General features: G+C 36.8%; 4 protein-coding genes across 4 annotated transcripts; 1 reads left to right on the top strand and 3 right to left on the bottom strand.

The window, feature by feature from the left end:
- Window positions 1-10,818: 10,818 nt before the first annotated feature.
- On the bottom strand, window positions 10,819-11,434 carry LOC118488469. Its single transcript, XM_035986079.1, has one exon. The coding sequence runs from the start codon at window positions 11,424-11,426 to the stop codon at window positions 10,977-10,979; it is 450 nt and encodes a 149-aa protein (XP_035841972.1). The 5' UTR covers window positions 11,427-11,434; the 3' UTR covers window positions 10,819-10,976.
- Window positions 11,435-14,572: 3,138 nt separating this feature from the next.
- Window positions 14,573-15,731, top strand: LOC110908132 (heterogeneous nuclear ribonucleoprotein A3 homolog 2-like). Its single transcript, XM_022153041.2, has 2 exons — window positions 14,573-15,022; window positions 15,305-15,731. Exons 1-2 carry the CDS (start codon window positions 14,653-14,655, stop codon window positions 15,310-15,312), a joined length of 378 nt encoding a protein of 125 aa, XP_022008733.1. The 5' UTR covers window positions 14,573-14,652; the 3' UTR covers window positions 15,313-15,731.
- Window positions 15,732-29,480: 13,749 nt separating this feature from the next.
- Window positions 29,481-30,622, bottom strand: LOC110908140 (glycine-rich protein 23-like). Its single transcript, XM_022153049.2, has one exon. The coding sequence runs from the start codon at window positions 30,163-30,165 to the stop codon at window positions 29,701-29,703; it is 465 nt and encodes a 154-aa protein (XP_022008741.1). The 5' UTR covers window positions 30,166-30,622; the 3' UTR covers window positions 29,481-29,700.
- An 18,375-nt stretch (window positions 30,623-48,997) lies between these two features.
- LOC110927365 (probable pectate lyase 8) lies at window positions 48,998-54,644 on the bottom strand. Its single transcript, XM_022171043.2, has 7 exons — window positions 54,458-54,644; window positions 54,230-54,283; window positions 53,575-53,646; window positions 50,961-51,603; window positions 49,920-50,023; window positions 49,701-49,839; window positions 48,998-49,619 (listed from the first exon to the last, which is right to left on the bottom strand). Exons 1-7 carry the CDS (start codon window positions 54,532-54,534, stop codon window positions 49,398-49,400), a joined length of 1,311 nt encoding a protein of 436 aa, XP_022026735.1. The 5' UTR covers window positions 54,535-54,644; the 3' UTR covers window positions 48,998-49,397.
- Window positions 54,645-72,089: the final 17,445 nt, after the last annotated feature.

The following is a 72,089-nucleotide window of genomic DNA, read 5'->3' as shown; positions in this document are numbered from 1 at the left end:
CACCTGTAACCTTGCTGCCATGCTTCCCCAAGGGATTACTCGGTTTCGCCAAAGGATGCGGGAGTATGAGGATTTCTCGAAGAAGAATGATAAGATGAAATCCTCCCTAGCATCAATGAAGAAGGAAATAGCTGGGTTTGCAGAGAAGGAAGCAGCGTGGAAGAAGGAGGTTGATGGTTTGAAGAAGATGCATGATATTGAAATGGGTGACCTGAGGAAGAGCTTTGAAGCTAACTTGTTGAAGTTAAAGGCTGATCGAGAGGCCCTAACTGTCCAGCAGCAGGCTTTTCGTGAAGAAAAGGAAGGGTTGAAAGCTTCATTTGGTCAAGTCACTGCGGACAATCAATGGTTGATCGAGCATGGTTTCCAGCAGGTTGTGACTTATCTTTTGCATTCCAAGGAATTTAACTCTGCCCTTGGTGATGTTTACACCAAGCTTTTGAACTTGGGGAAGCATCAAGGCCTCACTGCTGGCTACAAACTTCATGAGTCTGGACAACCCTTGGAGAAGTCACCCATGTTTCGCCCCGAGGCTTCTGATATCTTCAAGGCTTATGTTGAGCAGATGGAAAGGCTAACTTACCCCTTTATTCATGAGGTATCATCTTGCTTTGGTAAGCCTTTGTCTGTTTTACAGGAATTGAAGCCTGAGGGGTTGAATGAGAAAGTTTGTGCTGAGGTTTTGGGTTCCTTGTCAAGGAAAAGGTCCTACTCTGGGGATAGTGATGATACCCTCTCGAGTTTGCCTGAGGCTTCAAAGGATGCTGGTTTAGAGACCTCTGCGGTTGGTGGTGAAGAAGGTGCTAAGATGAAGAAGACTAAGAAAGCCAAGAAGACTAAAGCTGAAGGTTCCAAGCCTTCTGTTAACTGATATTTATTCGTAGCTTTCTTAGCAAACACTTTAATGTCTGTAATGTTTTTAAACAATGTTAGGTTTTTGGGAACCCTTAAGGTTCCTGTGGTTGGTTAGGCCTGTATGGCCATTGAACACTAGTTTTATTTGCAAGTCACTAGGGCTTGCTTTGACTATCTTCTGAAGGTCTTTTATGGCCTTCCTAACTATGACATGATGGTTGTTGTTGGTGTTATTTTTGTTTGCTCTATTTGCTTGGTTTGCCTTGTGAGGTTTCAACCCTTCAGGCTTTTTGTGTAGTTGTTAATGGGTTGAAGCCTTTAACCTTTCAAACTTGTTTTTTGTTGGCTTGAAATTTGGGTAGCTTTTGGTTTGGTTTGCATGTTTAGTTGATAAGTTCGTTTATCTTTTGTCCCTTGTTTTTATTTTCTTGTCTTGTCTTTGTTTACTTTGTCTTTATGTTTTTTACACTTTAAAGGGTTCAGTGCTGCAGTCACTTTGCCTTAGTGTTTATCATCAAGACGTAGTATCTATCCTTTTCTTTATTTCGTTGTAATTTGTTTGATTTCGTAAGTCTATTTATTGAGTACATTTTTTAGACTTAAGGAACGATTGGTGTAGGCTGTTCAAACCTATCTATGAGACATTGTTGTTTTTCTTTGATAAGTCTCATGGAGTTGTATTGATCTAGGAACTCACCCCTTATATAGGTCCATTCAACCCTTGAACCTATTGAGCGATATGGCCTGGGAGCTCATCCCCTTACATGGCCCTTGCCATGGAGTTTTTTGCTAGGTTCTCAACCTGATATTAGGATAGAAAGACAAGTTTGATAAAGTAACTTCATTCATTCAAGCAACATTTGCTTTTACAAAAGGTTTTTGTTTTGCTACAAACCAAACTTTCTAAACATAGAATTTTCTTAAGGTTTTTCCGTTCCAGTGCCTTGGGAGCCTTTTGCCTTCTAGATCTCCCAGCTTGTAGGACCCTCCTTTGTGTGCTTCGAGGATGGTGTATGGACCTTCCCATTTCGGGCCTAGTTTCCCTTGATTTTCTTTTTTGCTTGCTTCGTTGTTTCTGAGGACTAGATCCCCTGGCCTGAATCGTTCGTTCTTGACCTTCTTGTTGTAGTAGCTTTCCATCCTTTGCTTGTATTTGGCTTCTTGTATTGCTGCTTGATCCCGGGCCTCCTCTAGGAGTTGTAAGTTCAACATGGTCTCTTGTGTGTTTACCTCGGGATCCATGTTGACGATTCGTTGGGTTACAACTCCTATTTCAGCGGGGATTACGGCTTCGGATCCAAATACCAAGCTGTAAGGTGTCTTTTTATGACTTGCTTTTTCTGTTGTTCTGATTGCCCATAGAACGCTAGGCAATTCTTCCAGCCAATTACTTTCATATCTCCCCAATCTTGTTTTGATGCCTTCCACTATGCTTCTGTTGGTCCTTTCAACCTGACCGTTTGACTGCGGGTAAGCCACTGAGCTGAAGATTTGGTTGATCCTGTACTCCTTGCACCAAAGGCTGAAGGGTTTCTCAGCGAATTGTTTCCCATTATCGGTGACAATTACCCCTGGCAGCCCATAGCGTCATATGATATTCTCCCAAACAAAGTCTATGATTTGCTTTCCTGTGATCTTGGCAAGGGGTTTGACCTCTGGCCATTTGCTGAAGTAGTCAATTGCTACCAACAGGAATTTTACTCCCCCTTTGCTTGGAGGGAATGGTCCAACAATGTCCATTCCCCATTTATGGAATGGCCATGCTGAGGTTATGGGGACCAAGTCATGTTTGGGACTTTTTGGTATTGGGGAGTGGATTTGACAGGCATCACATTTCTTCAATTGCTCGACGGTGTCACGATGCATTGAAGGCCAGAAATATCCCAGGTTCATGAGCTTTGCAACCACCAACCTAGCTCCAAAATGAGCTCCGCATATTCCTTCATGCACTTCCTTAACCAAATACTTGCTTTGTTCAGGGCCTACACACCTTAGCAATGGTGCAAGGTAACCTTTTTTATAGAGAGTTTCTCCTTGCAACACATATTGTCTTGCTTTGATCTTTACCCTTTCAGCTTCCGTTTGATCATTAGGCAGTTCATTGTTTTGAAGGAATTTTTTGATGGGGGTCATCCAATTTGGATCTTCCTCGGTGACCACATCTTGTACTTCCAATTCATCAATCGACCGGGCCTTCAACACTTCAACCAACACCTTTTTCGTGAGGTGGGCGAATGTGAGAGATGCCAATTTGCTCAAGGCATCGACCTTTTTGTTTTGGGATCTCGGAATCTGTTTGATGTTGCATGCCTGGAAGGTGTTCATTAACTCCTTAGATTTTTCTTTGTATTTTCTCATGTTTGGCTCCTTGGCGACATAGCTGTCATTAACTTGGCTTGATACTAGTAGTGAATCAGTGAACACTTCAAGCTTTTTGACTTTCATTTCTTTGGCCAGCCGTAGACCGGCGATCAGTGCTTCATATTCAGCCTCGTTGTTGGTGGTCTGAAAATTAAAACGGAGAGCATACGTGAATTCCAGCCCCTCAGGGTTGATTAAGACTAAACCAGCTCCTGACCCTTCAACGCTTGAAGCCCCGTCAGTGAATAATTTCCAGGCTTCAGGGTTGGAGGGTTCAGCGGTTGTGGTGTTCACTTCTTCAATTGTTTGGCTTGGGACTTCGACTAGGAAATCAGCCAAGACCTGAGCTTTGATGGCTTTTCGTGGGACGTAGGTGATGTTATGTTCACCTAGTTCCACTGCCCATTTTGCCAACCTTCCTGAGTTCTCAGGTTTTTCAAGCACATTCTTGACAGGTTGGTCAGTGACCACTTGTATAGGATGTGCTTGGAAGTATCTTCTAAGCCTTCTGGTTGTTTGGACCAGGGCTAGAGCAAGTTTTTCAAGGGGAGGATATTTTGTTTCAGCTAGTTTTAGAGTCTTGCTGAAAAAATAAACGGGTACCTGAGCCTTGTCTCTTTCAATAGTGAGAACTGCACTGATGGCTTCGTCGGCAACTGAAAGGTACACCGATATGAGCTCCCCGGTTTCCGGTGCTGCGATATCAGGTAGGGAAGCTAAGTGCTGTTTCATTTGATTGAAAGCTTCTTCAGCTTCATCGGTCCATCTGAAATCTTTTTTATCTGAGCAGTTCTTAAGCGTTTTGTAGAATGGTAGAGATCTTTCGGCCAGTTTTGAGGTAAAACGCTTCAAGGCTGCAAGCTTCCCGTTCAAGCTTTCAACCTCCTTCTTGGTTCTTGGTGGTTTAGCTTCAAGGACAGCTTTTACCTTGTTAGGGTTGGCTTTGATACTTTGCTTTCCAACGATGTGGCCCAGGAATTTTCCTTCATCAAACCCAAACGAGCATTTTTCCGGGTTAAGCTTCATGTTGATCTTTCTAAGGTTTTTGAAGGTTTCTTGGATATCGTCAAGCATTTGGTATTCCGTTTTGCTTTTGATCACCAGGTCATCGACATATGCCTCCATGTTTCTACCAATTTGGCTTTCAAAGGCCTTGTCGACGAGTCGTTGGTAGGTGGCACCCGCATTCTTGAGGCCAAAAGGCATCTTTTGGTAACAAAAAATGCCTTTGTCGGTGTGGAAAGCTGTTTTTTCTTCATCCTCCTTCTTCATGAGAATTTGGTGATAACCTTTGTATGCATCGAGAAAACATTTAAACGGATACCCTGTGAGAGAATCAACCTTGAGATCAATTTCCGGGAGCGGGTAGCAATCCTTGGGACAAGCCTTGTTAAGATCTTTAAAATCTATGCACATTCTCCAAGAGTTGTCGGGTTTTCTGACCATAACAGGATTTGCAATCCATGATTGGTACTTGGCCTCTCGGAGGATGCCAGCTGATACGAGCTTTTCGACCTCCTGGCAAGCTGCCAGGCTTCTCTCGGGTGCCAAGCTTCTTTTCTTTTGAACCACCGGCTTTACATTGGGTGGTATCCTTAACTCGTGTTCAGCAATGCTTCGAGGGATCCCAGTCATATCTTCGGGAGACCAGGCGAATACATCGCTGTGTTGTTTCAGCAGCTTTTCAAGGTATGAAAGGGTCTCTTGAGAAAGGTTGGGGTTGACCCTTATTCGTTGCTCGGGGTATTTAGGGTTGATGACTAACCCTTGCTTGTCTTTCTCACCATTCGAACTTTCTCCTTCGATTAGATAAGCTTCCTGAGAGGGTTGAAGGGTTGCAATTCCTCTTTCAGTGGGAAATTTGACAGTGCCATGGCCAACAGACACTGCCATGTAGAATGCACATTGTCCGGGCCTCCCTATGATTACGTCATAGTTGGAAGGGATGTTGATAACCACGAAGGTTAGTGATCGGGTTCTTTCCTTTGATCCCTCCTTAAGACAGACATCAAGGGTTATTTTCCCCAAAGGCTTCAGGGTTACATCGGCGATACCTTTTATGGAGGTCCCGGAGGGTTGAAGCCTTGAACGTTCCTCATCACTTAATTGGTTGAAAAATTTCTCAAACATAATTTCAGTGGCTGCCCCCGTGTCTATGTATGCTTTACACGTTTGTAAAGTGCCTATGGTGGCTTCAACCACAAGGGGACCAGGAAGTGGGTCCTTCCTTGTCGGGGGGAAGCAGACACACTGAAGCTCCCAATCTTCCAACCGTCGCTTCTTGTAAGGGACCTTTTCATCAGAATACACCATGTTTACCTCCTTCCCTTTGCCTTCAGCCATCTTGTCTCGAACCCCTTTTACCAAATGGGCGAGTTCTCCTGACTTAACAGCCTCTTCAATTCTCTTTTTCAGTTGGAAGCAGTCATTGGTGTGATGTCCCTTTTCTTCATGGAATTCACAGAACTGAGTGGAGTTCTCATTTTTTCGACTCTTGGGAAGAGGTCTGGGAGGTCTAAAGTTTTGCTTGACTTCTTCCGTTGCCAGGATTTCTTGAGGGGTTTTGGTGAGGGGAGTGAAACTCATTCCTTTATCTCTGCTTGAAGGGTTTCGCCCTTCAACCCTTCGAGGGTCTGAACCCTTTGAGCGTCTGTCATAAGAGTTAAAGTTTCCTCTCTTTCTGGCTGGGCTACTGCTCCGCCAGCCAGGACCCCTTTTTCTTTGTTCTTTGATATCCACGGCTTCCTCTCCCCGAATGTGAGCCTCAGCTCTTTCAAGGGCTTCTTCCAAGGTTTTGGGCAGAGATTTGTTGAAGTCTCGTGTGAGATACTTGGAGGTTATGGCGTTCATAAAACCGGCAACCCTCATTTTCTCATCAGCCCCCACATAGGTTAGCCCTTCTTTCTTGTATCGTTCAATGAATGCCCGTAGGCTTTCATCATCGCGTTGTTTTATCTGAAAGATCATTGTGGCGTCTTTAACGTACCTCCTTTGTTGGGAGAAGTTTGCCAGAAAACCTCTGCTGAGATTGTCGAAGCTTCGAATGCTTTGAGCAGGTAGGTCGTTGAACCAGATTCTAGCGGACCCAACAAGAGTCTGCATAAACATTAGACAGCATTCAGCATTCGTCCATTTTTCTATTCGAGCAGCTCCAGTGAAGATCTGAAGATGATCTTCGGGATCTTCAGTCCCATCATACGTTCTGATGTGAGCTGGCATTTTGATTTTAGACTGAAAATCATAATCAGCTATCTGTCTAGAAAAGCATGAAAGGTTACTTGGCTTGTAAGGTTTAGCCAGGTCTTCTTCAGGTCTCGTACCTACGTTGTTGTTATTGCCATGGTTTCCCTGGGTGGCAAGCACTTGATTGATAAAGTGTTGCCAGGGGAAGTTGGCCATCATCTGAGACATCATGTTGGGTATGAAATTGAAACCTTGAAGGCTTCCCAGACCAACTGAGCAACTTACCCCAAGAGGGGTGCTGGCAACAGCACTTCATGCTAAAGGGAGCACGGACAGGGCTTGCTCCCATGTGGTAGTTAGAGAAGTGGGACAACTGGTCACCGGGGATTGTAGGAGTTGGTCGAGCGTTAACTCGTGTCCCAGAGGAGTACCACTAACAGTTGGTTGGGAAGAGAGAATAGGATGAACAGTGGGGTTTGTCACAGTGGACAGATAAGGGTGAAGGTTTGAAGGGTTGTTGGGACCGGCTTCACCTCTTGTAACGAAGGGTGGTAGAGGTGGCCCAGGAGACAACGTTGGCTCAGGTTCGTCGTAATCTAGACGAATCCTTACCCCTTTTTCCCTTTCTCTGTTCACATGTTGGTTAAGAAGTGATCTTAGCTCAAGGAAGTTATTAGCGACCCCCTCGGGGGTAAGTTCAACACGTGCCGGAGTGTCTGACACACCAACATTGGGAGACGGAGCTCCAGATCTGGATGGGGTTGGTGTGTTAAAGGTAAGAAACTCGGGTGTACTCCCCGGAGTTGAAAAAGGCGTTGTTATTGTTGTGTGAGCTTGACCACTTCCCGGGGTAGAGGTGTTAGGGATCTGGTTTACCTCTCCCGGAGATCCACTTTCTGACATGGTGGTTTTGAATGAAAGGAGCTACACGTACCAGGTCTCTTTTGAGGAGAAACAGCGGCGTAGCCCCACGGTGGGCGCCAACTTGTTGATGCAACAAACACGGGACCAAGGATGGTAGCTAAGCTGGTTAGGCAAAAGGGCTGAAGGGTTCAGTTTTGCCTAACGCAGGTCGCGGGGTCCCTCCACGTTTGCAAAACGTGGAAGGAGGTTCACTAGTATGTTCTTGTTATTTGCTTTGAGGTTCTTTCTCCGAGGCCAGCTCGAATCCAGAAAAGAAAGCAAATAGAATGGAAGTTATGAAGAGTTATTTGGAAGTGACAAAGAACTCTTTGAATGACTAGAGATTAAGGAATCTCTGTGCTTTTGGAATGTCTTAGAAGTGTACATGAGCTGTCTTCTTATAGTGGAAGACATCTCCTGAAATAGCATAAACTATACTAGCTAAACCTGTTTGCAAATGGAGGGTTTCCCCTTTTGGGGTTGAAGGCTTTGGACCCCTGGTTAATAGAGTGTGCTTGTGCAGACCTGCTCTGACTTTGTGAGTTGGTGAGCATGAGTTGGTGGGACGAGTTTCTAGACATGACTGATGACTGATGACTGATTACTGTTTCTCGATTTCCTCATTTTACAGCTTTTCATCCGATGAACCTTTCAACCTTTTAAGCTCTTTGCATATTAATCATTTTGTTTATCCTTGGGCTACCCCCGTCGTCAGTGGTGAAGTCGAAAGAGAGTAGAGAGAGAAAGTGGGGGTTAAAGATGGTGATAAGGCCACTCGGGGTGGTTAACTAGTGATAGTTTCTATCACTCACAAGCACCAATCAAGTTCCACCATGTCATCAACCATTTTTTCATCACTCACAACCTTTTTTAGGCGGGGTGGTCATCACTCACCACCACACCCAACAATTTCCCCCCAACCAACAAATACCCTCACAAAAATAAACCATAACGCGTTGAATACATCACGAAAATCGGTTTCCGTGGAAGATTAACGCGTTGAAGTATGGACCGGCGGTGGGAACAATGTGGCGATCACGCGTTATACAAAAGTATAACGTGACCGCCCCGGGTCACCTAAGGATGAGAGTATTATGGTCATTTCAAAAAAATTAACTGAGAAAATTTGGAGACTCAGAGGGTTAGAAAATAGGCGTTTGGAGACTCAGAGCGTTAAATTTTTTTATTATGAACTCAAATGATTAGAACTACTAAAACACAAGAACTTAAAAAGTAATTTACTTCTTAAGTTTTCTTCAGAAAGTGTTTTTTTTTTTAAATAGCTGAAGAGTTTTTAGCACTTATTTGAAACATTTTTCTATCTTTAGTCAATAAACCAAAAATGTTTAGGTAACGTATTTATGATCATTCATTATTTATTTAGAAAATGAATATGTTCGTTCATTAACATTTTAAACAAACTCTTTAGGTGCAAAAACGAATAAACCTAAATGAATATTAACAAATATAAATGCACATACATAAACGAGCTTTCATAAAAATAATTGAAGGAACAAAATATGTGTTCAAGTTCGTTCGTTAAGCTATATGATCAAAAGATGTGTTCATGTTCGTTAAGCTACATGATCCAAAGGTGTGCTCATGTTCGTTATGTTCGTTAGTTAATGAAATAAATGGTTCGGTTTAAAACCATGAAACAGGCCCAAACTTGTTATCAGTTTGGTTTCCCACTCATTTTTTCTTTTAATCTTTTGATTGGTTGGCTTCAAAATTTTCAGACCGTAACAAATGATTTGGTTTACAATTTATACTCAAAGCCGATCAAATAACCCCGAATCAGACAGTAAAATTGAGGCATAGTTAATTATATATATATATATATATATATATATATATATATATATATATATATATATATATATATATATATATATATATATATATATATATATATATATATATATATATATATATATATATATGACGATTTTAGTTTATTTGATTGCGTTCAAATTATGCCACTTATTTTCTTTTTATTTAAAGTGAACATTAACATTCTATTAGAGTGTCATCTTAGGGGTGAGATAAAACTTTGAGACTAATAGATTCTGGGTTCGATTCCTATAAGGGGGTTTTTCCCATATTCCGGTGGTTCGTCGGTGATTCAAATTTGCCGTTCAAAAAATTTTATTTTTAGATAATTTAGGTTTTTTAAGCTTCTGCAATCAAATTTGAAGATTGCATTCAGGTAACCTGTTTTATGTATTTTTCATTTTTTTCTTACTTACTTTATACAATTTTTAAGTTTTTATAAAATGTATTTTTTTTAGAAAAGTTTATTTCTTAGTTTTTGGAAAATATTTTTATTTATTTTATTTTAAAACGTTTTAGTTTTCTTTACCTAAAGTAATTTTGATCTTTAAAAAAAAACTATAAAGGAAATATGACAAGTTTTAAAGTGATTTTTTAGGAGGGATATAAAAATTAATAAGAGGAGTAGAGGTGGTCACTAGTGATAGAATTCCATCACTCACAAGTATTCAATCAACTTATGTCATGTCATCAGCCACTATTTTATCACTCACAAGCATTTTGTAGTGGCGGTGGTCATCACTAGTGATGGAATTTCATCACTCACAATTTTTTTAATTTTTATTTTAAAATTAGAAATTAACAATAAAACACTAAAATTATAAATTTCATTAAAATTAAAACATACTAGTTCAATTTAACATACTAGAAATATTTTAGGCTACAATTTAAAAAAAAATACTAAAAAAACTCTACTCCTCGTCCGACTCATGAAACTTCAAACCTAAAGAACCTACTAGTTCGATTAAATCATATCTCAACCGAAAGTGAGTTTCCTCATCACGCAATTCTTGTTGGATATTTTGTGGAACTTGAACTTGTGTAGGAGGATCCGGCACCCAATCCGGAGATATTGCACATCCGAATGATTTAAAATGGAGAAGTATATATAAAAGGTTTAGAGGTTTTTTTTAATAAAGTTTACCGTTGAAAAACGGTCAAAAAGGCATCAACAACGTTCAAATTTTCCAAAGTTCAACGCATGATTCTTTCCACGCATTAATCTTTTCACGCGTTATGGAGGTGGTGGCGGCGGCGGTGTTCCAAAAAAAGCGAGTGATGGGGTGGCCATCACGGACCACCCCCACTCTCCTTAGAGGAGGTACATTTAACCTACTTTTTTTTTTTTTTTTTTTGGCTAAAGTCACTAAAAAAATTTATAACAAAGGTATTAATTAGAGGAAGTAAATTTATAATTTCTACTATTTAAAGCAAATCTCTAAATGAACAAGAGGAAGTAAATATATAATTTCTACTATTTAAAGCAAATCTCTAAATGAATAAATCTATATATTTATTAATGTTTAATGTATACAACCAAAAAGGTAATCACATAATAAAATACTCTATTTTTTTAAAAAAAGAATCATAAAGTCGATTTACTAATAAATGCACATTAATATAGTCTACTAATCATTTAATAAATTATAAAACTAAAAGGAGAAGAAACGATTTTTACAAAAACACAATGGTTGTAAGGAAAATAAAACGTTGTGACCAAGTACGAAATCTTTAGGTGCAAGTCTCACAGACGACATGGATTAAAAAAAAATTAGTCGTTCAAAAAACAAAAGCTTCGAAATATTTTTTTTTTCTTCCTTAAAATCGTCAGCAAACACATACTATATTTTTCTCCATGAAAAATCTTTAACCCAATTAGACTCATCATTGCCGAAATAGATCCCATCTTCCTTGATCAGCCACAAACATTTCCTACGAGTTCCACACCTATGTCTGCCTTGGTGCCCCTGAAAAGTTTCAAAGGTCTTTCGGGTTTGGTCCCACTTTATGGTGCAAGAGTAACCCGGGGCGGGGGTCCAGAAAGTGAGCCGAGCGTACCAAGTGTAGTCGTCGCCTTCTTGAAGGGCTCGGCCGCCCATATCAACACCATCTTGTGAGGTGCACCAGATGACTAGAGGTTCAGAAGAGTTGTTGGTGAAACCGTTAACGACACGGATTTGGTATGTAACACCTTGTATGGAGAAATAATGTTCGGTCTTGTGGTACGTAATGTACATGAAAACCATTTGTAAACATATAAGAAAAATGAGCAAGATTTGCCATGTTTTCATGATGTATATTGTTGGGATTTTGATGGGATGAGAGTTGTATTTATAGTAGGAGGAGACGGAAATTAATTGGTATGAATTCAATATTTTCTATTTTTATTTCTAAAGATTAGGTAGCGTTTGGTATACAGGAATGAAAGTTTGAATGGAATGGACCATTGCGAGGAAATGAAGAAAAGAGTGTTTGATTGGTCGATGGAATGAAATCGTTCATTCCAAAATGCATTTCATTCCCTCAAAATCATTTCATCCGTCTCCCTGTTTTTTTTTCCATTTTATTCCCTTTTCGCTCTTTATTAACAACACCAAAACCTACCACTGCTGCCACCGCCACCGCCCACCCCGTCGTCACCCACCACCACCCGTCGTCATCACCACCTACCACCGCCGCAACCCATCATCGCCGGTACAACTGCCACCAATCACCACCCACCGTCATTGCCCACCACAGACCACCACCATCCGATTTTATTCCTTAGTCTTTTCTTACCAACCAAACAACAAAAAGTAATGATTCATTCCATTCTCACAGGGTAACCAAACAATACATGAAATGGTAATGATCAATTCCATTACCTCGCTCATTCCATTCCACCACCTATTCCATTACCCATACCAAACATACACAGGAGTCAAAACTGAATAAAAAAGTGATAAATACAAATCGTTTTGCTTTTTTTAATGGAAATTATATTACAAAGCCAAGGGGGAAGCTAGAAGGAATTACAGACATACTCGAGATTGGCTCGAGCTCGCTAAAATTCGACGCGAGCCGAGCTTAAACGAGCCTGAACCTGAGCTCGAAAGAAAACTTCTAAAAAGAAAAAACTTCTAAAAAAAAACATACACAGGAATTACAAAAGCTTCTAAAAAAGCCCACTACACAAAGAAAAAAACCTAAACATCCACAAAAAAAAAAAAGAATAATATTTTTTTTTGCCGAGTGGATGAGGGTGGGGGTTTAGGTTTATGGGTGGTGGTGGGGTGAGTGTTTAGGTTTTTTTCTTTTCTTTTTTTTTTTGGGGGGGGGGGAGGGGTAGTTTTTTTTAGATTTTTGAGGAGTGGGGGTGGGGGGTTAGGTTTTTTTTTTTTGGGGGGGGGGGTTAGGTTTTGGGTGGTGGTATAGTGGGTTTAGGTTTTAGGTTATTGGACACTTGTCACTCTATAAAGCATTCTTACACTTCTTACAATTAGGAGCCTTTGTAGAATAACTTAACTCGAAAATTGTGTTGCTGGCTTATGATCCTTAATGAGCTTTTTATTTATATAATTTTTTATTTAATATAACAAATATACATTTGATGTATTACATATATCAAACCCCAAAATCAATCCAAACAATTTAATCAATAAGATCCCAATCAGAAAGAATGAAAATCTTGATTTTCAAAGCGCTCTCTACTTATTCCCCGAATTTTTCAGATTATCTATCAAACAAATAATACAAACACAACACGAAAACTGTTGTTTAGCCAAAAATCGCTCTGTAATGAAGGAATCTATAACACATGTAAAGGCCAACCAACAGAAGCAAAACATTACAGAACTGTGTCTGAATTGACTATGAAACTTATACTAATAATAGATGCTGACATATACAAACTAAGCATATAACATGGAATCTGAATCTAAATCTAAACTGATATGACACTTAGACGAATATTGATACAAATCGGTACAGATACTGAGTCAAGAAAGATATAACTAATGCAAAACAAAATCGGATAAATGAACATAATCAGAAACACAAACATAAGAGATAACATATGTAGACACAAATACCACATGACAGGATTACGCATGATAATGCATTAGTCATGTGAGACGGAAGCACCCACGAGCCTAAACAAATGGGTACACAACTAGCTAGTCCATGCACCTATGAGATGGTAAGTGTGGTGTCCACCCATTATCCCATGTACACACAACAAACTCAAATTCAACCTCAAACCAAAGCTAAGATTGATCTATACGCCTTTGGGGCTAAGGTGCTACACAAGCACGAGCAAGAGAGTCACGAACTTTTATTACGCACTGTCACAAATAATGCGACGTCGTTCATGCCCTAACGACAATTCAAACATGCTCGGGTGACAATATAAAATCCGAAGCCATGTTATTAAGCTACAGGAAACCGAACGTAAGTCTAACCAGAACATGCAATAATAAGTACAAGATATATGGTCTACTCCATGCTACAATGTGCTAGCAAACAAACAATATAGAACCAAATGAAATTACGTATCAAATAAGAACTGCCTACACGTATCAAACCATGGCAAATCAGACTCTAAAACATAAACAAAAATATGTATTACAAGTCCCAAATACAAATTTATAGTATGATTGTAAGGCCAAAGAATCCATACCACAAGTAACGAATAGATGAATATGCTACGATGTAAGGAACCAAGAATCCGTACCTATAAAAAGAAACAAAAATTATACTACAATGAAAAGAAAACAAAATCTGCATCTTAATTCTTAATCACAAATATCAATAATAGATAAACTCCAAGGCTTGATATAAAATACCATAAAACCTTAGGATGAAAGTGAAATGACTCTAGATAGGGTAATACAAATACGAGTAAATTACAAAAATCGTCCTTTATGTATGCCACTTATTGCAAATTGTGTCCTTTATCTTTAACAATTACAGAAAACGTACTCGATGTTTGCAAACCCTTGCAAGTTATGTCCTTTAGCCCTAACTCACTTAATTTTTAGTGGTTAAATATGACCAAATGGACCCCACATGAGGGTATTTTGGTCATTTTACTCTCATGTGGGGTCCATTTGGTCAGATTTAACCACAAAAATACCCTCATGTAGGGTCCATTTGTTCAGATTTAACCAAAAATTTAACTGTGATAGGGCTAAAGGACATAATTTGCAAGGGTTTGCAAACATTGAGTACGTTTTCTGTAATTATTGAAGACAAAGGACACAATTTGCAATAAGTGACGTACATAAATGACGATTTTTTTAATTTACTCTACAAATTTATAAAACATTAAAAAGAAAGGTCGGTGCACTAACTGATAAAAATTTCTTTGTGCTTCTCTTTAAAGACTTCTGGGACCTTCTCTTTTAAATCTCTTGCCACCAACCCTTTTCTTCCCCTCTCAATCAATTGCAGCCACATCTCACTTATGAGTAAACCCACAATCAGACGCTTCACTCGCCAACATTCAAAATCCACAAAATTCACAATCACCAATTCACAATGGAGCGAAACAACAACTACAATCGCGGCGGAAATGACGGTGGTGTCCGGGGTAATGGCGGCAGAGGAGGCGGTGGCCGCGGTGGTGGTGGTTATCATCACGGTGGACGAAACGGAAATTATTCGCAACAATACAGTAATCAACAGCAGGAACAGTATCAGGAAAATTATGGAGGCGATAGAGGTAGATGCAGGGGTCGAGAATCCGGTGGGATCGGAAGTGGTCTCGGCCGTGGTCAGCAAAGTCAACGGACTCCGGCTAACCCTAGGCAGAATGTCGATCGAGTGCCGGAAGTCAACGCGTGGAGTCGTGTAGCGTCTGGTCAACCGGCTGTGGCCCAAACACAAACCCTAACTCAGAACCGGAATGGTATAACTCATCACTTTACAGTTTGTTTCTATATTGTTGTTTGATTGTGTGATTTGTTAGTTTTTAGTTAGGTTAATACATTATGTGAAGGTAGGTTAATTTCATTATTTTATACTGACTTTCAATCAGTTTAGTCTATTAGATCATTTTTGAAATTGTGTTAATTACTTAATTTTGTTTTTTTATCAATCAATTTTTAAATTGTGTTAATTTGGTTTTTTTATTCATATTGAAGTTCTGTTAATATAGGTTTTATTATGTGTGTTTGTTCTCTGTTTTCAGATCGTTAGGTTCAAGAAGTCAGTTCAAAATTATCAACTCTTAGTGTTACAGGCCACTCAAAAGATGATGTAACAAATGCTCTTCTACCAATTAAGTTTCCGGACCGCGGTACACACGAAATGAGATCGGTGACAAGCGACTCAAGATCACATTCGAGGTTTGATTTCTGTTGTCTCCATCTGTTGCGATTTTTCACTAATATATATTGATCTGAACTTTATCCCCTTTCGACCTCCGGTTGATTTTTCATGATCTAAACCCATTAAATTCAACTAGGAAGTCAACATGTGTCTCTTCGTTGCTTGATGCTTCTTCTTCTTCTGGTCGTTCCTTTTGTAACAACTTTAACGCCGACTAATGAATTTAGTATAACCCCAGTATGTAGCTTTTTAATTCTCTCGCTTAAAATCATATAACTGTATATAGGGCATGTTTGGGTAAGCTTTTTGAAACAACTTATTGACTTATTGGCTTTTTGAAAAGTCATAAGCTCTAAAATGATGTTTGGCAAAGAGGGTGTATGTGAGGGGGGAAAAGCCAATAAGTCAATAAGTCACAAAATCCTGACTTTTCCAAGAAGTCAATAAGTCAATAAGTTGTTTCAATAAGCTTACCCAAACATGCCCATAGTGTATGCATTAAGACCGTAAATGCATTAAGACCCTAAACAACCATAATTCCGCCGACTATAAACAACCTAGAGATCGCCGCCGCAACGCATGGCATCTGGCACCATCCTAGTTCAAAATACAAAATACCAAAGACGATAACCATATGCAGAAGTTTTTGGAGATTATGATAAGAGACTAAATAATACAATTCATTATAAGAGACTAAATAATACAATTCATTAATTTGGATAGCTAATTTTATACGTATGAAAAGAAAGAGGCCATGAATACTGTTTTACATTTTTTTAATATTGTTTTTTTTTATTTTAATATTGTTCTTTTCTAAGTTTTAGAATTTTGTTGATTTATTACTTCAATTGATTTAAATATATATATTTTTTTTCAACTTTTAAGATACAATCAAAGGGGTAGGAGTTGGCTACAAAGCTTATTTTTCCTACAAAGTGTAAGAAACAATCTCCTTTAGACATGTGGCATTTAGTTATTTTATACAAAAGGGTATAATGGTAATTGGACAATTATTTTAATTATGGAAGATTTATTATCCTAAACAAATTGACGAGTTATTTTAGGAAACTGCATATCTCCATTGATTTCAAAATCGACTATAATATTTTATATATTCACATTCCATTATTCTTTTAAGGTGTGTTTTATCAGTTTCTTGTTTTTCACACTGTGTTATATCAGTTTTCACATCCCCTCGTTAATTTTGAAACATAAAACACATCTATAATTTTCTAGATGTCGTCTTTTATCTGTTTCTAGGCTCTTCACATTGTGTTATATCAGTTTTCATAATTAAACACACCCATTACACATAAAACACACCAGCGTCTGATATAAAACACACCAGTGTCTGAAATACACAATATAAAACACACCAATGTTTGATTCAATGTAGACATACTAGGGTCTTAAATACACAATATAAAACACATCTGTGTCTTAAATACATAATATAAAACACACCAGGTTCGGAGCTGTGGAGGTTTAAAAAACAGTAGTTTCCGAGAGAGAAGATAGAAAAAGAGAGAGAGAGAGAGAAACTTGCGAAAATGATGGGGAAGTTATGGTATCACAGTTATTTCCTTATTTAAAATGAATTAAATGACACATTTGTTCTCAATCAATTAAATTAGTCTATTTTTAAGACAAATATATTACCAAAATGCCATCAATATAATCTCAACCATCAAACACACTCATCTAATGGTCAAGATCACTTCCTACACTTTGTAGGAAATGCCATCAATACCACATGAATTATAAAAATTAATGTATACTGGTACCATGTTGTTCGGTATGATATGGTAGCGATACCGTATTAGTTCGCAAAAACAATAAAATAAATGTTGGTATCGATACAGATGTTCAATCGATTTCGATTGGGTTTGGTACGATAACGACACAATATCTGTTTTAAAAACAAAAAATAGTAACATCGAAACAAAAAAGGCAACGAAGAGTGGTTTTTGATGTTTTTATCAATATTGGTTTTTTCTAAGTTTTTATTATTTTATTGGTTTACTACTTTAAATGATTTACACATAAATTTTCCTCATATAATGTTTGAGATACGATCAAAATATCCGCTATCAAACATAAAACCATAAAATTGAATGCATATCGGTACCGATGTTTTTCGGTATGGTAATGTTGAAATAAAATAAACATAAAATGCAAACGAACAAACCGATATCAACTGAACAACATATGTATCGTATCAATATATGTTTTTTTTGTTTTCCATCGATGCAATGTTTTCTCTTTTAATTACTATAGCGAGTGCCTGTACCGTAATAAACCGAATTAATACCGACTAAATTTCTCGTCGGAGCGCGAGAGAATATCACTAGTAATATTTAAATAAAATTTAAACCCGCAATTCCTTTTAACCGATCACCATTAACTTTTAAAATCATATTTTTTACTAAATATCCTTTTTGAATGAAATTATTACACTATAAAAAAAAAACAATTTTTTTTGCATCAGGAGTTGTACCTCAAATTTGGAGAGTTTTTCAAAAAAAAAAAAAAAAAAAAAAAAAAAAAAAAAAAAAAACTTGATTTTTCACTTTTAACCCAAACATTTCATATTTTGTATTTTAACCTTTTTTAATTTTTTTACTTTTAACCAAAAGTTTTCCATCTTTTATAATTTAACATAACACTTTATTATTTACAACTTTGGTACTCCCCCATACTTTTTATCTTTCGCAAGTTTTTAGTTTTACGTTTCGTTCTAAATTTTGTGAGTTAATATGTTGTAGCGTGCATGTGAGGTTCAACGTTTTTTGCTCTATCTTTGCATATTTGACAGACCCGTCGCAACACGTCTATATTTTCCCTTTTGAAAAGTTCGTCGCAACGGGCGAGTCCCAGATCAACTAAGTTATTATTTTCTACGTTTTACGTTTCTGGTTAATTTCTTCGCATTAACACACTGTAACGGGTGTGCGTGGTTCAACGATTTTAGTCTGCTTTTCGTTCAGTGTAATTTTTACGATGTTATCTATTTTATTTTTACGATGTTGAGAGTCATTGTCGTTGTGGCATTGGTGCTACTTGTCATAGTTTTACGAACGTTTTTAACCTATTAAATTTTTTACGTGCATATTTTATGTACGGATGTGTATAAATATGATTTGTTCTGCATTCGACGTAAACGTTTTTTATAGACGAGTGATGTCAAATATAACACATTTTCGTTTAAAGAACCCATTTTTACGTGCATATTTTTATATACGTTTTGGTATAAATTCAAGTTGTTCTACGTTTCGACGTAAACTCTTTTGGGAAATGATTCATGTCAAATATAATATGTTTTCGTGTTTATTTTATGTATGTTTCGTAAAGTATGTTTTTAACCGAGTGGAGTCCAATTATGGTTTCTTTTTCTCCCATTTTTTTTCAAAAGCTCTAATTAATCCCTTTCGATTACATGTGCATATTTTCATTCATACCCGTTACGTTTTCTATGTATGAGTTGGGTCACATATAATACGTTATGATTGTTCGATATGAATTTGATTTACTCTACATTTGATCCAATCACAATGCTTATACAGGTTACATTGAGTTCAATTGGATACGTCGAAATGTGTGTTTTCATATGGTTAATGTATCATATAACGTTTGGACTAATCCATTCAATGTTTACGATGTACCTGCGCCGCAACGCGGGCGGGTCTTAACCCTAGTTAAATCAACTTCATACAGGGGCGGATGTACCTAGTATCAAGGGGTAGCCTCCGCTACCGCTTGGTCGGAAAATTTTTGACGTTTTTAGTGTAAATTTTGGAAAAATTTGACGTTTTTTCGATTTCGTTACCGCCTATTTATAAAACGTTCCTGCTTGGTCGGAATCCTAGATCCGCCACTGACTTCATAACTAGAAAACTCTTAGCTCATGGATGAAATATGTTTTAGACTAACAAATATGTGCAAACCCTGTATATTTTTTATAAGGTTTTCTTTGCACAAATTTCGTTTTAAATTTATAAAAATATTTTTTAACTTATACACAACTACACACAAATAGGCAAATGCACGTACAGTGTAGTTAGGGGTGCAAACGAGCTGAGAGCTCGTGAGTTACTCGAGATCGGCTTGAGAAAAAACTCGAAACGACCCGAGCCTTATCAAGTCCGATCCGAGCTTGAGCCTAAAATAAAGATCGTTTGTTTATCGAGCCCTAGCTCGAGCCTCGTATGTGAAGCTCGTTAGGCTCATCAAGCTTTATCAAGCCTTAGTGTAAACGAGCCGGAGTCGAGCCAAGCTTATTTAAACTTGTTTACAAACCGACCTCGAACCTAAAAATAAGCTTATTTAGTAAACGAGTCCAAGCACGAGCTTCATTTATCGAGATCACGAGCCTAAAAAGTCTATTATTTATATTATTTTTATTTAATATATTAATTAATAGATAATAAACGAGACGAGCCCGAGTCGCGCTCAAGCTTGAGAAAATACCAATCGAGCCGAGCTCGAGCCCGAGCTCTCATAAGTTAATCGAGCTCGAGCTCAGCTCGGCTCGTTTGCACCTCTAAGTGTAGTATATAGCTTGGTTTAAAACAAGGAGTCAACCCAGGGATTTAGTGTCTCACACTAGTCTGTTCTCATTATTTTTTAGTCAATCACAAAGTAAATATACAAGAAATAAAATAAAGCATAAAAATCCCTTTGTTTTTACATCCCTTTGATAAATAGCCCATCCCACCGTGAAATGAGAAAGATCACATCGGGTTAACTCTTCATACACCCATATAAAATAGAGAGACCAAATCAGGCGCAAGTCTACTACGAACTTATTTGCAAGGCCGAAATGCACGGACCCCGCATAAACCGGAATTAAAAGTATCTTAAACAAAGTCTATACTTCAAGTGTAAAATCCTCTTGTTAGGTTAAACATACCGCAAGACTTATGATTGAAATATAAGCTCGGTAGCACCGCCATCAAAGTTACCAATGTTGGTTCAGTTCTGTTTGTTCATGATGGAAAACATACAAATCATACCTGTCACCGCAGATAGTGCAGAGGAGAATCCCGTGAGAGAGTTCGACATGCCTGTCATCTTGATTCGGTTCCTCCTTAGGGTGCTGACTGATGATGGTGACTTAGAAACCGAAAAGGGTATCGGTTTAGGAGAGGAGATTTCGTAAATGATGTTATGGCTTATGGGGTGTGAATTGTGAAACTGAGTAACCCTTAAACCTCCACCTTATTCTCCTTATATAAGCACCCAGGAGGAAACCTAATTAGTTACTAAGGGTAATATGGTCCATCAACAATTACCAACTAATTAAATAATAGGTTCTAATATATTTTGATCTCTATAATGTAAATGATTAAGATGGCTATTGATTAAATATTATCACATAATATATTTAATCTTACATTCTCCCACTTAGCCGAGTAATCATTTACTATGAGTATTAGATAAGCCTGATCAGGAGTTAACACTCATTTTAGCCTTAAACAAGTACTATAGCAGAAAAATACAGCCGTTGAATCATTATGCGACTCAGGACCCCCATTAATCATACTATAGCCTTAATTTAAAACCTAATCATCATGATCAAAATACGCGTAAGCCCTTTGTTTGATTTGTAACTTTTATTTGTCTATATGCCATTATACCGGTTGAACATATTCTAACAGACATACAAAATCAAACTTGAGGAAAATTAACTAATACTTAGTCATTCATAGTACGATATGCGGTTGCGCATGGCCATTAATTAATTAATACCCGTCTATGAGCTCTCTTAGTAAGACTTATGGGTAATAGCCCTTCAGTTATAGGATCCTTAAGCATATCATGAATGTATTCGATACAAAACTTAGTTTCCTCAATTCATTCATAAACGAATAATTAATTGCGTATCGAAACTTAATGCAGCACCTCTTGAACTGTTACTGTTCAAGGAGTTATGGTAGCTGACTTTATCACACTAATTCTTCAAAACATTATATGGGGTTAATAAACTTATGAGTCCACTGATTAAATTTCCAACAACATTTAGTGACCATGTTATGTCGTTATAACTTAGGTTGTTAATATTAGTGCATTATGACTCCTCCATGAAATAGGTTTTGTCTGCTGACATAAAGATATACCCGAAACTGCATTTTTATAATCTTTGAATATCTCAAAGTTAGAGTAATAAACCGGTTTTAATTCTCACTTCTTCTTTAAATTGTAGTCTCTCGTTTCTTTTAAAGATATTGTAATACTCCATTAGATGCTACACATTAATCTAGACATATCTAGTGTGTTGCAATATGAGTAATATCTAAACGAGTATAGACTTAAACTTACATAAGGCTTCTAATTAATGAAGCGTAAATAAATAATCTCATTTATCCTATTATCCTCTATAGGAGAGCAATATTGATTGTTACATATGTAAGGACCCATTTAATGTTAAACTTATGGAACGAAACTAATATCCCATTGGGTCTATCTCAGTATGTTATGATATCAATCACGTAAGAGATATCTCTGAGTTTTATTATATCAAAGTTTGTGTTAACAATGCTTTGACTTATGTAACATATGCTTGTCAAAGAATGTCATCTATATAGACAAGTTTATTTTAGTTGCTCCCACTCATCTTGAGGTAGGTACATTAATCCACTTGATTCTTGATGAAAATAATTACGTTAGCTTTTCATCACATTATGATGTTTGCATTAACCCATACATGGATATTATTGGCTTACAAATAAAGTGTTCTTTAACCTTCAGTTTGAAACTTTAGGTTGTTATCTAATGAACATGTAAATGTGTCAGCCATTTATTAGGGAAATTCGTTTTAATGTTCATCTAATGTAGCTTAAAACTATTATAAGCTACTAGAACAGTAATGATCCTCAAAGAAATCTTTTGTTAGATATGCAATAAAGATTCTTTAATAACTTGTCTCTTCCTGAGTACAACCTTTGACAATCAATCATGCTTTTGAGTGTCTTAACGCTTATATTAGGATTTGGTTTAGTCATGAACACTCTTAGGTAACTTAATCAAATCCCAAACGTTATAAGAACACACAAAATCAGTTTTACTAGAAAACTGTTTTATTCCATTCAAATGATTGATTTACACTAATGGCTTAATTTGAAGAGATAGGATCAGTAAACATTTCCAAAATCCATTTCAACTTCAATTAGGGAGGTTATGTAATCATCAAAGTTAGTAGGCTTTTAAACCTAGATGACCTCCTGAGTTGATTATTGGGTTCATTAGAAGTTTCAATTTTATGGATTAGCTCTTGGTTAGGTTGCTATCATTTTCATTCTAAGTTTGTAAGAGTTGGTGCAGTATAGTGTACAAGAGGTGTAATCGGAGTTAAATTCGGAGTGAATTTAATGACACTCTTCCCCCCGCCTCTTGTATTCCTTGCAAGTCATAATAAGGACTGTGACTGCTCCCACTAACCTTAGAAATCTTTAGGAACTCAGCATGCTTAGGGTCAATACTTAACGACCAACAAATTCTAATAAAGAAAACAAATTAATGACATTAGTCGTTGTAGTTTCTCTTGTTGAGGATTACGTTAGTTTAGGTAAGAAATCTAAGTGCGCCCACAATTAAGCAACAATGAAACTTTTGTAAGAGTAGCATTAGATTTAAGGAGATAAGGTTTGATTGAACAGTGTCGTGATGGAGCGATGTCTTGTACAAGAGGTGGAAATTTAAAATTTTCAATCCCCATCTCTTGCAACTATTGCAAGTCATTATTAAGACACTTAATGCTCCCACTGATCTTTAATATCTCTAGAATGCTACAAGAGAAGTTTCAATGAGCTACGTGACGTGGGAACCTATCACATATACGTTAGACTTTATTTGATTTCTTTAATGTCCAGATATCATAAGAAACTTTAAGGACATATTTAATAGAAATCTGATTAACTACATATATGAATAGAGTTCTTCTAAGACCGTAGGCCATATGCAACAAAATTTAGATACAAGTTGATAGTCTTTCAAATGATAAATGAATTATGTCTGAATATTCCATTTGGAATAAGTTCCACAAATGTCAATGAATGACTTATGATGGACCCATGCTTATTCCCTAAGCCAAGTCATATTTTAGGGCTTTAACGTCATGATTTAAAATCACTTAAAATGAGATTAGATAAATAATTATCCTCATTAACCATGTCATGATTTCTCATGAATTTTGGTTCTAATGGATGAAATTTATAAGTCTCATTTTCCTTTTGTCAAATTCTCATTTGCATAATGACAAAAGTTGTGAAAAAAATAAGGAATCATCTAGTTTCATCTTAGTAATGTTTCTATCCAGATATTTAGAACAAATAAGAGGAGAGTTTAAGATAAGTGTGACTTTATGATGACCATGCAAACCTCATAACCTTCATAACATTGCTTAATCACGATACTATATTCTGATTAATCAGAATATATAAGGTATCGAAAAGCGTTGTTGGAAGACTGTTCATTATGGTTCTTATAGTCTTAGCATTTAATTTTGTCACTAACTCTCATGTTAGTTATTTGTCGAGTTCTGGTAAGGAAACGTATGGAACTAGAGTCAACTAATCATGTGTTAATTGGAATATTAAAATTATCAGACTTAAATATCATTAGTAAGTTACTATCTAATCAATTTATCCAACTGCTCTTTAGAATAATGGATAGTCTCGTTGCTTATGCCTAGTCTAATGACATAATTATGCAGTGAGATTTTCCCTTGAAGAACCTTAACGTTGGGATTAGCACTTGTAATTTGTCTATGGACTTTAGAACAATCCTCTCTTAAGGTTTTAGTGGTTTTAAGGTGAATAACATCTTATTTTCCAGTTTCAAACATTTATTTTCTATGTACATATGTTGCTTATCAACACACTCGTTATACTTTGGTACTTTTGAGTGTTATAGCTGATTTATAATGCATCAAATTGTACAAATGAAAACTTAGTATGTAATGTACTGGAAAATGTACTTATTTCCATGCGTAAGCCCTTAACTTTATGGGTCATGGTATTGTACATTATAATATATTCACATATACCACTTAACCATATAATTTATAATTAGTTAAATGAAGACATGCACCTTAGGAGTTCTTGTAATTATTCCACAATTATAGATTAGTCTTAGGAAAAATTAATCTGGAATAACTTTAGTGATAGCAATTATTTTAGATAGTTCTTGATTATCATAAGAGACATCATGTTCGATTTATCCTAATCATCATGCTCTACTTTTCTTCTGTAGTGCCTTATCAGAAGAGAGCAATAAGGTTATCGTGTCTTAAGAGATAATCAAGGATTTAATTTAAGAGCTAATTCTTATAGAAACTTTAAATAAAGCAAAACATTTTAGGCTTAGGAATTAGAGTGGATGAGATATAGATTTATAGAAGAAAAAATTATAGTGAGTAAAATTATGGGTACTAAGAATAAGGCAGACAAAATGATCACAAAAATTAATTGAGGATCATTAATATAAGGATCATTATGTGAAGAGGTTGTGATACGTCTATTACTAACATCAAAATAATAGACTACTTAAAATTCTACTTAAACGAAGACAAAACAGCTTTGGCCAGAAGTGTAATCATTTAAGCATATGTGCAAAGTGGTTGTAACAAATCAGCTTTGGCCAGAAATTGAGACAAACACTTTAGTTATGCACTTGTTGAATATGCCATCTATGAATGAATTAGATCAGCTTTGGCCAGAAATAAAGACATTCATGCTTATGATGCACACACAACATAGCTTTTCGTAATACTTGGATGATAAGTAGATGCATCAAGTCAGCTTTGGCCAGAAATGATGCATCAGAAGCTCATTCAAGCAAAGCCATTTTGGTTTTGTAAAAACATTATTTGATCCTCATTAATTAACTAAATAATTACAAAAACCAATCATTTAATAGCAAACCACCCGTTAGCGCGGATCGAACTAACGATTTCGACTGATGACGTTATGGTTAAAATAATGAGATTTCGAGTCGCAACCACGATTTCGACTGATGACGTTATGGTTGCGAGTCGCAACTACTGTTTCGACTAGTCACGTTATGGTTGCGAGTCGCAACCTCATGGTTGCGAGTGATGACATTCTGGTTGCGAGTAGCAACCTCATGATTGCGACTAATGACGTTATGGTTGCGAGTAGCAACCTCATGGTTGCGAGTCATGACGTTATGGTTGCGAGTAGCAACCTCATGGTCTCGACTAATGACGTTATGGTTGCGAGTAGCAACCTCGTGGTCTCGAGTAGCAACCTCGTGGTTGCGAGTAGCAACCTCATGGTTGCGAGTAGCAACCTCGTTAACAGCTGTAATTGTGATATCATAACCGAAAATTCGAAATCTAAGGGATTAAAAGATATCCTTTCCTGTTTAAGCTGATCTAATTTTGTTAACAGATTTCGAAATTATAATCTGCTTATCTATTAACAGTTTTTGTAAAAAATTTAGAGGACAAAATTAGATCAAAATCAGGAAAAACACTTAATAATCCAAATCATATTCCAAAACATAACAGAATATTCGAATTTTCACATGAACATGATGAACCCTAATCATAAAAAAAATAAAATTCTGGAACCCGAAACCTGAATTTTAATAATTTTACTAAACAGATTTCGGCTAAAATTATAATCCAGTTAATTCGGTGAACAAACAATTAATCCTTTCATCGAAAATCATGATTTCGAGTCGATTCTTATGACTCGAAACCGGCTGTCAAGTTCATACGGTTTCAAAAAAAATTCCGTTTTCCAAGTTTCAATCCCAGAATTATGGATACGAAAACAGAACTGACTAATCAACATATGCTCTGATACCACATGTTGGTTCAGTTCTGTTTGTTCATGATGGAAAACATACAAATCATACCTGTCACCGCAGATAGTGCAGAGGAGAATCCCGTGAGAGAGTTCGACATGCCTGTCATCTTGATTCGGTTCCTCCTTAGGGTGCTGACTGATGATGGTGACTTAGAAACCGAAAAGGGTATCGGTTTAGGAGAGGAGATTTCGTAAATGATGTTATGGCTTATGGGGTGTGAATTGTGAAACTGAGTAACCCTTAAACCTCCACCTTATTCTCCTTATATAAGCACCCAGGAGGAAACCTAATTAGTTACTAAGGGTAATATGGTCCATCAACAATTACCAACTAATTAAATAATAGGTTCTAATATATTTTGATCTCTATAATGTAAATGATTAAGATGGCTATTGATTAAATATTATCACATAATATATTTAATCTTACAACCAAAGCCAATTCCACGATATCTATAGCTTTCATGACTAAAATAACTATGTTTGAATAAAACATAAAAGTGTCTAAAAATTCAAATAGAAAATTTAAGAATTGAAACACTACCAACCATATCTAGTGTAATAACTATGTTTGTAGATGTACAAACCCATAATGTGTGCAAAGACCACATCAAGCGAACATATACACACATAAGTTCAAACCCCAAGTTTAACTCATATTCAATAAAACATAAAAGTGTCTAAAAATTCAAATGTATGAACACGCCACTAAAATAAACTTCAAACATTAACCAGTACATCAAGGTTCATCTAGACCAAAAAGATACAAGAAGTTTAACCTCTAATTTCCATTACATAGTTACCAACAATTGATGAATTAACGATGCGGCTGTTCCAATGAACCAACCAAAACCAAGTGTGGTTTTGATTACAACTTCTCAAATCTAAGACTAGACAACCTCAGGATGATAGGAATGAAGTAGAGGAGGGTAAGGCTATGCGGTATGGTGATGGTTCTTCCTTGGAAGATGATACGCCATGTAGGTTGGGTGTGAGGATGGGGCAAAGAGGATGAAGATATGGAAATGGTTGGATGGACCTAAAATGTTTATGTATATATATGTATAGATGTGTGAGAGAAGGGGGGGGCTGTTTTTTTGTCATTTTGTGAACGTCGCCAACGTCCGGGAGAGGCGACCAGGACGCCGAACCGGGGGAGGGGGGTGGTGGTCCAGCGCCGCCGGACCGGGACGGAGGGGGGACGACCCCCATACCGTGTATTCTAAGAAGTAAGAACATTAAAAGGTCTTCCATAAAGAGTGAAAAATTAGTAAATGAATGCCTAAAATCTAATCTTCTTTCTATACTAATAAACAAAAAATCCTTTTTGGACACGTGTTATTCTTTGGTAATTTCTCACCTTTATTTTTTTATTTATCTCTTCTATTAAATAATAATAATAATATTAAACATCAATTTAACTAAATCTATTTATCTCTTTTGTTTTCATAATCTGAAATTGATTTCTTTTTTAACTCTAAAGTTTCAATATTTGGCAATTTAAGTCTAAAGTTTCAATCTTTGGTATTTGGACCCCTTTGATTAATCTGATTTTTCACTTCTAATTCAAAAAGTTTTCATCTTTTGCAATTTAACCCCTTTTAATTTTTTTTACTTTCAACCCAAAGCTTTTTATCTTTCGCAATTTAATCCTAACACTTTTTTTACTTTCAACTTTAGTCTCTTATATACTTTTCATCTTTCATAAGTTCTCCGTTTAATGTGTCGTTCTAAATTTCCGAGTTAACACGTCGTTACGTGCGTGTAGGGTTAAAATCCTTTTTGGACATGTGTCATTCTTTGGTAATTTCTCACTTGTTTTTATTTATCTCTTTTTGTAAATAATAATAATAATATTAAACATCAATTTAACTAAATCTATTTATCTCATTTGTTTTCATAATCTGAAATTGATTTCTTTTTTAACTCTAAAGTTTCAATATTTGGCAATTTAATTCTAAAGTTTCAATCTTTGGTATTTTAACCCCTTTGATTAATTTGATTTTTCACTTAAAATTCAAAAAGTTTTCATCTTTTGCAATTTAACCCCTTTAATTTTTTTTTACCTTCAACCCAAAGCTTTTCATCTTTCGCAATTTAATCTCAACACTTTTTTTTACTTTCAACTTTAGTCTCTTATATACTTTTCATCTTTCATAAGTTCTCCGTTTAACGTGTCGTTCTAAATTTCCGAGTTAACACGTCGCAACGTGCGTGTGGGGTTCAATGTTTTTCCATCTATTTTTTTCCTGTTTGACCTGTCCGTTGCAGCGCGTCTATTCTTTCCGTTTGATAGGTCTGTCGCAACGTGCGATTAATTATTTTTTTTATCGGTTTTACACATAGGCTCGTGGTCATGTGAGAAACATTTTCCTTTCATCTAACATGATATATAACTAATGAATCCCCCGCCGCATTGCGGCGGGTGGTAATTCTAGTTAAATATATAAGAAGATAATAGAACCCTAAAATCTAATTTATCACTTATTTGAAAAGCAACTTTCAAATCAAAACAATAATATTATCTTAAAATAGATTTAATCATCAACTCCTACTTTTCAGTAACAAATTCTTTCACTAGTTTCGTTCTAGTGATTGTAATTAACCAGGACTTCGGTTTGAATATTTGTTTAACTTTGATTATCGTATGTGTATTCAACACTTGAATTTTTATCAAATCGCGAGTTGATGAGTTAGTATTCATTCTTGCTATATTTTTTGTTGTACTAAATGTTAGACGAATTATTGCTAAATTTCCCAATGGCGTCATTTCACCATAGAGACTCTAGATGTGTAGTACATGTGCCATTTGATTGACTTTGTGTCTAAAATTACTTGAATGTTAATCGTGTATAGGCAGTGGAATGTGTGCCAACCAAATGCATGCGATTATTGTTTATTTTGGTGTGATTGATTTGCTTTGATTCAACATACGGTTTATAGTACCTCACCTACTTATGCCCACTTCACCTTGGTTAGTTTAGTTGATGATTGAACAATTGGTGTATAAGTACATGGATCGTGAGTGGTAGGATCAATATAAGCTATGTTAATGAGGTTGCTTAACCATTATTATATGTTAAGTCTTGCAATTAAATAACCAAACCAGAAACCGATGATACTCTAGTGGTCCGCCAGTGATCCAAATTTGCTGTTCAAAAAAAAAAAAAAATTGTAGAAAAGGCAAACCAAATTTAGTAGAGATAGAAGTAATAATTGATAACATGATTAATAGCATAAAATCTTGAAATTGCATAGAGAGGTACAACAAGACCATAACATGTGAAGACTCACCAACTTAACCTAACCTCTAGACCAAATAAAAAATACAAAACGATGACATCATACAACTAGGAAATCAAAAGTACAAAAACAAACATGCAAGCAATACTTGGTACCAAAATAACCCTAAATTCTTAACCATTCAAGGAACTATGATACCACCACCAATTCCACCACCTTTCACTGCACCAACTCCGCCACCAAGACCACCTAGACCACCAAGACCGCTTGCACCACCAATCCCACCTGCCCCACCTAGCCCACTTGCACCACCGATGCCACCTAGCCCACCAAGACCACCAGCACCACCGACACCACCAACACCACCTGCGCCACCAGCACCACCAAGACCACCAACACCACCAAGTGTAGGAAGAACACCTGTGTATCCACCTACACCAGCAAAACCACCAACACCACCGTATGCAATGAAGTTCTTCTCATCTTTAACACCTGCATCTCCTCCACCGGGTGCGGTGGCAGCCGCCATGTTTACCTTGGTGGGAGTTTTGTCACTTATGGTGATACTAGGTACGTCTCTTGCATTGCTTTGCACAAAAAGTACAAGTGCACAAACACATATTGCTACAAAGGACAGCTTTGCCATCTTTTCTCTCTCTAACTCACTAACTCTCTCTCTCTCTCTCTCTCTCTCTCTCTCTCTCTCTCTCTCACAAGTACACTGACTGAAAGAATGTTGTGAGTTGATGGTGGTAACGGTGGTGGGTATTTATGGAGGAAGTGAAGGTGGTGGACAGGTGAAATGGAAATGAATGAGGTGCATGGTATTAATGTTGGTGTGAAGGAGTAAATGGAGTTGCATGGTTTCAGAGTTAGGTGAGGGCAAGTGTATGAAAAGAAGAGAATAGTTAAGGTGGTGTAAATTGTAACTTGTAAGTCAACCCTTCCCCTTGTTCTTTACGAAACATATATCATACATATATACCACCACGTGTCTTGAATATGATCTTGTTCGATAATACTACAATATTTGTATGTTGTTTACTTCAAAAGCTAGCCTTATGTTGATAACAATAAACAAATGCAATAGATTTTAGATAATAACTTGTGGAAAATAAGATGTTTCAAGAAGAAGGTTTTAAAATGGATTGGGCTAATTGGTCCTCAAGGTGAACTTCTTTGTATGTCGAGCGGCGATTAACACACTCTCATCGAAAGCAGAGAGGGAAATAAGGAGCTTAAGTGGGTTCGTCGTGTGTCACTACTGGATCATTTATTGGTGACCTGCGGTCGATTGAAAAACGTATGGTGGAAGGTTAACATATGGTGCAAATCGACAAATGCACACGCAACAATGGTATTGGAAGCCACTAAGGTTCCAAATCCCGCATTATTGTACTTTATCAGTAATACATTTTATTGCTTTATGGTTTACGGTTGGTAATTTAAAGAGTTGTGCTCTTATTTAACACTTTGTCTGATTTTGTTTATAATTCAAAGAAAGTTAGTTTTCCCATATTGTTATGTTAAAATACATGTCCACCGGACTAGTATTAAACTAGTTAATATATGGCCACATTGCAGGTTGGTGGAGGAGATAGTTTAGTTCATCAAGAGAAATTCGTTTATATGGGTAACATACAAGGGGAAAATGTGATTGTCAGAATTGAGTGATTGGTATAAGGCTATAGGGTGTGGTCATGACCCTCCATGTTAGTGCCATGTAACTCATCTTTAATCCACTATCCAAAACCACTACCCTAAGGGTATGGTCATGACCCAAACCATTAGCCCCTTATTTATTATATTTGTCTAAACAAAAAGGAAATGATTTGTTGAAAAAATGGAAAGGAGGACCATGATTGCCATGGTTTAATCCATGCAAACCATGGTGGATCAATCAAGGGGGTGGTGTAGCCTTCCATTCATGTTCCTAGGTGGCAAATCATGTCCCAACCATGATCCCCACACCCTATAGCCTAAGTTCCATTTTATTGAGATCAGATTGTTGTAAACGTAGCTCAAGCATCTTTTAGGTTTTTTCTTAATAAAAATCTCCATTAAAAAAATATGAAATCAAAACCAAGTCCCAACTCAAATATATTGATAACTTTTTTCAGTTGAAATAAAACAATATTAATTTCAGTCACGAAATAGAAGTTGAACTTAGATACCTACATCCCATGTGTTCAAGCTTCATGGCTTAAATATTTGTTCTTCTTAAGATAATATAAATTCCAATGGTCAACGTCTCGATCTAATTCTCACCAAAAAAGTAATGGTTACCTTATCAAAGGGCTTGGCTTTTTTTTTTTTTTTTTTTTTTTTTTAAATCAGCCAAATGGGAAGTTGTATTAAAACAACTATACTAAGCTTGTCCTTAGCAAGAAGCTAAGAAACAAGCCCCACAAACATCCAGACCTACACCTTTAACCACCAGATCAAAGAGTTTGTAGTCAAACAATATCAAGATATGTAAAAAATGGTGTCTCTCCTCATAAGAATGAGAGTTCCAGTTCAATAGTGAATATATGTGTAGATTTAGAAGTAAGATTTTGAGAGAGAGTGTTAGTTGTTAAAAAAAAACAATAACGGTTTCAAAACGCTCTCGTCCTTCCTTCATAAGTCGATTATCCACTGTTGAAATCAAACATATTGTTTGGTGTATATCCATATTATACATCACATTTGTTCCTAAGGCGAAAGACACATTAAACTGGACCAACTGTAGAGCAATTAATTTAATTGGCTGTAGATACAAAGTCACCTCTAAAATATTTGCCAACGAGATCAATATCGATAGCATGGCAAACGTGTTCAATGCGGATGGATGATGTCATTTTTTTTTTATATTGGATGACTTCAAATGTCAAGAACCTGGCATGGATATTTAGATGCTTCCATATGGCATCTGGATTAAAAGTAACTTTCGTAAGAGTAAGTTATTTTGAAATGGAGTAGAGACGGAACATATCGATAGCATGGTAAATATTGTTGTTAAAATGTGGTGATATAATGCAATTTTATATGTTAGTTTTGTTTTAATTTCTTTTGGTTATAAAACTTACTTATACTCAGTGGCGGACCCAGGATTTTATTTCAATGGGGTCCATTTTCGGGTCGGTCCTCGTTCGGGTCGAGTTAAAGTGAGGTTTAAACTAGATTTTAAAAAAAATAAGAAAAATGGGCTTATAAAGGATTGAACCCATGACCTCTTAGTGGAAAACAGGGAGATTTACCACTACACCAGCTTTCTTTTTATTTCTATGGTGTCCACCTAATTGTATTTATAGGGTCCATATACAATTTAATATACCGAATCTACTATTTTTTTTAAAAGATTAGGGTCCGAGGACCCCGGTGGCACCAATGTGGGTCCGCCCCTGCTTATACTTATTTCTTTTAGAGTAAACTGCCATTTTGGTCCCTGTGGTTTGGTCAATTTTGCCACTTTAGTCCAAAACTAAAATTTTTTGCATCTGGGTCCCTGTGGTTTCAGTTTTATTGCCATTTTGGTCCAAAAATGAAATCAGGTCATATTTGTCTTATAAAATCCTGTTATTTTGTCATTTTCCGCAGGGGCAAAATGATCATTTTTTTTGTAAATAAATACCATATTTTATAAGAAAAATATGACATGCCTGAGGAAAATGACAAAATTGCAGGATTTTATAAGACAAGTATGAACTGATTTCATTTTTGGACCAAAATGGCAATAAAACTGAAACCACAGGGACCCAGATGCAAAAGATTTGAGTTTTGGACTAAAGTGACAAAAGTAACCAAACCTCAGGGACCAAAATGGCAGTTTACTCTTTCTTTTATTTTTGTCTACCTGGGCTCATGGGATTCTATAATGTGGGCTTGGAGTTAAAGCTGTTCGGGGGTTGTTGACAATGGGTTTAGGATAACGGGATTAAGGTTTACGACTAGTGGGTATGGGGAGGCCCATTCCTATGAGGATCGACCGCCACATAGACGCCACATCACCGTCTCATGGAGGATGAGCCTCCTTCACTTTTGAGGGGGGTGGAGGATGGGACTACCCCACCTAAAAATTTTATACTTTTGTAAGTTTTTTTTTATTAACTTAATAAAAACTTTATAAAAATTAAAAAATACAACATAAAACAACATAAATAAATTCATTTCATAACATAAAAAAAATACATTTCCTAAAAATAAAAAAAAAACCTACGACGTCCATTTTTTTCTTGACATCTTCCTTCATCCTCCGATAAACCTCGCGTTCATCCTCCGGAACCGAGTCGAGATCCAACCTCATTATCCTGAAATCCTCCGCTCGAGCATAGTCAGCCGACACGTTTTTCTTGTGACTATATTTTTCGGCCGCAAAGTCTTTAAACGAACGGAATTCGGAAATCAACTCGTCCATTTTCGAAGACGCCTTCGAGCCGCCACCTCCACCCGAGGTGCGGGAAAGGCGCCGGATTTTTTGAATCCCATTTAGCCATCGCAAGGTTAAGAACGTCCTCGTCGCTACTCCCACTAGGACGATTGATGTAAAGTGGGTTATAATACCCGCAAAAATCATTCATGGTCTTGTTCATTTTCTGCCACTTGCTCGATACGGAATCGATATCACGTATCGGGCCTTCCCTCATAATCTCGTTAAATCTATCCGTTGTCGCCTTCCAAAAACTAGTACCCGTTTGATTGTTCCCTAAAATTAAAAAAAATGCATTAGTAAAACTAAAAAATAAATCTTTTTAAATTTAAATTAAAAAAAAATAAACTTCGGTTCATACCGACAATCGGGCAAGTTGAGGACTTAACATACGCAATTGCTAGCGCCTCCTCCTCTACTTTTGTCCACTGTTGTCTCTGCTTCGCCTGCGAATCGCTTTTTTTTGCGGTGTCGGGTTCGGTTTCAACCGCCTTCCCCGTGTTTTTTTTTTTTTGCGATTGAGTTCTTTAGGTGGCGATTCGGGGACGACTTCATCATCATCATCAAGTTGAACCGGGGGTTGCGGTTGGGATTGTTCAAGTTGAAACGAGTTGCGTTGCATGAATTGTTGGAGTGCTTGAAATTGTTGCATTTGTTGAACTTGTGACATTTGTGAGAAGGCGTTGGGTGATTGTTGGTAACCCGAAAACGTAAATTGTGGAGACCCCACGAAGGATCCATAGTCGGAGTGTAAGCGAGACTCGAAAAAAAAGTTAGGTTGGTTCGGGTTGGGATTGTTCGGGTTGGGGTTGTTCGGGTTGGGGTTGTTTGGGTTGAATGGATTCATGATTTGTATAAAAAAAGGGGAGTGTTTTTTTATAAAAATGGATGAGAATGAGAGAAGAATGAGAGAAGTATTGGTGAAATGGTATAAAAAAATGGTTGAAAAGAGAGTTTATATTTAAAGTGAAAAGTTTTTTTTTTTTAATTTTATAGCCGTTACCAACGGCTAATATTTGAAAACATGGGCCCGTGAACATCGTCTTGGGCACGCCGGTTTTAACAAGACGGGCCAAGGGGGGCGGTGTGGGGGAAAGGCGTCGGGCTACGCCGGACCTAAGTCGGCCCCCATACCCCTTAATCTAAAGGCTAGAGTTTGTTATGGGTCAAACTGCGGGTCTTGGATCTGTACATAAGCTTAGGAGACTTGTGGATGGCATCCGTATAACTTCATAAACTTTCTCTTTCTAAGTCTATTCGATCTAGGGTTTCAAGATCACTGAATCTGATCTTAGGTTGATTATCATTGTTGTTGTTTGACAGTTTATCTATTGATAATCATCTCTGGTTGTATTAGAGGGTTAGGAGTTATTAGTGTAAACCAGATTGTGTATCTTTTGGGTTTAATTAATAGGATTAATTGCATATTTCCCCTTAAAAACACCCTTAATTGCATATTTACCCAAACCTAAATAAAAATTGAATATTTCCTCTTCTCTATTAAAATGACAAAACTACCCTTCTCAAAATTAAAAGATTAAGTTAGCAGAAAAATTAGATCATTATTCTAACAAATCACCACGATGTTTCACTTTCTAGGGCGATCTTCAAGCAGCGATCTTCAGGCCGGCCGGTGTTTCTTCTTCTCCGGCGATATTCAGGCCGGCCGGTGTTTGTTCAGGTTAGTTATTATTTTATGGCGATTCTCCCATTGTTTTATTTGAGATTCCCATTGTCATATAATCTTCAGCCAAACATAACCTAGATGATTGTAGTTATAACAGGATTGTTCGATAATAGGTCTGTAGTTATAATAGGTCAAATACAATTTAAGAAACATGCTGGCACTTGGGATGAAGGAAAGACAATGGGAATGATGGGAAGGTTAAATAATACTATGAGTTAATTACTGTTTTCGTCCCTGTGGTTTGTCAAAAATCACTATTTCAGTCCATTAGTTTAAAAATTGCTATTTCGGTCCCTGTGGTTTCACTTTTGTAACCTTTTCAGTCCCTGTGGTTTCACTTTTGTAACCATTTCAATCCATTATTCTGTAAAGTACATGGACTGAAATGATTACGAGGTGGACTGAAATGGTTACGAAAGTGAAACCACAGGGACTGAAATCGCAATTTTTAAACTAATGGACTGAAACAGTGATTTTTAACAAACCACAGGGACGAAAACAGTAATTAACTCTAATACTATTTTATTGAAGGAAGGACAAAAAGTATTGAATGATGTAACTTTGAATCATAACTGTGATGTTGTTGCTGTAACTATTATCTAACATTGTAAACTTTAGTTAGGAAAAAAGGCACAGAAACTTTCTTTTTAGAGTAAACTGCAATTTTACCCCCTGAGGTTAGGGGTCATTGGCACCCTTACCCCCCTAAGGAAATAATTGCAATTTTACCCCCCACTGTTAACTGTTATGTCGCAATTCTACCCCCCGGCTTCAATTTTCTTGACCAGTCAACATAAACATGGGAGGGTCAAAGGGTATAAAAGTAATTTCACCAAAAATTGTACTATATATATTAAAATAACCCCTAAACTCAACCATACATCACAACCTTACCCCCTAAGTTTCCCCCAATCTTCATCTCTTCCGGCGAAATTATTCCCTCCGAGCTGTGGTCCAGAGATCCTCTTCCGGCGAAATTCCATCTTCTTCACCACTCCTTCTTCTTCACCACATGAGCACAAGATGACTGAACAGAATGCCATTATGCATCCAGCTCCACCGGCTAAGCCAGGGCCGGCGACCACACCACCGGCCACCATCGATCCAGCTGTGGTCCAGAGATCCTCCCTTTTCTCGCAATTTTCAGGTATAATCAAACAGCTGTTTTGATTGTGGGGTAAAATCAAACAACTAGTAATGGATGTTTGTGTATTTGCAGTGGACATGAGGATTCATGTTTCACTACGATCGATTGTGGTCTCATTGGTGCTCAAGATGCGAGGCTGCCCGTTCCTGCATTTCCAGTTTCCGCCTCAGCAGGAAATGGTTGTGTAGGATACTTAAACTATAATCTTCTAGGTTCTTTTGGGTTAATATGTAGTGTAGGATAGTTAAACTCTAATCTTCTAGGATCTTTTGGGTTAATGTGTAGGATCTTATGTTTGATCATAGAACACATTGAACAGGGATGAGCTCTGCTGTTAATTTGACCATTGTTAAGTTGCTGATGTTATTACTCTGCTGTTAATTTGAGTTTATGTGTAGGATCTTATGGTTGATCATAGAACACATGTGTAGTGTAGTTGACTATTATGCTGCTGTTAACTTGCTCTGCTCTTAAGTTGTATAGCAGAAGCATTGACTGTATATTTGGTTGCTCTGTTGTTAATGTTAAGTTGCTCTGCTGTTAATCTTAAGTTGCTCTGCTGTTAACTTAGAAGCATTGCTGTTAATGTTGGTAATAGAACACATCAGAACACATTGACTGATGCAGAGGTGCTGATGCATTTGCATTTGCACTTGGTGCAATCACCATCACTTTCAGTCCCTTGCATAAGTGAAAGAGGGTGTTCGTGATCTTGAGTCTCATGAATGCTTCAGAACTTTATATTCACCAAACCAGAAACACTTGTTATGCTTAACCCATAGTTATAGATATATGTGTTGTTTTTAGGCAATAATATGGATATGCAGGCTTCTACAAATGCAACAGCCTTGTACAATGCATATAGGTCAATAGGTGTATGTTGAAAGTCAAACAGGCTTCTACAAATGCATATGGGTCAATAGGTGTATGTGCAATTTAACTTATGAAAGTCAAACATGCTTGTACAAATGCTTATGGCTCAACACCAAGATTTGTCATTTCTAAATTTCGACATTACAAACTTGTTTGAATTCTGTTTGACTTGACAGTGAACCTGTCAAATGCTGAAGGTTCTTAATGGTTTTTGAATTGACAGTGAAACTGTTTGACTTCTTCATGGTTTTTGAATTCTGTTACAACACTTCTTCATGGTTTTTGAATTCTGTTACAACACTTGATGCCATACACACACAATGGACATGTGAACCTGGTTCTGGATGTGTATGGGCTTCAGCCAGGTTCATGGAGATGGGACAGTAGCGAAGGGTGGTCAACGGTGGCTGAGTGGCTTGAATTCTGTTACAAGCCTGTTTATATGGTGGTGGAATCGAATATGGATGGTGGCGGGAAAGGTTTTGGAAGTTGCAGGGGGTAATTGTGCTTCTAAACATAAATTATAGGGGGTTATAAGAAAGGGTTTTTTAGTAATTTACCCAAGTCAACACATCAGCCAACATATTTGATTCCATGGGGTAAACATGCGACATAAAAGCAAACGTTGGGGGATAAAATTGTCACACCCCAACCGATGGCGGAATCATCGGGGCGCGGCACTGAGCGAAACAGATTGTTCAGAAGTTTCCACAACAACTATCATACAATTCAGTTATATAACACGTCCCATACCGTGTCCCAAATAATAACAAGTTATCATAGAAATCAACTAAACAATATGGGAACTGTTCCGACAACTCAGATTCTTAATTATTACAGACCGAATTTAAATATTGTTTTGAGACTTCTAGACGGCTAACTGTAGATCTTACTGTCTACAGGTGCCAGTACAAGATCTACAGATAATTATGGCCCTGGAGCAGGTATGTGGACACTGTCCTAAGGTCACAGGCTCCTAGAAGCTTATTATTGCCTCGCTTCCCTAGCACGCTAGAAGCTTAAACACCTGTCACATACGTTAAAATAAAAGTCAATACATATAATGTAAAGGTGAGTACACAAGTTTGGTATAGCATATAAAGTTCGAAAAGTTTACGCATAACCAAGCACGTACACAAGGGCAAACGATGCATGTAAATTATCAACATGGGACCATCGATACCAATGATTTCGAGTTGACTGTCCGAGAGGAGTTCTACCCATCGGCGTTGACGCATATTGAGTTCTCTCTGGTTAAAGATATGTTGTAGGCTCTTGTGATCGGTGAAGATCGTACACCTTGTACCATACAGGTAGTGTCGCCAAATCTTTAAGGCAAAGACAACTGCGCCTAGCTCAAGGTCATGGGTTGTATAGTTCTTCTCGTGGATTTTGAGCTGTCGAGATGCGTAAGCTATAACCTTGTCTCGTTGCATGAGAACACAGCCAAGTCCAAGGTTTGAAGCATCACAATAGACAACGAAGTCATCGCTTCCGTCCGGCAGTGTAAGAACTGGTGCATGGCACAGCATGTGTTTGAGGGTTTGGAAAGCAGTCTCCTGCGCGGTTCCCCACACAAAAGGCTTGTCTTTATGAGTAAGGGAGGTAAGCGGTACAGCAATCTTTGAGAACCCTTCGATGAATCGCCGGTAGTAACCGGCTAATCCGAGAAAAGAGCGAACTTCTGACGGATTCTTTGGCGTAACCCATCCCTTGACTGCCTCAATCTTTGCAGGATCAACGTGTATACCCCGACTATTCACAATGTGACCCAGAAATTGAACTTCCTCCAACCAGAACTCACACTTGGAGAACTTGGCGTAGAGTTGGTTTCCCTGAAGCAACTCGAGAACCAATCGCAAATGCTGCGCATGTTCGGCCCTCGATCTGGAATAAATCAGGACATCGTCGATAAATACAATGACGAAACGGTCTAAGAACGGTTTACACACGCGATTCATCAGATCCATAAAGACCGCGGGTGCGTTGGTCAAACCAAAAGGCATGACAACAAATTCGTAGTGGCCGTATCGGGTTCGAAAAGCGGTTTTGGGTATGTCTTCCTCTTGAATCCGCAACTGATGGTAGCCTGAACGTAGATCAATCTTGGAGAAACACTGAGCACCTTGTAGTTGGTCAAACAGATCATCGATTCTTGGTAAGGGGTATCGGTTCTTGATGGTCAGCTTGTTCAATTCCCGGTAATCGATGCACATTCGGAACGACCCGTCCTTCTTTTTGACGAAAAGGACTGGTGCGCCCCATGGAGAAGTGCTCGGGCGAATGAAGCCTTTTTCAAGTAACTCTTGGAGTTGGTTTGAGAGTTCTCGCATCTCAGATGGAGCGAGTCGATACGGAGCTTTGGCCACTGGGTTGGCTCCTGGGATAAGGTCGATTCGAAAGTCGATATCACGACTTGGAGGTAATCCAGGAAGTTCATCAGGGAACACCTGAGGAAATTCTCGGACAACGGGAACATCCTTGACTTCAACTTTCCTTTTCTTGTCTGTCTCTGCTACAACAATGTTGGCCAAGAAGGCTCGATATTCCTTGCGGAGATATTTGCGAGCTTGAAGACATGACATGAGCTTGAGGTCTTTTGCAGTAGTTTCACCATAAACACATAGAATATCACCACTAGCTAGCACAAAACGAATCATCTTATCGGAACACACAACTTCAGCATGGTTTTCACGAAGAAAGTCCATGCCTACTATGACATCGAAACTTCCGAGCTGCATTGGAATGAGATTTGTCGGGAATATATGATTGTTGAGCTCGAGAGTACAATCACGGAGCACAGAGTTGACAGCAATGGTTCTTCCGGTAGCGACTTCTACTTCGAAGGGTGACGAAAGATAAGGGCGCTTACGTCTAAGAAGCTTCTCAAATTCAAATGACACAAAGCAGTTATCGGCTCCAGTATCAAACAAACATGATGCATATATACCATTCACAAGGAACGTACCATTGACCACGTTGTTATCAGCTTGAGCCTGGCGTGCGTTGATGTTGAAAGTTCTGGCGTGAGCGGCTTATTGTTGAGGCTGCTGTTGTTGTTGCTGGGGTTGTTGGGCTTCTTGTTTCACCACTCTGTTCGGGCACCGGTTTGCGAAGTGGTTAGGGTCACCACAAGCAAAGCAGGTCCGAACATTGTTTGCCGGGGCCTGTGCAGCTTGAGGAGCTTGAGGAGCTTGAGGAGCAGGTAGTAGGGCTTGGTTAACAGCGGCTTGAGCTTGCGTTTGACGAGGACCATAGCGGCAATTTGCAGTGAAATGCCCGTAAACGTTGCAGTGGGCATAGTAACGGCAGGCCACACCCACCGGGTGATGATAAGAACATGTAGCACAGAGTGGGTGGGGGCCGGTGTACGCACGCTTAGCCGGCGGCGCATTGATCACTGGCGCAGTGCGCTGTGGTTGTTGCTGTTGTGGCTGTACTGACTGAAGAGGAGCAGCATTGGTTGCGGCGGCGCAACTCTTGTTCTTCTTTCTTCTTCTCGAGGACTTGGAGGCTTGAGTAGTGGGGTTGTCGGTTGATGCGGCAGTCACTTGATGCAACGACTTGGATGGCTTATCCCAGACACCAGCCTTAACTCGCTTGTCGTTAATCTCGGCAGCGAGTAGGTAGGTTTCCTCGATTGATGCGGGTTTGGCGGCGAACACAAAATCTGCGACACAATCCGGAAGAGCACGGATGTATTTCTTGATGGTCATCTCGGGAGTCTTGACCTGGTCTGGACAAATAATGCTCAGTTGTTTGAAACGGGCGGTGAGACCAGCGTTGTCGCCCTCCTTCTGCTTGATGGTCCAGAACTCATCCTCCAACTTTTGGCGTTCGTGGGGAGGACAGAACTCGTCCAGCATGATAGCCTTCAGTTCCTCCCACGTCAGCTCGTAGGCAGCGTCGTTCCCGCGCTTATTCCTTTCGGCTGTCCACCAGTCCAATGCCCGCGACTGGAAGACACCGGTAGCATTGAGAGTTCGAAGATGATCCGGGCATCCGCTTTGACGAAGGGTAACTTCCACTGAGTCAAACCAGTGAAATAAGCCTGTAGGGCCCTCTTCACCGGTGAACTCCTTCGGTCCACACGCCTTAAATTGCTTGAAACTGAACGGAGCTTTGCTGGATTCAGTGAGGGTTCGGGATTCTTCCGACGACTTGCTGGTGTTTTCGTACACCTCACTGACAGCTTTCGCTACAGACCTTGAGATGAGCTTGGCGAGACGTCGGTCTCTCTTTTCCTGACGGGAAAGGTTTTGGCGAGTTCTTGATGATGACGACATGGTCTGCAATAGACATCGCCATAGGGCTCAACACAACGAATTCGAATCTCGCACGTCTTAGTTTACTAAAGCTTAGAATCACGTCGCATCTCACGTCACGTAACACATATAAACACATAAGCACATCATCATAGAGGCACATAAGCACAGAAGCAATTAGGGCACATAAGCAATTAAGCAAATAGAGCACTTAATTCCCTAAACACGTACGAAATTTTATCACAGAGGCTGTCAGAAAACAGAAACCTATAACCACAAGTCGAGTGTCGTTCGTTTTGCATATCGGATAGCATCACATGGTATCGTCTAACTTAGTCGTATAGCGTAGCATAGCACACTGGTTTCGTTTAGATCACATCAACAGGGGTTTGAATCGAGATAGGATAGCAACAAAAGTCACGCAGATTGATAACAAATGGAGCAATCAACGAATCTTTAAAACACGTAAACAGGTAAATCATATAAAATCAACGAAGCAACACTCAAAATCGGAAAATGGATTGTCTGCGGCTACTAGACTTTGACTAACCATGGCAACTTAACTATTCACAGTTGACTTGTCGTCACTTTCGACTCTAGGGGACATGTTTCTGCCTCGATTCTTGGGCATTATGCACGCGCATTCTAGGCCATACTCGTGAGTTCAGGTCGTGGGAGTCCGTCAATTGCCTTGGCGAGATAAAATAAAGTTGGAATAACTGCCAAGGTTAGGGTTTCACCCCTAGCTCAGCAATTTCTTCCTTGTTTTAAGAAAATTTAGAGGAAGGTTTTCATCAAATTACGGGTGTCAGCCCTAATTTGGTATAATTCTCCCCCGTTTGTTGATAGAAATTTGCACAAAGTAATTGGCAAAAATTTGTAATTTAGGCAGGAATTCGCGGGTTTCACTCCTAATCCCGTCCAAACTACAAAATTTGGCTCGGAGTTCGGATGTAATGATAGAATAGAAAGGAACAACATAAAATAAGCACATAAACTTGGTCTCTTGGTTCCTAGCTATAGTCTAGGTCTCTAAGACAGCGATCCGGACTAGATCGTGTCTAACCTAATTCCCTATAGTTATGGCTCTGATACCAATCTGTCACACCCCAACCGATGGCGGAATCATCGGGGCGCGGCACTGAGCGAAACAGATTGTTCAGAAGTTTCCACAACAACTATCATACAATTCAGTTATATAACACGTCCCATACCGTGTCCCAAATAATAACAAGTTATCATAGAAATCAACTAAACAATATGGGAACTGTTCCGACAACTCAGATTCTTAATTATTACAGACCGAATTTAAATATTGTTTTGAGACTTCTAGACGGCTAACTGTAGATCTTACTGACTACAGGTGCCAGTACAAGATCTACAGATAATTATGGCCCTGGAGCAGGTATGTGGACACTGTCCTAAGGTCACAGGCTCCTAGAAGCTTATTATTGCCTCGCTTCCCTAGCACGCTAGAAGCTTAAACACCTGTCACATACGTTAAAATAAAAGTCAATACATATAATGTAAAGGTGAGTACACAAGTTTGGTATAGCATATAAAGTTCGAAAAGTTTACGCATAACCAAGCACGTACACAAGGGCAAACGATGCATGTAAATTATCAACATGGGACCATCGATACCAATGACTTCGAGTTGACTGTCCGAGACAGTTCGCAATACATGATTACCACCGTAATCCATGCAAGTAATTGTCCTTAGCAACCCCCGTGTGAACGGGTGCTGAGTCCAAACTATAGTACTACGTTGCTAAAGCAGGCAGATAGCACTCCACGTGTAAACATAATAAACAGCAATCATTTAGTCAAGTAATACATGCATGTAGGTTAGCGTTCAAATAGTTGTGTCGTTTGTGAATTTGATAGATTACGTATGTAACACCCAAAAGTGCTGAAAGCAAAAAGGGATCGAGTATACTCACAGTGGTTGGTTGTGGATTGAGAGGAGCACTGAGAATAGGTTAGCCTGAATAGTTCGATAACAATACCATGAGTAATGCGGAAAAAGTGAACAGTGGAACTGGATCGGATAGACCATTCGATCGGACGGCTGTTCGATCGAGTGGGCTGTTCGATTGGGTTAAAGTCCGTTCGAACGACCCGTTCGATCGGCCGGCTGGCTCGATCGGCTGGTTCCTTCAAGTGGATTGTTTCTTCCTTTGATGTGAAGGATGTGTTTGTGTATGATGGTTTGTATTTTTGAAGTTTTTGCAGCATTACCTTTCAAGTTGGCCGATCGAACAGTCCGTTCGATCGGTTGGTCCAACCGATCGGTTAGCATTGCACACTTGGTAAGTTGTCACTCGATCGGGTGGCATGCTCGATCGGGTGACATTCCAATGTTTCGAAGAGGTTAAGTGTTGAAGTATAGTATCTCATGATTCGAGCAGTAATGTTCAATCGAGTGGCGTAGTCGATCGAACAGTACCTCGTCAATACTACACTTTTGTGAGCTGGTGGGTCTAAGTGCTAGTCGATCGGTTAGCCCGGTCGATCGGCTGGGTTGCTCGATTGGTTGGGCTGTCCGATCGGACAGCCTAACCGTTCGGCCAGCATTCTGACCTGGTTAGCCTATCTCTTAACACTTGGTTATTCCCGTTACTTGGTGTGATTTGGAGATAGTTTGACTACGAGTTGAACCACAAAACTGAAGTCCCCACTTAGCCCACTGACTCGAGCAGGAATCACCCAACTCGGTCAGAGACGGTTTGGAACCTAAGTTTAACGTTTAACCCGAAATCGGTATATCTCTCGGTAGAACCCGAATCTTGAACCATGTGTTTGTTTAGATTGATTTATAAATCGGTTCAAGTCTCGTTTTCACCGTTTTAAGTGTAAAAGAGTTGAAAGATAGATGAAAACCCGTCTTTCAATCCTTTTCCACCGTGAAATGTTAAGATCTTTGGTAGATTTTAGGTTGTTCATGTGGAAATCGGTTAGATCTAAGTCATTCATGGTGGAATGATGCCAAACTTAGTGTTCTTGAAGAACACCATGATGACATCACCCAAGAACACCTAGATCTTGGTGATTTCACGGTTGGAATTCAGATTTTGAAAGATAGAAAGATGGAGAATCGATTAATGAACAAGATTGTACAAAGATTGGAGTGAAATACTTACAGGTTTGAGAGAAATCTGAGAAATGGCGAGAATAGAAGGCTGGTCGGTCAGAGCTTTTCCAAAAGTGGAAAGCTTGACAAGGACAGCCCTATTTATAGGCTTCCAAAAGTGGAAAGGGGTTAGCTGATCGAACAGCATCCCTGATCGAGCGGCTGCCCGATCGAACAGCCTGTTCGATCGGCTAGCCTGTTCGATCAGGTTGCCCTGTTCGATCGGCTTGCCTGGTTTTGAGTGTTTCGCGACGATTTTTGATATTTCGAGTTCGATAGTTGAGGAGTAGAGTAGGATAGAGTTTCTATTCAAATTACTTTCAGTCCCAACTACTATATCTAACATACAAGCATCCTTACAACCTATTTTCAAAGTCGGTTTCGATTGAGTTTGATTATCCTTCGATTCTTGATTGATTTTGATTGATTCACCACACACTTTAACATAAAGTAAGCATGCACAAGTAACACGTAAGGCACACACACACGTATAAAAGCATTAAAATTATCCACACTTGAGTTCGATGATTGATTTGATTAGCTTGATTATTGATTGACTAGCTTTATTGCATTGTTACTTCCTATCATTCACAGTCGGTCATTGATTCACAGTTCGATTATCGGCCGATTAGTTTGATTATACAACACTTACTCCAAATAATATGAAAATCAAAATGAAACTAAAATGAAATTAATCTTTATTGATCTTTAATTTCAATAACAGTCAACTCTTGACTTTGACTTTTACTTTTGGGAGAACACGGGGTGTTACAAAAATAAAAGGGTAAAATAGTCATTTCACCCCCAAGTCAACAGACCAGTCAACAAAATTGAAGCCGAGGGGCAGAATTGCGACATAACAGTTAACAGTGGGGGGTAAAATTGCAATTATTTCCTTAGGGGGGTAAGAGTGCCAATGACCCCTAACCTCATGGGGTAAAATTGCAGTTTACTCTTCTTTTTATTATTGTTTTGTTTAATTCTTGTAATTTTTTTTGTTAGTTTGGATTGATTCAAGATGGAAGATGACAATATAGATGCACCAACATGGGAGAACATGACTCAATCACCAACACTTGAGCCAAATGTTTTTCAAATAGTGTCCAAGTATAAGATAAAATTAAAATATGGAGGCTACTTTCGATTAGCTAAGAACTCGTATAGGAGAAATTTAAATCGGCTTATGCTCTAGAAGTTGCTCCGATGCCTACAAAGGATCAATGGGTGCATTATAGATGATGAGGAGAAGATATACCCACCTATTATCAAACGGCCGCTCGGAAGACCAAGAAAGGAAAGAATTAGAGCAAATGATGAACAAAGAAAAAAATATAAGTGGCACCGGTGTGGTGGGTATGGACACAAACAAAAAAATGCAAAAATTCGGCATCGCAAGATCAACCATCAACAAGTAAACGGGGAAAAAAGAACAAAAGCATGTGAAAATAACTAATCAAAGTCGAGCAATTTACTTTTTTGGTACCAAATGGTTAAAACTTTGGCATTTGTCTTTTTCATTTTTGGATATTGTTACATGGAATTTTTGTGGTTGTTCTTTTGGGATGATTTTTTGTTACCGTAATGGATTAAAGTTTTGGCATTTTGTTTTCTATTTAGATGATTGTCAATTGTATTTTTTATGATTGTTATTCTAGTTCATGAGGAAAAATAATGAAAAGAACTAACTTCATGAAAAAATTCAAGTAGTGAAAAAAGACAAAATCTACTAAAAAAAGGGTAAATATGCAATTTTCTAAAGTTTAGTAAAAATGAAGGGTAAAATAGTCTTTCTATAATTTAATTTTAATAAATTAAATCAAAATGGGTAAATTTGCAATTTTGCTAGTTAATAGAGGGGAAATATGCAATTTAATTTTTGGCTCAGGTATATATGCAATTTCAAAGTTTTTTAAGGGGAAATATACTTTTATTAATTAGGGTTTTTTGCATATAACTACAGACCTATTATCGAACAATCCTGTTATAACTACAGACATCTAGGTTGTGTTTGGCTGAAGATTATATGACAATGGGAATCTCAAATAAAACAATGGGAGAACCGCCGTAAAATAATAACTAACCTGAACAAACACCGGCCGGCCTGAATATCGCCGGAGAAGAAGAACACCGGCCGACCTGAAGATCGCTGCTTGAAGATCGCCCTAGAAAGTGAAACATCGTGGTGATTTGTTAGAATAATGATCTAATTTTTCTGCTAGCTTAATCTTTTAATTTTGAGAAGGGTAGTTTTGTCATTTTAATAGAGAAGGGGAAATATGCAATTTTTATTTAGGTTTGGGTAAATATGCAATTAAGGGTGTTTTTAAGGGGAAATATGCAATTAATCCTTTTTTTTCTTTTTTTATTTGAACGGCTAATTTCCCCTGTCGTCTGTAGGACTTGAATCCAAGACCTTCCCCTTCCCAACCTATGTGTTTTAAAGTCTTTACCTTTACCAATGGACCACCACCTCATTGGTTTGTGCTGTTTGATTGTTATCTTTTAATTAGCACAACAAGTGCGTATATAAGTAAGCTAAGAAACAAAGAGGGTGTTTGGGGTTGAGTTTTGAAAATAGATTATGCGTTTTGAATAATCAGAATCAGATAATAAACTGTAACAAAACTTGATGTTGGAAGATAGTGTTTGGATTTGATTATGTTGCTTGATATCACAATAATCAGATAATCAACTATTTGAGTGTTTGACAAATATATATTTAAAAAAATAAACAAGTGAAAATCCTTTCCTAACGCAAATAATCAATTTTTGGAAAACTGCGTTTTGTTGCAGTAGGGGGGAGCTGCTTTTGGAAAACTGCGTTTTGTAACTTTCTAACCGCAAACAATCAATTTTTTTAAATTTTTTACCCAAATACTCAAAACTGATTATTTACGATTTCAAAACTCAATAATCTAAAAATTTTCTTCAAAACTCAACCCAAGGAAATAGGGGTGGTGCAACCCATGATCTAAGGGTTAACAACATAGTATCTAAAAACATGAACTTGGTTCCTTAGTAGAAAATTTGTTTGCATATGTATATGTATAAAAAATGGTGGAAAATAATCGTTCATTAATCAGGTATATTTTAGTATCATGACACTAATATAGAATATTATTTTAATATAGAGTACAATTGATCTGGATAAAAAGAATATATTTTTAATTGATGTAGCTAAAAAGAAACAAAGCCATGTGATGCATGCAACATTAATAACGATGCTAGCTAGCTACTTTAGTTGTGAATTGGTGAACTGTAAGGTCATGTGTAGTGGGGCGTTATGCACCCACATAAAGCCCCTATAAAGCCCCAAACACCATTACGAAGGGCTTTATGAGACAAAAAAATTAGTGGAGCGTGATATATATAGCGCCAAGTATGGGGGAGATTTCAAAGTTTGGACCAATCAAAAATTAGTTAGTGTTTTTATAATTAATTAATAAAACCGAAAATTAATAATTAGGTATTGATGGGTAGGGGCTTTATGACTACGGGCTCTAGTGATATAACGCCCTATAAAGCCCATGTATGACGTGGCACGACACGTGTCGTATAACGCCCCACAAATGGCTTTATGACTACGGATGGCCTAAGCCAGTTTCTACTCTCCTCTATTAACACTACGTCTTTAAGGTCAGTCACATGTGGCCAAACCACACCACACCACTCCGATCCATACACAAAACTGATTTGTTTAAATAGCATTCAAGATTAAACATTCATGCCTTTAGTTGGTATACGTTTCACGTATTGGGTATTTGGGTAAACTGGGTTTTAATTAAAGGTTGTAATCTCTGTTGGGCCTTGTATAAGCCCAATATGAGAAATAGGCATGTGTTTGACATAAGTTGGGCCGGATATTATACCTAATCGTTTATGTAATGGGCCTAACAGAGTGATATTATCTGTACCCACAACAACAAAACAAAAGATTCATCAACCATATACATATACCAAACCAATGTTGAATATTGAATAGGTTTCCATTCAATTTCAAGGTTTTTAAATTCACATAACACCTTACAAGACATAAAAGTAACTAAAACGACAAGCTCGACATATATAGATACTCCCGTCTTGTCTTGTCTTGTCTTGTCTTGTCTTGTCTTGTCTTGTCTTGTCATATAATCCAAATAACACGTACGTACAACGTAAGCAACACTTGACAGTTTGATCAAGGTTGCACAATAATGAAATGATGGAAAGCAATTTGTAAAATGTTTACTTACCAAGATCGCGTAACTTGTAGGTATGAAAATCTATAAATATATATATATATATATATCTTGACTTGTAGGACAGAAAGAAAATAACCGTTTTCTTTTTTTTTAAACTTTTTTTTTCTTTTTACCAAATGGGTAATTAACAGCGTCTGCCTATGCGGCAGTTAAGAACTCCGGCAGTGGAAGTGATGACACCAACCAACGACGATGACTTTGCACCTAAACTTGAGGCCCGAGCATAGCTGGCAGCAGCCCCAGCACCAGACGGGATGAAATAAGCCCCATTAAGAAGTAGGTCACCCTCCGACCGCCAGTTCCATCCATGCCAGTGTCTTGGATCGGCATCCACTCGCTTCGTAACCTAAATCCATTGCATCTAAATTAAATTAAAAGATAGTACAATAACCAAACAAAAAAACAAAGAAATTAATTAAGTTTGTACCTCTTTTGCAAATGGGTTTGCAGGGGCCAGATATCTGTTGCCTTGACTATTAATTGTAGGGTCTGCACTTCCACCAATTGCATACATTTCCCAATGTGTGTAGTCATTGTTTACCACATGGAAATAACCATGCCTACATCTGTACCAAAAATTCAAATCAAATCAAATGAAAAAACAAAAATAAAAATAAATGAGTTTTTGTTATTTAATTTATGCTACCTTGGCATTCTTTGAATTAGACCTTCTCCAAAATGATTGTAGGCAATGGTCACTTGCATTAGCTTGTCTCTAAAATAAGTGTCACTATGGCCCAGTAATATCACCTGTATTATATTATATTATATTATATTCAGTGTTATAAGAATTGCTAGACGCTAGTCAGCCGGTGAGGTACCGGCTAGGGATTAGATGAGATTAATAGAAATTAATCGGATTGAGATTTTCTATGTAAGTTTCAGTTTTATATGTATATACACACATTTTTATATGTATTCTTTTAATAGACATGTTTTAACACGTTATTCGACCCATATTTTCAAGTAGATAGGATTAATTGCAGGAATTTACAGGCTTTGGTCAAAAATCTGACTCGAATTTGATAGGAATCACTAGTCTGCATGGTTGTAAAACAAGGTTTCCAAGGCCGAGTACTCCCCGAGTAGTCGCTACAAGGCAGGGTGCCGAGGCGACTTTCTTTGACTCCGCCTAATTACTCGGAGTCGGTCAAACGTGGTCAACCTCGGCCATAATTGGATCTAGTAGGTCAACTCGGGCCTAGTTTGACTTAAATAATAGTATAACATAATTTCTATGCGTATCATATTAAAAAGAATGAATATCATTTTCACGTATTTTGTTATAAATATTAGCAAATCTGTGTTATTTGACATATATTTAATCTCCAAAAAGTATTTTCTTTATAATTTAACATGTCCGAGTACTCCCCGGGTACTCTCTGCGTAGACCGAGTACTCTCAACTCCCCGGTCGACCAACTAGAGAACGCCTAGCGACTTTTGAAACCATGCTAGTCTGCCACCGATTTTTAGCTAGTTAGGACTAGATTTGACCCATGTTGACCGCCTGCTGATTAATTAGCCGATTAGATAAAAAGTAATCGGTGAACCTATAATCAACGACTAATCAGAGGCTAGTAGAGATTTTTACAACCATGATTATATTATATTATATTATATTATATTATATTATATTGTCACAAAATCTTTCTAATAGCCATATCAAGATATAGTTATATACTCACCTCGTTGTGATGGGTGAAATAATTGTTAGAAATAGTGATGGCAGTTGAGCCCATAACAGCATCCACAAGCCCATCAGCACAATTAGATAGTGAATTATGATCAACCCATATATGACTCGACCCGAAAATGGATATAGCATCACCATCAGCCATGGTCCGCCACCCGTAATGCGACGGGGAGCTTCTCACCAACGCGTTCCCCGTCGGTTTACAGTCATGAATATGCAACCCATGAATGATAATATTAGTAACAAACTGGATTGTAATGCAGGCTCCATTAGCAATATGTACATTGACCCCGCGCGCGTCGATTGTTTTAAAACTGTTCATAATAAGCTCTTGTTTTAATTGTATCACCATGTCGCGTTTGAACACGATCCACAACGGCTCTTCTTGGATCACGGCGTGGCGTAAGGTACCGGGCCGTGGGTTGACCGGGTCATCGTCACGGGAATCGGTTACCACGTAGAACCGCCCGTCACGCCCACCAATTGCATTCCGCCCGAAACCAATGCCGCAATCCGCCAACCGCCTACGGTTCCGCTGCCAATTCGGTTCACACCGCCAGCAGTCGTCGATTGGATTTCCCGTTCCGCATGAAAAATATCCTAATTTTCTCCTCTCTGTGCTGTTTCTCGTACTCCTACAGATAGTTAAAAAAAACTAGAGTTAATTACTATTTTCGTCCCTGTGGTTTGTCAAAAATCACTATTTCAGTCCATTAGTTTAAAAATTGCGATTTCAGTCCCTGTGAGTTCACTTCCGTAACCATTTCAGTCCCTGTTGTTTCACTTTCGTAACCATTTCATTCCATTTATTCTGTTACTACAGGGACTGAAATGGTTACGAGGTGGACTAAAATGGTTACGAAAGTGAAATCACAGGGACTGAAATCGTAATTTTTAAACTAATGGACTGAAATAGTGATTTTCGACAAACCACAGGGACAAAACAGTAATTAACTCAAAAAAACTAAGATAGCATTCGTTTTATAGAATATTAATATTAATATGTAATAATGTTGACTTTTTGTGATTTGAGTTATATGGAGGACCAGATAAACAGTGCAATAATTTAAGGGAATGTGCACCATAAAACTAGAAAGATATGAACACTATGATTGTATGGAATTCTGTCGGTGACCATAAACTGGGACCTTAATATAATGGGCAACAGCCAAACATGTACCTTAACTAAGGTTGAAAAAGATTTTGGTGTTTAATTATTCTTATTTATCTTATTGGGATTAATGGTGTCACATACTCACATGTCAAGATAGGGTTCTTTTTATACTTTGATTTCACATGGATGTGCACATTCTAGATATGTAACCTAACAAACTTGGTCACATTACCAATAAGCCTGGCCAACACGGGTGTGGTGGATCTAGTAACTGGTTAAAATGTGCACATTCTAGAATATTCTTACGACCAGTCCCAACTTTCTAACTCATTTTTTTCAATTGACACCAGTTAAAAAACTTAACTCGGTAGTTTTTTTTGCTGACGTGGTAGTTTTATGCTAACGTGGACGTATGAGGTGGAATTTTTTTGCTGACGTGGACACATAATAGATATTTTTTCCACCTCATATGTCCATGTCAGCAAAAATATTAACTAGGTTAAGTTTTATTAACGGATGTTCATTGAAAAAAAAAATAGATAGAAAGTTGGGACTGGTAAGAATATTCTTAGTTGTGATTATTTTTTGTTAACTAAGAAAATGACGGATTTTTAAAATCCAGTTTGACTTATTTAAAATATATCAATTTGGTTTATGTCGAAACGGGTTTGACCAAATGGCTCACCTTGAGAGTTGAAATGAGTAGTTTTATATGGCGGCCAACGACGGATGGTGGTGGTTGTGGGGAAGGCAGTGGCACTTAATTCTAATAAAAGCAACTTTGGCTGACCACGTTGACTGAAAGTACTAATTTGACTCAAAATTAAAACTTAAAATTTGAAAAGCCTGTTTTTATTCTATATACAAACTCTACAACTTGAAACCACTATACACAAATATGTGAATGCAAAAAGTGGACAAGATATGAATGCAAGACCCATGTGGGAGGACATAGTGTATGATTTATTAGGGACCTGTTACTTTAGCCAGCAAGAGCACATGGTGTTAGCTTCTTGTTATAGTGAATTTATTCAACAAAACAATAAAGGAAATACAAAACAAAAACATGTCTTTGTGAAAGCTAAATGCCTCAAAGGCCATTAAATGTTAAGAACCACAAGTGAACATAAGGGCTTTTCTAGTTAGATCTGTCATTCCTACAGCAACTATTTTAAACAAACATGTACATTTAATGTTATTACCAACACCTTTCTATTCCAACCCAACATTTATATCAATGACTTTGAGCTTGAGCTTGTTCATTAGTACAAGTTCTCACACAATCGGGCCGCATAAATCAATTAACGAAGCATGTTCGCATTTATGTACAAATTTTAATTAAAGAGCTCTACGTGGTGTATGGAAGATAATTAGATATGGTAATGTAGTGACTAGTGAGAGAGATATAAAGTTAAGTTATTTAATATGACAGTTAAAAGCAACACGTATAAATGTATATAGATACGTGGAAGAGAGAGGGATAAATTTGTACATTTCGACCATAGCGACAACCTCCTCAGGATCTTGGACTGCCTTTTCATTCCGCATTTCAATCTCCTTTATTCTGCACAACCAGATAAATAAAAACCGAATTTATTAAAATTATATTATAACTTGCAAAAAGTGAATAAATAATAATGTACAATGAAAACAACAAAATACAAAATTATTATTATTATTATTATTATTATTATTATTATTATTATTATTATTATTATTATTATTATTATTATTATTATTATTCCGAAATTCAGTGAAAGTGACTGGCACCAAGAAACAGAGCAAAAAAGTAATTCAATTAAAGTGATATTGAGCTGGGGGCAATTTAGTAAATGAAACGCACAACGAACATGCATCGTTTCATTGCAAACGGTTTCTGTTTGTTTGTTACGTTTATAACCGTCGATGTAAACGGTTTCTCGTTACAGAATATTATATATTAATCTGTGTAAAATGACCAAAATGCCCAACAACAAGATGACAATAGGAATCCGGAGATGAACAACGTTTGAGAAACCAATGGCTGAGATTTTGTTTTGTTTGAAATGAATCTATATATATACGGATCTAACGGTGTGAATCTAGCTAATAAACGAAAATCAACGGTTCTAAATAATATTAAAGAAGATGAAAAGTGAGTTATTTACCTAGCAGCCATTGATGAGTGGTTGAAGTTTTGCAACTCTTCTATGTCGCTTGTCCTATAACAAATATAAAATAATACTTTATAAAATGCCAAAACAACAAATTACAAACAAACTGTAGGTAAACAGGCAATAAGCTGACGTTTAATAATAATCTTATAAACTCGGGAATGAGTAATGCCCATTAACGAATTAAAATTTAAAATGATGTAGACGAATGTGGTCGAAAACCTTGAATTCGAGGAAGAAGCCGAAGCAAGTGCGACGAGCAACGTAGTGATAAACAGAGGTAGCAGGTGGTTGTTCATTGTATGTAGTTAGGTTTGTTGATTCACAGAGTTGAAATGGGATATGAAGTAGAGGAACAAGGTAGAATGAATGTGTATGGAAGTGGGAGTATCGAAGGTGCACCCACAACGTAAGGGCCACTTTTATAGCCTAAATTAAAAAAAGAATTTCAAAATTACTTTTTTTATTCGTCTATATATGTATTTTTTAATAGACATCAATGAATGGAATTAGAAATTTTCAAGTGAGGTAATAATATATATATTTTGCTTGTTGTTTTTAATATATGTCAAGAAAAATAAAATAAAATTGCGATGATGTTATATACATTTTATCAAAGAAAAAAAAAACCGGTCCTTGTATTTTCTTCCATGATATCAAACATTATATGTAGGGATGAGCTTTTCTTCTCAAATACTCGTATTTGTATACGTATATGTATCGATTTTAGGTATTTGGTACATGTATTGGTACCCAGTTTTATTGATTTTAGTATCGGTACGGGTATGGGAAAAATCGGTACTAGTATCGATTTTTTATAGACCTTTAAAAGTTTTTTTATATCTTGTTTTATTTCGTATTATGGTATTTATGGTACTCGTATTGAATTTACCTATTTGATACCCGTATCATATTGGTACACATACCAATTTTACCTATTCGGTACTCGTACTGCATTAGTACTCGTCTCGATTTTATCTATTTAATACTCATACGAGTGCCAAAAAACTAACAGAAAAACAAAGTGGTATCAAAACGGGTACCGTACCGAAATACCTATAGCATACCAATATATAGTTTTGTTCAAATTCGGTACCAGTAATTTTCGGTACCGATACATGTACGGGTATTGTACCAATCTCATCCCTAATTATACGTGATACCTGATACAAGTTGGTATGAGTATGAAAAAAATTCGTTTACAGGCCTACCGATATTTGGACCTAGAGAGCTATTTACATTGAATTGTGTACTCCCCATATTTACCCATACAAGCTTTATGGCATATTGGGCAGGTTTCATCTTCTGGGTATATAGGGATCATCAACCGGTATTTGAGAATGGCTCTGTATTCTACTGCATACATGCATTGTCCCAACCCCTCAATCAGGATAATGGTCAATAAAATCCTGAGCATGGGGACCCTTCAGGCACTCAAACACTGCCTTCTCGCGGGATGACAGGTTAAAAACTTTTCCTAGGCTTTGAGCGATTTTGCTAAACAGAGCATTCGCCAAAGTTTTTTATGGCTTCGAGGGGGCGGTGTCCTTATTAAAGAAACCGCCAATATCAAAGTCTGGGAGAGAGACATTGAAGAGTTCGAGCGCCTGGTGATACTCTGGGTCAAGCACGACAACCCCACTTTTTCGAAGGATATGATCCTGTAATTCCCAAGACTGAGCTCTAGACGCCACAAAGGGATAAGCCCCAACATCTCGAGCTGAGAGGAGGCCCAAACCACCTAGACGCATTGGCAGAGATGTTAGACGCCACTGGAGGTCACCAAAGAAGGGGTCGCCACCCACGACTATGTCTTCTATAGCCTCCCGGAGGCCATCATCGAACCGAGACATCGCATCCACCATCAAATGGGGTTGACAAGTCCGCAGCCCAAAAAGTAATTTAGCAACTCCCATGCACAATCCTTAGCAGAAGGATTTCACATAGGGGATCCCTAAGGCAGGGCAAGAGTTTAATAAGGTCAATCGCCCCCAAGGCCCGCCGCCCTGTCAACTCCCCAATAAAGCTAGGATCACGACTATAACAGCTCCACAAAGGAGCTTGACACCCCTCGCTGGTCTACCAATCTCCCTCGGGAAAAGCCTGTCCTAAACTTTACACGAATGCCGACCAAAAAAAACCTATGTTTTCTTAATGTTGAGATAAAGCCCCAGAGATGGCCCCTCCTCATTGATAATGTCTAAGGCCTTAGCAACCTCAGACGCACTGTCGATAATCGTCCCATCATCCAAGTACCAATCATGAAACGGAAGGTTACAGCGGTTCGATAGATTGATTTAAAAAAATCAAGTTGGGTTTGTATATACTATTGAATGATTTGAGAGGCTAGGAGCTTCACAAACTGATTCTACTTAATACCAAAATCAGTTATAAAGGTTAGAAAATGTCAATAGTTATACTTGATTATGAATGTATATCGATTAAGAGATTTGACTATGTGTAAATCATCAGATTTATCTTATTTTCAAATTTTATTTACTCGCAAATTTAAAGAAGCAATTTTATGCCAAAAACAATACGTTGAACAAAAAGATGATTAAATTCTACAAATATATGAATTATACACAAGAGTTATGGTCTCGTGTTACAAGGGTTTGTCATAAGTGATCCCATATCAAATGCGTTTAAGTCGTATCTTTATCAAGAGATTATAATGCAAGTGAATGCATGACCCAAGTTTCGCGTATCAATAACTAGAACATACATGTGTGAAATTGTTTAATATTACAATCAATTATTTAAATGACTCGATATCATATAATCATTTACACGTATAGCATCTTATCATTTTAACAATAAAATACTATAAGTTATCCACCTTTACATAACTTATTATTTAATTACTTAATCTATATCTATACTATATAATAAAAGAAACTAACTTTGAGACACATGTCATTCATTGGAGCCATTTATTTTTTAGTTTTCTCATCTTTATCTCCTACTTAATTATAGATAATTAATATTAATTAAAAGATAATTATAAAATTAAATTTAAACAATTCATATAGATGATAATATAATTTTTTTAAATATTTATTAGATTTCAAAATTATTTATCTTGACATTAAGAAAAGACGTACATTAAATATAAATTAATATAACGTAAAGAGTTAAATTTCATTTTAGTCCCTGAAGTTTGGGCTATTTTGTCATTTTAGTCCAAAAGTTTTATAATACACAGGGTTTATAAAGATATAATAAGATATAACTTTTTATTGAACGTACATTAAAAATAAATTAATATAATGTAAAGAGTTAAATGTCATTTTAGTCCCTGAAGTTTGGGCTATTTTGTCAGTTTAGTCCAAGAGTTTTATAATACATAGGGTTTATAAAGATATATAAGATATAACTTTTTATTGATTGGTATATAAAATTACATATGATCAACCCATACAATACATGAGATTCTTAAAAATCTAACTTTTTCATTATTAATATATAAAATAAAATTTACTCAACCCGTATAATACACAGAGTTCTTAAAGATATAACTTTTTATTATTTAATATATAAAATTACATTTATTCAACCCATGTAATAAATGAGATTTTTAAAGATATATTATTTATTATTTGGTATATAAAATTACATTTATTCAACCTGTGTAATAAACGAGGTTTCAAAAATATATGTTTTTATTATTTGATATATAAAATTACATTTATTCAACCCGTGTATTACACGGGGTTCTAACCTAGTATAATGATATACTAATCATTAAACATGTTAAAAAATCCCACTCCTTGGCATGTTCTTGATTGTTCCTCCCACATGTTGAACGAAAATGGAGACTTACTCTTGTCCAATGATATGCCAATATTCAATATTCCTTGTGAAACAAATTACGTGATTGCAATGTACACTCCACGCCATAAAAGACAGCATATATAGAAGAAGAATAAAAAAAGTAATCCAATGATTGTAACATAAATAGAGTTAAGTATAAAACAAAAACAATAAGATCATGCGTAATGGTTAATGCCCAGAGGCATTTTTTGTCACATCAGCATTATAATGCTTTAAAAATGTGTAACGGTTAATGTCCCTTAATGCCCATTTCTTTCGATACTTACCATTTTTTCCTCCTCTTTGAGCATTATTCTAGAAATGCATATCCCTTTTCATATTCTTAATGTCCATTACACATGACCTAATAAAATAAGTTAATTTTTATTTTACATAAATAAAAATATCCATACAAATTCTAGTATATTAAAATATCTTAATAGTCCGATGATAAAATGGAAGGGTTGGGTTCCGCTAAAATGCAAAATAATGGTATGGAGGGTTGCTCGTAATCGTCTTCCTACTACTTCAGAGCTTCTTAAACGTGGCGTGAACCTTCAACAAACCTCTTGTATTCTTTGTCAATCAGAATTGGAAACGGCTTTACATCTTTTCACCGGCTGCGTTTTTTCTTATGAAGTGTGGAGTAGAGTTGAAGCGTGGTGTCGGTTGAGTCCTGGTTTTGCTTTTGGTGTGACGGACCTTTTGAGAGTGCCGGAGATTCAAACAAAGTCTAAAGAAGCGAGATACACCTTAAGAGGTATTGTTTACGCTACTATGTGGGTGTTGTGGAATGAGCGTAATGCTCGTATTTTTAACAACAAGCGGCGGAGACCGATTGAGGTTTTGGAGATTGTAAAGTCAACGTCATACTTTTGGATTTGTAATAGATCTAGGTGGAAAGATATAGATTGGAAAAATTGGTGTAGATATCCCTTGGATTGATGTTTTCTCGTTTGTTTGCTCGAAGGTCCTTGCTTTGAGGACCTCTCGAGGTGTTTGAATGAAATTTTCCTTTCAAAAAAAAAATATATCTTAATCTTAATTTGGAAATATATACACGTGAAATTAGCGTATACATCGGTATTAACACACTCATCACTTATGTAGATGCTATTTAAGCGTAATAATTAACACAATAATCACTTATGTAGATGCTATGTAAAAGTGTATTCGAAGAAATCCCCTTCTTCTCGTCCCAGGTATTATGTTGTTTATTGGGTATGATTGGTTGTAAGTCATTACAAAGCACAATGTTAATGCATTTATAGTGTTTTATCCATTTGTGGTTACTCAAGTTTCTGGTATTTGTTCATAACACAATGAAGGGGAAAAGAGAGAATGTTTTTACTCTTTTTAGTAATATTTAAGCATTTCATTGTAATGTTTAGGATTCCTTGACTATAAAGGAATGTTGAAATCTTTTGGTTGATGGAAAAAAAATCCAAAACTAACCAACCAAACACATTTATAGTAAAATTTGTTCTAGTTTCATCCAATTTGGTGAACCAAATGGACCCTAGCATTTATGGAGAAAGAATTCAAACATTAGCTTATCAAAGGTTGACCAAACTTAAGAAGGTAATAAAATCATTTTACTAGAGACATATATCTCCTCTCCTTTACAGCTTCCCTGACTTAGTTTTGTTATTCAAAAAGTGGTAGCGGCTTAACTTGTTGCCCGTTTACCAACTATCTCAATGTAGAATCATAATTTGTTATAAATAAATGATTTCAGGGTTTCCCTTCTTACAAACTTTTATAATTTGAGATTATTTCCATTCTTACAAACTTTTATAATTTGAGATTATTTCCCTTGTTTCAAACGTTTATAATTTTAAAACATCATAAAGATGACGAACCTGCATCCTAAATACATCGTGATTTAAACTTATGCCTTTATTCACCTTTTACTTTAGGCTTATATATATGGATGGTGAATCATTGATCAATATCATTTTGATTGACTTTAACAATATAGGGAAGCTAAACATGGCTCATTGTAACACTCTAGGTAAATCACATATTGGTCGTGGCTAGTAGAGATTCATTGGTTCAAAAGGAAAGCGTTGTCTCTTAAATCACCAACGCTTTTTGGGCTAAATGGTAGTGGATAAAGAGAGACCTTCACAAATGAACGTGTTCATGTATGAGACGTACTAGAATGCGTGACCTCATGTGGAGTTTTCACTAGGGCAATAAAAAACATATATGTAAACTCATCGTGGGAAAAACAGACAATATTGGTTGTACGAGAGGCCGAACGCTACAAATGGTATCAGAGTCACTCCAGAGTCGTTCAGGATGGTGGGGAAAACCGCATCATGAATGGCGAGTCCCCGAGGGTATCCATGAGAACACCTTAAGAAAAGCTCATATCCCTAATTGGGATGGTGGCGCAAATCTCATCAAACAGGGTGATTATAATGATACAGAGAAGATTAATAAAACACCCTACATAAATCCCGCATCGGACGTGACCATGAGATATTCTTGGTTCAAAAGAAATGTTCGGCCTCTTAAATCACCATCTTGTTTTAGGCTTAATGGTAGTGGATTAGAGGAGAACTCAACAGTTAAGCGTGCTCAAGTGGAAACAATATTAGGATGGGTGGTCTCATGGGAGGTCTTCACTTGGACAAAAAAAACAAATTTGTAAGATCAGCTTGTGGGCATAGTAGACAATATTGATGGTATAAGAGGTCGGGTGTTATATTGATGAAGGTAACTTAAAAATAGGTCAATATGGAAATTTAAAGCTTGTATTTGACTTGTTTTTTTAATCATCTCATGTGATTTTGACTTTAAATAGAATGTTGTTAATTTTATGTTTGTAACACCCTAACCTCGTTAAGGCTGATGTGTAATCAGAATTTAGATTTCCGACTATGGGGTAGCGGAAACCCAAATCTATGCACATGAGTTCTTCAGTAGTCCACACCTTAATCACGCAGGTTTGATTTTTATCATGTGTTAAAACTATTGTCGAATAATAGCAATAATAACAAGCACAACCGGAAATTTTGTGAGAGAAACGTGAGTAGTGGGTTTTCATAAGAATAATCTTAGAGTACGAGGGAGATAGTAATTAACATATGGATGGAATCAAGGTAGAGGATTTGAATCCTTTGAGGCTGGCTAATATTGGGTGATAAAGAAAATAATATTTAAATAATAATTTGAATCCTTTGAGGCTGGTTAATAGGAGGTGTGAAATGTGAAAAAAGTGTGTCACATAGGCTCCACGTAGTAGACGTTGAGACTTTCATCAAGTTGCATGTTTATTCCATCTAAAATATGTACTTTAAACTTATTTTATTAATCTAAAATAATTGGAAATTTTGAATCTATCTATCAAAATTACCATATTATAAATTAACAAAATGTTTAAGCTTCTTGAGATGTACTTTATGCATTGGGAGTCTTTCAAAAAAAATTCTATTTTTTCACTTCTAACCCAATGGTTTACATTGTTTGCATTTTAAGCTTTTTGTTTTTTTTACTTTTAACTCAAAACTTTTCATCTTTTGCAATTTAACCCCAACACATTTTTATTTTTAACTTTAATCCACGTATTTTTTATCTTTTGCAAATTTTTTGTTTTACGTTTCGTTCGAATTTTGCGAGTCAACACGCCGTAACGTACGTGTGGGTTTCAAAGTTTTTTTGTACTATTTTTTTCCCATTTGACAAGACCGTCACAACGCGTTTATTTTCCCTATTTGTCAGGTTGGTCGTAACACGCGTGGTATTAGATCAACTTAGTTACTGTTTTATATTTTTACATTTCAGTCAAATTTTTTCGCATTAACATGTCGCAACTGGCATACGTGGTTCAACGATTTTACGTATGTTTTCCGTTCGGTGTTATTTTTTCCTTTTTATTTATTTTGTTTTTACGAGCTGTTCCGGTGTTGTTGGTCGCTTGTAGTTGTGTAGCATTAGTGCTACTTGGCACGGTCTATGCCCCCGCCGCAACGCGGGGGCTCTTAATACTAGTTACAAATTACTTTGCACCTTAAAATTATCTAGTTTTCTGGAACTTCTAACAGTTTTGATAATTAATAATTAACTTATTACGATTATTATTAAATAAAATTAGGGACTAGTAAATAGTTGTTGTGCATTTGTGCTCGTTTATGTACAATTGAGATCATTTAGAATATTAGCGAACAAACATAAACGAATATGTTTATTTTCTTAATGGACAAGATAACCATTCCATTCAAGTGTTGTGTTCGTTTGTTTGTTCCTTTATAATTAGAAGAACACAAATACGTCCTTGTTTATGTTCGATTACAGGCATATCATCATGACACGTATGATCATCAAAATGCACCACCGTCGGCTCAATCCTCTAACCACAATGTCCCTTGATGACCACCTTGTCACACCCTATATCATATCACAACGTCAACATACGTCTAATTAGGCTATATACTTGAGCTTGAGATCAAATATGGTCACACCTATTAGGCCTAACCAAACACACTTTCCCTCATGTATAAGGAGGCTTAGACCTCCACTCTAAAGACTTCTTACCCCAACTCCCTCTTCGATATACTTCCTTTTGTCTCTTCTCTCCTTGACACTTCACCCCAAATCCCCCCCCCCCCTCTATCTCTATATATATATATGTATATATAGATATATAGATTATGAGAGAGAGAGAGACACATACACACATATTATACGTTATGAGCTTGCAAGTTGATTATACATACACATACATGTATCTCATATAGCTTGAGCGTCGGACGACGTCCCCTTGTTACGGTCTTACATCCTTTCTAACAAGTTTCTAAATTCTATTGTTAATCCATCATAAGCTCGACAAAAGACTAGGTCGGATCTATACGATTCCAAGGTTTGGCCCGGAAAATTGACCTTTCAACATCATACGGATACCGATTACCGAGAAGATTAACATGGACCATTGTAACACCCTAGGCAAATCCCACATCGGTTGTAGCTAGGAGAGATTCTTGGTTCATAAGGAATGTCCTGCCTCTTAAATCACCAAAGCGTTTTAAGCTTAGTTGGTTGTGGAGCACATAAAAACCCCACATTTAAGCTTGCTCATGTGGGAGTATATTAGGATGGGTGACCTCCTGAGAAATCTCCATGGGGCAAAAAAAAAAAAAAATACATGAGCATCTAGATGACCAACCCATCAAGAACAAAGTATACAATATTGGTGGTGTGAGAGGCAGAATATTACACAAAAGAATGATTAATGGAAAATAAAGCATTCACTTTGATTCAACCTAAGCCAATCTGGTTAAGAAAATTAAATCTATTCTCACAAGCACTTAGATAACTAATTAAAACACCAATCTAAATTTGAAAAAAATAATATTAATAAATCAGCATCGCCCATAAGTAGAGAGTTGATCTCATGGATCCATATTCAAACCAACAAAGCCCCAATCTAAAATCATGATAGCAAGGTTTGGTGGTGTGGAGTGACGCCCCCCCTCCACATCAGTTTGATAAAACCCTCAACACCACCTCGAGGGCGCTAAAGTGGCTTTAAAGGTGCTCTCGTGAGTAGAATGACATAAGTGAAATGTAAGGAGAGGTGTGATCCCCATGTATCAGCCCATAGACCGATCAAAACACTCTATTTGTGAGCCTATAGTGAAAGTGCGACACTAGTGTGAAAAGTGAAAGAATTATAAGACGCGTAGTTGGGGAGGGGTAATTTAGTTATTACTATTAATAGTAATATTACTAAAAGTTAATAATAGGAACAACAAAAGTTATAGGTGACAAGTCTCCAATTTAAAAAAAAATGCGTTTGTTAATTTTTTGATTTTTTTTTGGAAGTTATAGTGTAAATATGAATCAATATATGTTGTTTTTCTTATTAAATGAACTCCTAATAACTTATCCTTTCAAGTCCATTATTGTCGTTTAACCTTTGAATTTTTCTTCACCTAGATGTTCATCAAAAATGGCTCAAACAGGAATCGAACCTGCATCTCCACTAGGGAGGCACGCCAATTAGCCAATTAACCACTGGACAAGTTCTGAGGACTAAATAAGAATAGTGAAATCTAAAATCAAAGAAACAAAAGCTAACAAAATATGTGCGACCACTCATGTTTTTTATATGATTAAAAAAAACGTTAACAAAATAATTGAAGACGCAAACCAGCCTAGCTTGAGATGTGGCGGAATTGGATGAGCAATATATGCATGACATTAAGACCAATAAATTGATGTAGACCCACCATCTCTCCATCCAGCCAAATATCTATATATCATGTCACCAAGTAAATACACAACTACAATTAATTAATAAAATAAAATAGATCAAACACAACTAGTCAAATCGAAAACCAGCTAAGTCACATATGTCAAACTAGGTTTAAACAAGAAACACGTTGGGTCTCATTTAAGCTTGAATCATGGTAGAATATAGCTTTTCGTATTATAAAGAGGGAGAAGCCCTTGGAAAATATGTCATTCGACTATACGGAGTGGGAGGGCTTGAAAAGAGGACGTGAAACGCCATTTAAATGGTGGTGAGGTGCCAAAAAGGGCGTGCTGGGATGGGGCGTAAAATGGTGGCGTGGTGTGACACGTGACATACACTTTTTTTATTTATTTTATATTAAAAAAAAGAAAATCAAATAAAACCCACCACCCAATCAAAACAACACACCTCATCAACATCTTCTTCATCGCGGGTGAAGAATCCAGCGCCCAAACCTCCACACAACCGACGGGCCAGTGTGCCCAGCGTGGAGAGACTTCCACGCCTCCAAAACACACCCACTCCATGTAGTCAATGTGTGATGCACCATTTAAAGGATATCGACACGTGTTTTAAACCGAAAACAATAAATACGAATACCGATATCATGACGGATGTTGTTTGGTTGGTAACAGTTTGATCATGATACCGTTACCGTACCGACACTCGCTATAACATACGATACCAAAAAAAATACTCGTTTATGAATAAAACTCCGTTTTACACCGGCATGTCGAGGAAACCATAAAATCGAATGTTGTATTAGTACCGATGTTCAGATGGTATATGTTTGGTTCGTCATGGTAAAGAATAAAAAGTTAAACTACACTTGACCCATTTGAAAAAAAAAAAAAAAAAAAAAAAAAACCTTTTATCTTATGGTAGATTAAAATAAGAAAATCACAACTATATACTCGAAATTTTATAAAACATAAAATATTAAAAATGTTCAAAACTAATTACAATAATAACATGTAGGTTTTAATCATGCTTTAATAATAAACAATACTAATGACCATTGAGATGTAATCAGAAGCTAATATATGTTTACACCAACCCAGCGAATCAATTAACAAGATATTGATTCAGTTTTGAAACATCTTGTTAATGTAATAAAAGAAATAAAAGATAAAGAGTAGCGACCAATCATGTGTATAACATGTGAGCAATGGGGTACAAGTCGGTTTATGCGTCCTTATCATCTCTTATTTCTTATCCTATTTCATGTCATCACCATTTCAGACCAAACATACATAATTATGCAATTGTCTTTTTTCCTTCTCAAGTTTTCTGGAATAAATAAATAAATAAATAAATAATAATAGTAATAATAATAATAATAATAATAATAATAATAATAATAATAATAATAATAATAATAATAATCACTTTACAGTAATGCAATATCGACTATTTTCATATTTTCTTTACCCAAAAAAAAGACTATTTTCATATTTTATGCCAAGTTAAATGATAATATAGGTTCTAAGATTTATAAGCAATGCATATGATTTTTAGTAAAACAGTAGTGTCTTAGTTAAATAGTAATTTTAAATATTATATTGTATATATCTATATTAATTTAATTAAATATTAAATAAAACTAGTTAAACAGTAGTTGTCTCTCATTGGTCCACGTAACGGACATAAAACAAAAGATTGCATGTGGTCTTGTGGTTCGCCTATTACTATCCTGTTTGAGAGACGTGGGTTTGAGTGCCGGTCGCCCCTATCGGCTTTAACTTTTTTTAACAGCTTACGAATTCTCCAAATGAACTACTGACTTTCGAACTAAGGAAAACCTCCACCTAGGGCCAAAGCCCGTGAACACTTCCCTAAAGGCAAGCAGTACAGTGAGGTAAAACTCGCTCAGTTCAAAGATCAAACTAGCAATCACCGCCTACTAACCTAGTCTCTCATCATCACTAGGTGTCACCGAAACTAAATGATGGTGCTGGAATCGAACATGGATCACTTGAAACACTAGATCTCCCCCTTACCACTCCACCACCAGCTCATTGCCCTTATCTGCTTTAATTATTCTATAATCTCCTTTATTGGTTAATTTTCTTAGTCTTTTCTATTCTTTCCCTTTTTTCCTTGCTTATGTGTTAGTATTTACTACTTTTATTTTCTTAGTTCCTTCTTGTTATATTTCATAAGATTAATGCTAATGTAATAGTCGTAAATTCCGAGCGTTACACATTTGAACACACCTTGTGGTATCTAAGTTTCAAATCAGTGTTTTAAAACTCGGACCGGACCGGCTGGTTGGATCAGGAACCGGAGGTTGAGCCAAATTTGTACCAAATCTTACCAAGAACTCATCAAATCTAATCTAATCTAGGGGTGTTCAAAAAACTCGTGGCTCGCAGTTCGCTCGAAACTCGCTCGAAAAAAGCTCGAAGAAAGCTCGCTCAAAATTGGCTCGGTTTTTAACGAGCCAGCTCGGCTCAGCTCGGTTTGTAAACGAGCCGAGCTCGAGCTTGGTCTGGCTCGGCTCGTGAGCTCGCGAGCTTGCTCGATAAGATTTACATCCTTCATTTTTTTGTCCCACGTCGCTTAGAAAACAAAAACTAAGGGAGTATTTCCCTTATAAAAGAAGGTAAAGACAATATACAAAGTGAATTAACTATTTATACTTGCATATTTAGCCATATGGTTAAATTAAATGTGAATTATGGTCCTTAGTGTATGAAGAAATTCATTTTTAAGAGCTTTTTAAGTAGAAAATTGTGCGGTTTTTTGTTAGTTCGAGCTAGATCGAGCCGAGCCGAGCTAGCTCGAATTCTTATCGAGTTGAGCTCGAGCCTCAATTCTCAGCACGATTTGAAGCTCGAGCCGAGCCAGCTCGAATCGAGTTCGAGCCGAGATCGAGCTGGGTCTAGCTCGGCTCGTTTACAGCCCTAATCTAATCTCATCGCATTTAATAAATCAGATTTGATCTAATCTCATCAAATCATCAATAATTCAATAAACTTTCAATAACACAAGAATCCAGTGAATAAAACACAAAGAACTCTCATCCTTACGAACAAACACTGATTGTCATTAAGGTAACAAAACTTCTAACCTAACGATTACCACTGATTCAATATGAATCGATAACCTAGATCTAGAACAGTGAATACGCTCGAAAACAACAGACAACAGAGAATAACCAATCTAATCTAACTAGACCAGACTAAAAACATCAACTCGATGAACTCTAATCGCAAACATGACGGATAAAGTGAACAACTCTCACAGAATCTGTAAGACCCTAACACGCTTTAACTGAAAAGACGCAGCGGAAATATGTACCATAAAATTTCTTTCATTATAAACTTTTTGACTTACTTGAAAGTTCATTTTAAATTAACTCTTTTACAATATATGCATCCTTCGTACTCAATTAATAAAATAAAAGCATAACTTATGTTTATCAAATTACATACTCAAACATTCCAGTACAATCTATCTTGTGATTCGGTCTTTGATCGCTACTCCTCGTGATGATAATCTGTGATTCGTACAACCTGCACCCACCATATACATTCGCAACATTAGCATACATTATATACAAACAAGATTCTCAATCATGTAGTCTCGTTACGTTCTATCCACATATACTTCCCATCCTGTTATCTTTCTAGATTTAATCATTCCATCCGGGTGTCTAATCCTTGGCGAAACTCCAATAATGTACCTGCATTACATTTCATTCTCGAGGCACACTGTTAATAAGGTCAATACTTAAATGTATTGAAACCACGTATACAATACATACATAACTACGTACATACATACGCGTCTACTTACATACATACATGATTACGTCTTCACATACGTACTTACATACATGTCAGATTCACTTATTGTAAGTTGAGCCTTATCTATAAACATATCAACATAAATCAATGCAATTACAAACAAACATAACCGACTGACTTCCAACAAACATGATGAACATTCCATTAACACGGTGAACATTCAGCAACATAATGAACATTCTATTAACACGATGAACATTCAGCAACATAATGAACATTCTATTAACACAATGAACATTCAGCAACATAATGAACATTCCATTAACACGGTGAACATTCAGCAACATAATGAGCATTCTATTAACACGATGAACATTCAGCAACATAATGAACATTCCATTAACACGGTGAACATTCAGCAACATAATGAGCATTCTATTAACACGATGAACATTCAGCAACATAATGAACATTCTATTAACACGATGAACATTCAGCAACATAATGAACATTCCATTAACACGGTGAACATTCAGCAACATAATGAACATTCCATTAACACGATGAACATTCAGCAACATAATGAACATTCTATTAACACGATGAACATTCAGCAACATAATGAACATTCTATTAACACGGTGAACATTCAGCAACATAATGAGCATTCTATTAACACGGTGAACATTCAGTAACATAATGAGCATTCTATTAACACGGTGAACATTCAGCAACATAATGAACATTCTATTAACACGGTGAACATTCAGCAACATAATGAACATTCCATTAACACGGTGAACATTCAGCAACATAATGAACATTCCATTAACACGATGAACATTCAGCAACATAATGAACATTCTATTAACACGATGAACATTCAGCAACATAATGAATATTCTATTAACACGGTGAACATTCAGCAACATAATGAACATTCCATTAACACGGTGAACATTCAGCAACATAATGAGCATTCTATTAACACGATGAACATTCAGCAACGTAATGAACATTCTATTAACACGATGAACATTCAGCAACATCATGCACATTCCATTAACATGATGAAACTATCATCTTAATTTACATTAAGGATAGACGAAGTTCATATGAACTTACCTTGGCACTTACCCTTACCTGTAAATTCTTACTTGGTTTCCCTATATACCACATACTAAACTTCATTTATAAATAAGAAGTGATTTCAGAAATCACTTACCTTAAGTGTTCGTATTCGCATCCGTTTCCTCGCCTCTTTTGACCCGTTAACCTTCCATGCTTCCATCCATCTTGACATGATCCCTATACTTTCATGTCATCGCATTCACATTCTTGTTAGCATACATGATTGTACATATTAACAATCATATCAAATTCATGTTTCACATTTGACTTTCATTAGTCAATTCTAACAAGCATAAGGCATATTTCCACAAGTCAATCTTTCAAACTCATATAATTCATCATGTCATCACATATAACACATATGGGCATAACACGCATCATATGACTTTCTATAATATCACAATTGTGACAAAAGTCTAACATTGCTACTTATGCACAGTTGACTTTCAAAAAGTCAACAATTTATCATATGAACTTTCGACTTAACCTCATACATCCATGTCATTATAGTAGACTATACTAATGACATTATATACATTTCATACTCACGATGCAATAAGCATACAACCACATGATCATCTAGTTATATGCACATACCAAACATATTTAATTCCGTTCATTCTAGTAACATAATTCTACAACTAACACCATGACCTATGCTTAACAACCCAACATCATTCTAACTTCATCCTGTTCTAATGATCTCATATGCTTCACATTTAGTGTACTTTTACTTATCAATTTTGATTAAGCAATTATTCTAACATGTAGTAAACATCATACCACTCCAACATAGAGTACAATATTCTAATGCAAACTTTTACCAAATAACATGGCCAACCAAATCCTACATGAAATCCATCTAAAAATAGATCTCTCATGTTTATTTTCATCAAATACATCATATCCCCATATTATACGATTTCATCCATTACTTGCATACCATTTCATCTATTAATCCCACCTAGGCATTTCATCAAACACTTGGTGTGCATGCCACAATTTATGCATAATGTACAAGTGTTTCATGCGTTACTTCCTACTTCATGCTTTCATTCATCTATTAACACAAAAACATCAACAAATTCATATCACATTCAATCTACCTAACAAGAACGCAATACATACAACATAACACAACAAGATTTGAACAAGGATTGGACTTGGGTGATCATTCAAGTCATCATCCTTACCAAAACAAATGGGTTTCACCTCTAAACATCAAATTAACCTAAATCATGCATAACCCATGTTCAATATGATGATTCTAACACACACCCATTCTCAATTTCATACAAATTCGCAATTTACATCATAACCCACTTCGTGAAAGATCACCAATCTAACTTTTAAGACATACCTTACGATCCCCTTGCGAAGGTGATCATTAATCCGTGTTCATTCATGAATTTAGACCTTGATTTGCCCTTCGATTTGATGATTCTTCAAGTTTTGTCACTAATTAGAATTGACACAACTTTCATTCCTTATTTGTTTTTACCATACTTTTAACTAGGACGAATAACCTAGTTTTTTTTTATTTCTTGATGTACCCTATCATAACATTTAACGAATATAAACATTCGGGTTTTGGGGTGTTACAGAATCAGTCTCGGTCAACTTTCTTTACAGACACTGACTATCAACATGATAATCTCTACAAAGGTCTAACAATTTTAAAGACTCAATCATGAACCAAAAAACCTTAGATCTAACCAAGTGAATACGTAGAGAAAGATACCTCGAGAAAGACACAAACAAACAAGACAGCAGATTTCATCACCCAACATATGAATACAACTTTCTGTACACACACAGAAATAAAAACAACCATAATACATTTTCTCATAAAAAATGAATTTCCGCAATGTTACCAGAAACATATCTTATACAAACAAAAAAGTCACACGACTTTTAAAACTTCAGAACAAAGCCTAAGCCTGAATAAAGAATACTCATGTGAAAACGTGTAAAGAACATAAATGATCATTTTGTCAAAAACTTTTACTACTTTACAACATTTGAACAAAAAAATATGAATCACAAGATTCAAAAACAAGTTTGATAAAACTGAGTCACCTGACTCTACAGCGGACAACAATTTTACAACCAAAATACTTTTGGTTGAATACAAAATCACACGATTTTGCAAACAAAACAAACATCTAACACGAAGAAAAAACATAAAGTTGTGAAAACATTCACAAGCAATCTTGAAAATACAACTTGATAGAATACACTCTAACCACGTAGTTCAACTAACTATACAACAAAATCATAGACAATAAGACATATGAATCACAACCTAAAAATATTTTACTAGTGTTCAAGACAAAAATCGAATCATAACATCAAGAATAATCTTGTGCACACACATACAGCTGATTAAACTTAAAGTCCGCACAGTTTAATCAACCAGAAGACAAACTTAGTAAAAAAATCAAACAAACACAAAATCCCACAACCACATCTATAAGAATTGGGAACCAGGTAACAACTAAGAAAGAAAAGAACACATTGATGTACAAAAGTGAAAAGACAAACAACATACAATAACATAACGAAAAACAAAATTTGTAAACAAATTTCAGATACGAAACACCCGTTACATTAAAAACAATTATAAACCTGTTTTCCTTTTATTATTTTATTTTTGAAATAAACATTAACAAGTCTAAGTTCAAAACAAAAATTTAATTCATTTGTAAGATTTAAAAAATAAACGGTTTAAAAACAAAGAGTTAGTTATCCAAAATAGTTTTTTATTGTTATTTTCAAGACTTAGTTCGATCTTGAACAAACACTATAAACAAAATGACACTTTTAACCAGAAACGTGTTCTTATTTCCTTTATTATCTAGAAAGAACTTCAACGAATCAAGATATCATCACACAC

Source organism: Helianthus annuus, chromosome 2, assembly GCF_002127325.2.
Source record: "Helianthus annuus cultivar XRQ/B chromosome 2, HanXRQr2.0-SUNRISE, whole genome shotgun sequence".
NCBI classification, from domain to species: domain Eukaryota; kingdom Viridiplantae; phylum Streptophyta; class Magnoliopsida; order Asterales; family Asteraceae; genus Helianthus; species Helianthus annuus.
The sequence above is the reverse complement of the archived record's forward strand: the minus strand, read 5'-3'. Positions and strand labels throughout refer to the sequence as shown.

Bases quoted from the DNA above. Each gene is read 5' to 3' on its own strand.
- LOC110908140 (XM_022153049.2), bottom strand. From the start codon at position 30,165: ATGGCAAAGCTGTCCTTTGTAGCAATATGTGTTTGTGCACTTGTACTT.
- LOC118488469 (XM_035986079.1), bottom strand. From the start codon at position 11,426: ATGAAAACATGGCAAATCTTGCTCATTTTTCTTATATGTTTACAAATG.
- LOC110908132 (XM_022153041.2), top strand. From the start codon at position 14,653: ATGGAGCGAAACAACAACTACAATCGCGGCGGAAATGACGGTGGTGTC.
- LOC110927365 (XM_022171043.2), bottom strand. From the start codon at position 54,534: ATGAACAACCACCTGCTACCTCTGTTTATCACTACGTTGCTCGTCGCA. The intron at 51,604-53,574 runs GTACAAATTTAT...AACTATCTGTAG, and splicing joins GTTGTCGCTATGGTCGAAAT to GAGTACGAGAAACAGCACAG. The intron at 50,024-50,960 runs GTGAGTATATAA...AATATAATACAG, and splicing joins ATTTCACCCATCACAACGAG to GTGATATTACTGGGCCATAG.